Source organism: Pelmatolapia mariae, linkage group LG10_11 (assembly GCF_036321145.2).
Source record: "Pelmatolapia mariae isolate MD_Pm_ZW linkage group LG10_11, Pm_UMD_F_2, whole genome shotgun sequence".
Taxonomy (NCBI): domain Eukaryota; kingdom Metazoa; phylum Chordata; class Actinopteri; order Cichliformes; family Cichlidae; genus Pelmatolapia; species Pelmatolapia mariae.
Genome location: NC_086236.1, coordinates 25,911,427 through 25,975,546, shown reverse-complemented (window position 1 = coordinate 25,975,546; position 64,120 = coordinate 25,911,427). Strand labels below are relative to the sequence as shown.

The 64,120-nt window shown below is 39.0% G+C and overlaps 3 protein-coding genes across 9 annotated transcripts; 1 reads left to right on the top strand and 2 right to left on the bottom strand.

Moving 5' to 3' along the window:
• The first annotated feature begins 5,796 nt into the window (after positions 1–5,796).
• LOC134637403 (LIM/homeobox protein Lhx1-like) lies at positions 5,797–8,434 on the top strand. Its single transcript, XM_063487822.1, has 5 exons — positions 5,797–5,966; positions 6,555–6,775; positions 6,937–7,211; positions 7,643–7,799; positions 8,058–8,434. The coding sequence occupies exons 1-5, from the start codon at positions 5,797–5,799 to the stop codon at positions 8,432–8,434; spliced, it is 1,200 nt and encodes a 399-aa protein (XP_063343892.1).
• Positions 8,435–19,637: 11,203 nt separating this feature from the next.
• LOC134636982 (acetyl-CoA carboxylase) lies at positions 19,638–52,388 on the bottom strand. 7 transcript variants are annotated; one of them, XM_063487276.1, is made up of 55 exons: positions 51,720–52,004; positions 50,757–51,015; positions 49,377–49,509; positions 48,988–49,126; positions 48,595–48,704; positions 48,389–48,470; positions 48,194–48,292; positions 47,950–48,056; positions 47,761–47,871; positions 47,461–47,670; positions 47,196–47,366; positions 45,315–45,476; positions 44,937–45,100; positions 44,665–44,815; positions 44,351–44,454; positions 43,305–43,532; positions 42,926–43,076; positions 42,704–42,838; positions 41,709–41,855; positions 41,428–41,616; positions 40,949–41,049; positions 40,724–40,812; positions 40,461–40,585; positions 40,245–40,358; positions 39,298–39,411; positions 39,089–39,178; positions 38,858–38,976; positions 36,564–36,587; positions 36,000–36,149; positions 35,545–35,688; positions 35,343–35,445; positions 35,143–35,250; positions 34,926–34,982; positions 34,593–34,637; positions 33,428–33,469; positions 32,603–32,818; positions 32,327–32,482; positions 32,009–32,233; positions 31,039–31,194; positions 30,797–30,943; positions 30,146–30,415; positions 29,603–29,700; positions 29,311–29,431; positions 29,034–29,144; positions 26,873–27,016; positions 26,650–26,770; positions 25,595–25,691; positions 25,363–25,459; positions 25,121–25,256; positions 24,869–25,046; positions 24,676–24,788; positions 23,624–23,778; positions 22,685–22,855; positions 21,501–21,637; positions 19,638–21,359 (listed from the first exon to the last, which is right to left on the bottom strand). In XM_063487276.1, the coding sequence occupies exons 1-55, from the start codon at positions 51,799–51,801 to the stop codon at positions 21,233–21,235; spliced, it is 7,335 nt and encodes a 2,444-aa protein (XP_063343346.1). In that variant the 5' UTR covers positions 51,802–52,004; the 3' UTR covers positions 19,638–21,232. The 7 variants fall into 7 exon arrangements, 6 of the variants coding, with proteins under 6 accessions (XP_063343346.1, XP_063343344.1, XP_063343342.1 ...); XM_063487274.2 differs by lacking the exon at positions 36,000–36,149 and having other exon boundaries at positions 32,030–32,233; XM_063487272.1 differs by lacking the exon at positions 36,000–36,149 and having other exon boundaries at positions 51,720–52,003.
• A 2,257-nt stretch (positions 52,389–54,645) lies between these two features.
• Positions 54,646–60,584, bottom strand: LOC134637440 (T-box transcription factor TBX3-like). The gene is made up of 7 exons (XM_063487860.1): positions 59,941–60,584; positions 59,370–59,637; positions 59,067–59,213; positions 58,846–58,922; positions 58,608–58,768; positions 57,650–58,194; positions 54,646–56,777 (listed from the first exon to the last, which is right to left on the bottom strand). Exons 1-7 carry the CDS (start codon positions 60,264–60,266, stop codon positions 56,463–56,465), a joined length of 1,839 nt encoding a protein of 612 aa, XP_063343930.1. The 5' UTR covers positions 60,267–60,584; the 3' UTR covers positions 54,646–56,462.
• Positions 60,585–64,120: the final 3,536 nt, after the last annotated feature.

Sequence of the window (64,120 nt, the reverse complement as noted above, 5' to 3'; positions counted from 1 at the left end):
ATGATGAGTGCACAGACAGTTTTTGATAACCATGCACCTTTACAAACATAGGAGCAAAATAATAATGGAAAACACACACACAAACCATTTTTCCCGAGCAGCCTGGAGATGTGGGGCAGGTGACCTGCTTGTGAGAGACTTGCCATGTGTTGCATGGAAAAGAGAGCTTTTGGTCCTGTAGATCCATATGCCCTCAAGCTCCAACAATCCTCCGTCCGCTTCCCCCTTAGACTTACACACAAGCATGCTTCTCTCTATCAAAGCAGGCTGCACCCCCACCCCCGGCGCACGCTCTTGATAACTGACAGCAGCTGCATTGATGAGCACAATGCACGGGCCAAGGCAGCTCAGCTGGCCTCACTCCCCACTTGACACTGGTTTGACCTCTGGCATGTGAGTCTTCCTCCCCGAAAGATGCTCTTCCTATAGCCTGACACAGTCTGTCTATCTCCTTTACCCACACTCACACAGACAGAAGCACGACACACACCCAGAAACGGGTGCATCCTGAGGTTAGCCGGGTCAATTAAATTCAAACCAAGGATAAATGATTTGTAAATCATGTACAGATAAGGAATTAATGGACAATAGAGTTAGCAGCAGTGCTGCTTTCATTTTCACGTAAAAAAAATACTCACAGCAAGCATCCGAAGGTGTTTCTTCCAATGACCCATAGTAAGGAAGTAATTCGCAAGCAATCTTTATTTCATTACTGCCTTTGAAAAACCAAGTCACACTGTGCTTCACAGGTGAACATAAAATATAATACCAAAAGTTGCATAATTGGTGAAGCATTGAGAAAATGAACAAAAATTTGAATAAAAAAGAATAAAACCATAGTTTCAAGGAGTTGTTATGTACACTTCTTGCCATTTCGTCATACTCATACATACTTCCATATGCGCACAAGGAGCATCAGCAGTGTATCCAGTACGAGTGAGCATGAAAGGCTTGTAATAGCTCACCTCCCTAGGGGACTGATGACACCAAGGAAACCAAACAGAAGCTGATGGTATGACAGAAGAGCTGGGGAGGGCGTGCTCATCGCTTCCCCTCCACCATTGTGCTCCTTTACAACTTTACAAAATAGCCTTTTAATTTGCTGCAGCGTCTGGGGTGTCTGAATTGTGCCAGCATCAATCACCATCATCACCAGGGCCGTAGGCACTCCGTCCCTTGGGCCCTCTCACTGAACGGCCCCTGAGGCAGATCACTCTGTCTTCCCTCATACAGGCTAGGTTTCCCAATCTGTGCGATTGCTTGCACTACCTCACAATCATGCAAACAATGTGATGCTGTTTGAACCCTAACATTTGCTCCACTTGACATCACTCCAATTTTGACCAGCCTTTGATACTCCAGTGTTGTGCATGAGAGAAAAAATCTAAATACAAATGACACTGGCTTGAGCATGAGATTTCATTGGTTAGTTTTCACTGGCTTTTACTTTAAAAAAAATCTATCAAATTTCTCTTTTTTCAAAAAAACAAAAGAGAATATTTATGTTACGTTAATATATATATAGACTCATTTTTCTATAAGGCTTCAGGATTTGGCTTGGGAAATTACCCCCATGATGGAAAATGATATATCAAGACAGTGCCAGGGTAAAACACACTTCTTTGGGGTTTTTTGAGGTTAGTTGGTTAAAACTAGAGAAGGTACTTTGACAGAAACTGATAATAAACATTTTTTAAACTGTTTACAGATCAGTGCTTCATGAAACCTGGCTAGTTAGGCATGTTAGGAATAGAGCCTGATACAAAAACCTAATAATACCTCCTTCTACATAATGTTCAGTTTGGGTGCAAATGATTCAAAGAAGTGTTGGCTCAGATCTAACGGGATTTCTTACATGGTTTACTAATATACATGCATGGCTAATGGAAAGGTTCTTATATAGTGCTTGATATGTGTTGTACATGTCTTATTTACTTTTTCTAAGTCCAAGTGTTTTCTATTCAGAATTGGGCTGCAGTACCCTAACCTATCAAGGTGAACTAACAAATAGACATGCCTTTTTATTAACAGACTGCAGTATCGTGATTGGATTAAACTTAAATTGTCCACAGAAGACAAGAAGGGCATTAGGAGAGGGTTTTCATCTGCTACTAGTGTGTGTGTGTGTGTGTGTGTGTGTGTGTGTGTGTGTGTGTGTGTGTGTGTGTGTGTGTGTGTGGTGTGTGCTTGGAGTTTTTATTACCTTAAAGCGCTGCAGACCTATATAGGTTTTTATGTTTCTATCTATTATATTAAGTATATTGACTCTACATGTAATGAAATGTTCCATATAAAATAAAACTGACATTGACACTGACAATTATGTAGACTGAGACAGCTTCTCTCTGTTGTTCTAATAAATGTCAGCTGAGTAGTGTAAATGTTCAGTTAGGCTGTTGAGCTAAGTTTCACAACTTTGGAATTGTTCTTTTAAAGTAAGCCTGTCCATTCAAATTCTCTTCTGCTTATCCTTGTCAGGGTCACAGGGGTGGGGCTGAAGCCTATCCTAGCTACCATAGGGTAAGAGGCAGGGTATAGCCTGTCCAGGTCGCCAGCCTGACGCAGGGCTAACATAGACAGATGCACAATCACACTCACATTCACACCTACAGGCAATTTAGAACCACCAAATAACCTAATCCCACAAGCTGCATGTCTTTGGACTATGGGAGGAGACAGATATCCCGCATAGAACTAACACAGACACGAAGAGAACATGCCAACTCCACACGGATAGGTCCTGGAAAGGTGGTGGAGTGGAACTCAGGACCTTCTTGCTGTGATTTATTGAATTCATTGACAGATGGACGGTTAGCTAGAGTCCATCTCTTCTTAACTGAACTCTTGCCACGTATAATCCCTGTTCTAGTGCTAAGGCCAGGCAGTTATCATGATGTCACTTATGAGTTGTTCTGACTGAACAAAGCAGACCATTAAGCACCGTTCAGCATAGGTACCAAAATGGTAAAGTTATCCCACTTCACATTAGGAATCTCTTTAATCTGCAGATATGCTTGTCATGCCTTATTGTGTGCTGCACAGTATTTTCTTTATGTTTGTCACTTCCCATTCTGCCACTGCCTAGTCAGTTTTAATTGACTTTAATTAGCATCTAGTAATTAATTTTGTTTTCTACAAATTATTTGTATGAGTGGTCCCAGTGGGTGGCCTTGTTCATCTCGTTAGGGCCAATTAGCTGCAATTAACAACCACTAATGACTTGCTTTTTTTCATTCCAAAACAAACAGTGCACACCCTGGCAGACTCCAACGCTACACAGAGACCTCTTGTGTGTATAAGTGGTGCTGGGGGCCAAATGATGGGCCAGGCCTCTAATCAACACCTTCCCTGGAGAAACCAAACTCACTAAGGAAACGTGTATCCAGCTTCCAGCTTCCCTCTGGTCTTTTTGTTGTCATCCACTATTACACCAAGGCTTCTGGGAGCAAACTTATTAACAGAATAAACTTATCAGAATCAGAATCAGAAGACTTTATTTATCCCCAAAGGGCAATTAACAAACAACACAGCAGTATAACGTTGAAGATAAGGACAATAAGAACAGGCAATAAGAGTGAAATAATAAATACACAGAATATACAGTATGTACAGTTTTAAAATTACACAGTTTTAAAATTAAAGTGACTGAAAGGTGAATAAATAACTGTAAGTGACTAAAAGTGAATAAAGTGTCGGTAGTATAAGAAGAGTGTAGAGTTATGAGAAATCTTTATTTAGTTTAACAGGTCAAAAGTTGTGAAAACAAATTTATTGTTGAATCGTGCTTATTTTTGCTTTTAGAATATAACAATAACAAATCACCTAATTTATATGGACACACAGTGCCACTGAGAGACTGTCCTTTCTGCATTGTGATTACATCTTACTTGCAATGTTTTGACGTCATCTTTGTATATGGTTCTGTATAAAGTGTAAGGCCCGATGAATGAATCAACTGATAAATTCAAATTTTAAAACACATCCTCTTAATTATTCTGCATTTACAGTTTATCAATAATACCGCAGCCTGAAAATAGTGATAACGATTCACGATATGCTACGATGCTGCTTTATGCACACAATTCTTGCATTAGATAGGCCCTTTAATCCCTTAATTTTAATTCCGTACACTAAGTAAATGTGTACATAGGTTGTTCACCGAATCAATAATAATCCCTTACTCCCAATCACAACTCTGCTTGATTGGCTGGTTGTCAATAACTGAGATTCACATTAGTTGTGCTAAAAGCAGAATTTTAAAGTAATGACTTAAAGTGTCAGAGAAAATGTGGAGACGGTAACGTTGTAAATCAATACAGTGGACTCTGATGAAAATGACTGATAAAATTAGGAGTTGTAAAACGTCAGGCCGTGATGTGACCTTGCTCAAAAGAAGAAAAAAAGTCAAGAGAAAATCCGAAGCGTGCCTTTAAAAAGCGATTTTTTTTATTTTTTTTTTAAAGAAGAAGTTTTTTTTAATCTTCAAAAAATATTTTTTGAGCTCAACCTACATATCGGGACATCGGATATCAGGACCCAGCAGAACCCGAAGCTTGTATGAGAAAATGCGCTATCTTCGTCCCCAGTGTACCAACATGGTGAGATAGCATCTATAAGAGGCAGCCTATCGCCACAGATTATAACCATTAGTGTTCCCAGTCATTTCAATGCAATGAAGAATAATGCAGGGCCACAGCGTCGGTCTGTGTGAAAAGACTGTGTTGAGCACGTCCTCTCCCCACAGCCTTCTGCTGGGATAGACCTGCTGATCATTTGTCACCTGCCACTGATTCAGTCAGACTTATTCTCCGGCCTTTTCCAAAGGAAATCATTTATTCACATGACATTATCACGGACTATCAGCACTCTATTCTACAGAGAAAAGGTATATCAGTCTTAAAAAAAGACTATTATTGTAAAGTGAACCACTTTCCTTATTATTTTATATTATTTATTCGTAACTATAATTTCTTTTAAATATTAGTTTGAGCTTTTCTTTTTAGTTGGCGGTGTTAACATCAGACACAATCCTTCGCTAAAATCTGCTTTTAGAAAATTTATTTTTAACAATTTGCAAAGAAATAAAAAGGCTTAAAAACATATTGAGGTTTCCTGTAGTTTTTACCGCCACATTTATATTTCCTTTTATTTTATTTTGTAACCATGACGCTTCACCTCTGTAACTTAAATAGTTATATGTGGCGGACTGAAATTAAATCCCCTCATCCTCCACCCCTAAAGCTGACGTCACAGGTTTGTTAATAGGCAATAGGCTGAGCTCCGCTAGGTGAGCTCATTACAGCGTCTCTCTCAGAGAGCTCGTCAGAGGCAAAATGGGACACATATGACCGCACTAAGCGCACAGACAGCATTTTATTGTTGTTCGTTCTTCTTCTCTACTTTAGCCAACTGCGGATTTTTCGCAGTGAATGATTTTAATATTTATGAGTAGCTTATTTTTAGGTCCTTTCCCTCCTGAAATCGCACACCTCGGATCATCTTCAGTCAGTGATTATTATATATACATTTTTTTTATACCAGTTTGTCTTCAACTGCTGATCTTTCATTTGGAGCAGTAGACTGAATTTGGATTGTTGCCCTGTGGAACAAAAAAATCTAACAAAAAACTACTTTTACTCTCACGGATGGCGACCTAATCGATGCGAATAATTCGGAAGAGGTGGATCTTTTGGATTATATGCACTAAAGCGAATCCATATCTAGGTGAGCGGGACGGAAGAGAAGAGGAAGAGTTGATTTCGCACTCGCACACTGGAGCGGGAATAAGTCTAGACAATGCTTCAGTGTGCCAGCTGTGAAAAACCTATTCTCGATAGGTTCTTGCTCAAAGTTTTGGACAGACCGTGGCACATCAAATGCGTCCAGTGCTGCGACTGCAAATGTAGTTTGACAGAGAAGTGTTTTTCTCGAGAAGGGAAACTGTATTGCAAGAATGATTTCTTTAGGTAAGAATTGACAGTGTTTGTGGTTTAGTATTTTAAAGAAAAGGTTTGGGGTTTTTTTTAGTCAGTTAAAAACAGGTTAAAAATGTATTCCAGTGGTTGCAACTAACCATCTGTTTTTATACAATGGACACGCCTGTCTGCTGTTATTTTATTTTCTCGTCTTATCTTTCGGTTCTCTCTTTTCGTTTAATTCTCGGTTTTTTGTGTCTTCATTGAAAGTGAAGCTAACCCTAACTGCTCGTGTGATTATTATGATGGAAAATATCTTACAATTGTACCTAATATTTGTGTTTAGCCTGTTTAGTTAGACAACTGCATTTTTACTTTCTGTTCAAATCTTACAGTTGTGAAAAACTGACTGTGATAATTTCACTGACTACAACACACTAAGTTCCTGGTAGTTTGAATTGGGGGGGGGGGGGGGGGGGGGGGGGGAGAGAGAGAGAGTTTGTTTTGTAAAAACAACACAAACTTGCCAAAACTGGGCCTAAAGTCAGAGCAGGTGTAAAGGTGTTCTCCTACATTAAGACCAACATATCACGTCTGTGCTGAAACTTTTCCCTGACTTTGGTTCTCCCTCTTGAACAGGAAATTTGGAACCAAGTGCGCTGGATGCGCGCAGGGGATTTTACCCAGTGATCTAGTCCGCAGAGCCAAGAGCAAAGTGTTTCACCTGAACTGTTTCACCTGTGTGATGTGTAACAAACAGCTGTCCACCGGAGAGGAACTGTATATTCTGGACGAATTCAAGTTCGTTTGCAAAGAGGACTATGAAAACAACTCTGGGAAAGACACAATCCTCCTTTCAGGTGATTCATTATTATTATTATTATTATTATTATTATTATTATCATTATTATTATTATCTGGTGTATTTTATTTATTTTTTAAAAAGATTCCTGACGTACACCTTTCATACATATTTAGCCTAGAGTAGTGGCATTTTCTGATTGTCTTATTTTGATAACAGTGACAACGTGCAGCGACCCAAGTCTGTCTCCGGACTCTCAGGACCCGCAGGACGATGGGAAGGAGTCAGAAAACGGGCATTTATCGGATAAAGACACGTGCAGCAACGAGAACGACGAGCAGAGCGCCGTCGGAAAACGACGCGGGCCTCGGACCACTATAAAAGCCAAGCAGCTGGAGACCCTGAAAGCGGCTTTCGCGGCCACACCGAAGCCCACCAGGCACATCAGAGAGCAGCTGTCACGGGAGACGGGTCTCAACATGAGAGTCATCCAGGTAAAAGCAAAAACAAAACAAACAGACTGATTTTTCCCCCGCCTCTCATTTGGGGTTTTCCTTAATCTGTGCGCCCAGTGCGTCCCTAACATCACAGAGGACTCATGATGCCCATGGGCATTTTAAAAGGCCCTCTAATAATAAAAGAAAATCATGTCGCACAGATGCATCTTGAATGTTAATTTTAAAATGCTATAAATTATATTTTTAGTGACCTAAAAAGTTAATTTTGCATGTTTTTGTGTCTTTTCTCATCAACTAAAACCTTGCCCTAATTTACAAAGACCTTGTCAGTATTTTGGGTTGATTTATTTCTAACCATCGTCATCCAAATCATCCAAATCCAACTGCAATTTGTCGCCCTTATTTCAAAAAGCTGTTGGCCACACTTCATAATTCATGCTCCTTGTTTTTGAACCGCTGTCTTAAAGGTTTGGTTCCAAAATCGGAGGTCTAAAGAGAGACGTATGAAACAGCTGAGCGCTCTAAGCGCTCGGAGACACGTGTTTTTCCGCAACCCGAGAAGAATGAGAGGCCTGGGAGAGAGAGTGGAACCAGGAGAGCTTGGACACTTTTCTTATTATGGAGGTGAGCTATATAAAATAATATTAAGATTTAGTGTTTTAAGACTGACACACCATAAACAAACAGATAAATAAGCAAATAAGGTACAAAGTATATATGCTTCTTCAGGTTGATGCATTAGCTGTAATCAATAAAATGAACCTTATACAATCTAATAATCAATGTTGTTTTTGACAACATTAAGATAAATAAAAAAGCCACTATTATTCTTTCTTTAAATTCTGACACAATGCACTAATCCTTGTGTTCATATGAGTGCAGAATATCCTGGTGAATACTATGGCTCAGGAGGGAATTATGAGTACTTTCAAGGCCCACCATTATCGCAAGCACAGACTCCAGCAGACCTGGGCTTTGTGCCCTCCACAGTCCCGGCTGGCACCCCGCTAGGAGCCATGGACCACCATCATCCTGGGCACCACTGTCCCGGAGAGGTTCAGTGTTTCTCTGATACATTATCTCATCATCCTGTGGACTCACCCAGTCCGGAGCCCAATGGACCAAGTTCAATTCACAGCATCTCCAGTGAAATGTGTGGCCCCAGCACGCCCTTCACCACTGTTTCTCTCAGTGACAACGGATACACCAACCAGCTGTCACAGCCCTCTTCAGAAATGAGTGAAGGCACTGTTTGGTAATCAGGCTAAGACCGAAATACTACACATGCAGTTTGAAGGCAAACCCTTAACTTTATTTCATATATCAGCTATTTATTTATGATTATTTATGAATATTTATTTATTTATTTATTTATTGTATTTCATTATGATTTTTTAATTTTTATGTTGGTTATTTATTGACGGGCCACGTATTAGATAGTTTGGAATAATCTGTGTGAATTGGCTCGTTAATAGGTTCGCAGTGCTGGGCCTCACTGATTAAGCAATAAACAAATACATTAATACTGCTGAATTGTATTTTAGTGTTTACAAAACCTTTTCTGTCATGTACAGTACTGTGCAAAGGTTTTAAGCACATTTGATGCTTATATTCTTTATCCATTACACAAGAATATCAACTGACCATAAGCCCATTCTGTATTCAGTTTTTTGGCCCATGCTAGCTGGAATAGACAGTTAAGAAGATGGATGTATGGATGGACAAGGCAGTGGATATCCCCAAACATTCACACAGAGTCATAAAGAACTTCAGTGACAAGAACTACAAGGAGTTCAGCAAGATGCTATGGCCCACAGAGATCCCTCGTCTCATTATACTGTATTTATATCAGTCTAAGATAACAAGAGGCGATGGAAACAACTGAGACCAGCCTAAATGCAAAGAAGAATTGTGACCACACATTCAAAATGGCTGGGAGAAAGAAAAAAAGAACTATGTACCAAGTACCCTGATAAGCAATGGTAAGTGTACCCATAAGAATTTGTGCTTTTTAAAGGGAAATGGTGGTCATACTCAGTATTAATTTGAAACCTTTTTTTCTGCTTAGTGCACTTTATACGAAGTTAATTGATAAAATGTCAGATTTTAATGTCATTTCTAAAAACATTCACATTTTGATATGTTTAAAATTTGCACAGCACTGTATATGATGAAATTGACCTTAAAATTCAAATGTGAAGTGTGTGACTGTATTTGTTTTATCACCTTTCAGTGTTTCAGCCAACTTACAAATTCCAAGTATGAGTTTGTGTGTAATACTCATGTTCATGTATTACACATGAACCACCCGCTGATTACAGATCATGAACGTGATACATCTGACCAAAAACATTTCTCAGGACTGCGGAAACATTGCATTGTTTTTTTGTTTCGCTACACCTTTCTTATGAATAATTTGCTGTTTAGCATGTGTTTGCCTTCAAAGTATTGCCATTTTAATCTGAACATTTACATGAGTAGAAAATGATTTGACTGTGATATGAGTCCAACCTGACAGTATGTATAATAATGGGCAATAATGGACGGAAGAGTCAATTGTTTATGTGACACTCCAGTGTTCAGAGGGTTGATTTTGAGTTGTTTTAAACGTCTTCATTCTGGCATTAAATGAAATGCCAGAATGAAATAAATGAAATTAAATGGCAACCCATTTAATGCAAACAAACCAAACTTTTGTAGCTATTGTAATTATTTGGTCACTATGCTATTTTGCATACCTCAAAAAATACTGAAAACACAATAAACTGTTGCCAAATGAAAGGACATCACAAATCCTGCCATTTTAGTTGTAAAAAAAAAAAACACCTCTAAAGACTTAAACGGCTTTTGTCTTTAAAATGTCAAATTATTTATAACGATAGTATTTCACTTTTGCCACAGACGACTTTTTTTCCATGAGATACTTGACCTTTCTTATCCGGTTTGTGAAACAGGCATCACAATGCTGTATAATAAAAGTCCTATTGATGATTGTTATTTGTTTATCACTTTTGGGGGAAATGATGGGAATTCCTTTTTCAGTCTTTCCTGATTTTGTGAATGTTTATTGAACAGGGATTTGTTAACATGTATGTAATCTTTTGAGATTTTTAAATAGACCAAAAAGATTACCAGAGGGAATCCTTTTAGTGTACAAATGTGCATTTAAAATATTTTTGTCGTCCTTTAATAAACGCACTCTTATGGAGTCTTATGAAGAAGTCAAAGTGTCAGCAACTGCTTAAAAACTGCTGCAAGATTAGAAATAAGTTCTAAATAACATCAGCAATAATGCATAACCACTAAAAGAGTTCAGCTCAAAAGTACTTGTATATTTATAACAGACACTGTAAATTTGCTTAGTTTAATCTGTTACACTGATTGTGAAGAGCTACTCATTGTCATAATTTACGGTTTTTGCCATGACACTGAGTGCTCACTGTTCTGCTAAATGGGGAAAATTATGACTCTAAGTGAAATTCTAGGAGGAAATACAATACGTCTCTTTGAAACTTTGCTATAGATTCACCAAAATCAGAGCTGTTGTGCTAATGTGTTTATAGCAACATTATCTAATTGGCATTGTCAATATATGAACATCTTCTTTTCCCTGGTTATGTTTAGTGAGCCTAAGCAACATTTCAAACACACAATGTTGAAGTAGAAAGTTATCAACTCACATTACATACTGTATATATGTTGGTTTTTCCTTGTGTTATGCAAAGGAGCTTCATAAAATCTTTGGCACTTGTTACTTTGCTAGGTATTTTCTTGATAATTCAAGAGCTGCAAGCACGTATTTGGATTCACCGGCAATAAACAATGAGCCTTTCTCTAATGCCAGCTAAGTGACATGTTGCAACATTAACAAGCTAATGACAGAATGACTATTTTCAAGCCAGGGAAAGGTGAGAGCATCATAAAAGGGGACAGGACGCTGCATATTGGATCAGTAAGCAGTGAAGCGGGAGACTGAAGGAGCAGATCAGTGGAGCTGATTGGGGGAGGGGTAGAGGAGACGAGCAATGTCACAAAGCATAAACTGCAGGAAAACATGGGAATGGATCATCCACCTCCTGTGTATCTAGAGGCATGTTTATAAGCTGAAGATTAGATTTGACAGTGGCTAACAAATGTCAACCTGATCACAAAATATTATAAAAAGACATATGAGAAAATGTGGAGCTGAAGCTGGAAAAGAGAGTTGCACAATTGTTAATATGGTTTGCATTAGACTGATGTGTTTAAATCTCAAGAAAAAAAAAGTTCAGTCTCCCTTTTGCTTTACAACTTTGCGAAATGTTACCTTAAAAGAGTGACATTCAGAGTCATTTCCCCCCAAAAATTCATAGCAGGCAACTTGTGCTTTTAAACACTATTAAAACGATGTGATAAAAACTATGGACTTTGACATAACTGGGCATGTTTTTTGCTTAACCAGACACATGTATATACCAGCTTATGATGATGAGCTTAACTTAAGCTGCTAAAAGAGCTAGTTAACATCCTAATGTTCAATATTCATCAAGATTCTTTTATAAATACGTGCAACTTGTCAAGGTTAGTATCAGTGTTGCCTGCTGCTAGTTGGTAAAGTTAATGGTAAATGGTATTTTCACTTATGCTTAACTTCCTATTCATCCATAACCCTTTATCAAGTATAGAACCCCATGTAGTAACTTTATTTGCATCATAACAACGGAGAAAAAAACCCCAAAAGAGTAAAATGTTCATGTGATATCCTCTAATAACACTCAAATTTTGAATTATTCAGTGAAAATCCTATAAAAGATTGAAATTGTTCCAGTCATAACATTTTCCTTAGGTGAAGTTTAGGACACTGATGAAGAGGCAGGTGGTAGCACAAACCTGAACTCTTGACCTCTCCAGTAATATTAACTGGTGGCAGTGTTATGCTACTGGGGGTTTGTTTTCCTGCTGCTGTTTGAGTTTGTAAAGGGAATTCTCCCTCAGAATCAGTGATTGAATTGACAATGCTCCAAAGGGCAGTAGGGGCTGAAACATATGCTATCCCCAACTGAACACCTGTAGAAGATTGTGGCCCAGTGTACTGTTCACCAAACACTAAAAACACCAAATGAGAGAAGAATAGTGTTGTAGTAAGGATTCTGAGAGTTGCAGAAGCATTGCCAAGTGCGCTGAAGCTGCTCTAGCCCAGCACCTTACCTTTAATTTGTTACCTGTCTGTAGCAATGTACAGCTACTTGATATAGAAATGTAATCCTCAGCAGAGAATGCTGCAGTGTGAGGGCTCTGAGATGCAATGCAGAGTTTATTTATGTCATTTAAATGTGCTCTCGTGTCATTTCAGCTTAGTATGAGAGATAGTACTGCTGTTCTTGCTGGCCTGCTCTGCTCTCCCTTGTACTGTGTGTGCAAGAAATTCTAATCATGATTGTGAACTTAACATCAGTTGGCCATTCAGTGTAATTTGGTAGAAAGTTTTCCACTTAAAGCATGTCTGAAAATGCCCCTAATACACAATATTATATTTTTTGCTAATATTGATCTTTGAATTCTGCTAATTAACTGAAATTTACAACATTTACACGCTCCCGTTTGCTGTAGCAGATAATGTTATGCTGGAAACGTAATCCCTATAATCTCAACAAAATACCTTGATGAAGAGAAAGATTTGCAAGTCAAACGTGAAACCAGCAAATCAATTTAAATCTCGCTGACAATGAGAGAGAGAGAGAGAGGGAGGGTGGGGGGATAAGACTTAATTGACCTCTAAGCATTGATTTGTGCACTTACCTACTAATTTAACTGCTTTCACAAGTGTCCTGAAAAAATAGCAAATCAAGCAAGCACTCATGGAACCTGGTGTCCAGGAAATCTGAACTGTATTTTATATATCGGGTATGTTTTATGCACAAAAGAGCTGATGGCTAATTAGCTGCCTACCGCTGACTAGATGGACTGTTTGACTCCTATTATGCCCTGACACTTGAGCTGGGTATCAGCAGCTTGGTTAGATGCCTGCAGCTATAGTATCTTTATTGTTCTTCACAAGACTAGACAATGTTCTTAGACAGAATCAGCATAATTTGTTGGACCAATTACCAAAAGTTTTTTTTAGTCTCTTCTCAAGGAGCATAATACAGTGACCCATGAAGACTTAGCGTGAACAAATATAACTATCTTACATCCTGTGTATCAAAATTTAAACACCTGAAAACCGAGAAAAGATAAAAAAAAAAAACAAAAAAAAAAACAATAAGATAAATGCTATCATGTACTAATAATCTACTGCAATTTGAGATGAATCCTTCTGATCCTTAAATATAGATTTGATTTGAACTTAAATTTAGTATTTTTCTCATTGCTGTTCTTTTTAGCCCCTTTCTCAATCTAGCCCAATTCACAAATTTGACTCTTTCTTCACTTTATGCTTGAGGCTTGGTACTCCAGTTTCTGCATGAAAATCATTCACACATAGAATTTTATAATCAATGCCCACAGTAATAGGATTCCTCTGGCCATGGGCAATTAATACAGTTTTCTCCTTTTTTCCCTCCTTGCGCTGATCTCAAAGCTACGAGACATTGGCTTCTCCTCATTTACATATTTATTGCATTGGACTCAAATCTGGCGAGTGATTGATGTGGAGCCTGCCTTCTGAATTTTTAGCGGTCTATTATTATGAAAGACATGGAGGGGGGCTGCAGCACGTCAGTGTAATTTTGATTAAAGTTGAAGAGGACAGAATCACGAGTGTTCCCCACACACTCTCTTTTCCTACACTGCTTAATCCGTGAGGCCAAGAGCTGATTTCAGCCTGTTATTGAGCCTGAGGAGTCCACCATTCACAAAAAAAGAGGCAGATTCACTTGTTAAGATTTTAATCAGTGTGTCACTTGCTCCTAAAGTTAATGACAATGCGATTGATTTCAGTTATTAATGGGTCTTTGGAAAACTTTTTCTTTCCCCTCTTCTATTTATTTTGGATCATGTATGTGGCTGTATGGTTCAGAATAATGTTACGAACAGTATCCATCTGTTCATCAATGAAATAATAAAAAATGTTTTGAAAGCATGATTTTCCTCTGCATAGCAAAGGCTTTTGCACACTGAATTCCTTCAGATTGCTTTGCTGCACAATGCAGACTGAGACAAAGACATGACACTGATGGCTGATCAGATGGTAAGCTTGTATGTTCAAGTGTGAAAAACTCTGCTCTGCATATGGTATATGTGCATACGTGCATGTAATGGGGTGCAGTATGGAGGTGACTGTAGAGCAGTTCTCCAGCGGTAGTCCATACTTGATCTGTCTTATACTCCAATGGATCAGTTTCAACGTTTCATCTAATGTTTGAGCAAGTTTGGGACATAAAATGTTTCTTGTTTAGTGCAAGCTTTAGCAGTTATAATAAAGTAGCTAACATTCACTCCCATTTCTTAACTAAATGTAAACTCAAACCTTATAAAAGTTTCAGTTGAGGCGAATTTGCCTAAAATCAAAAGCAACCCTCCTTCTCTCAGCTATACTTACTCATCTGGAGGCCGGACAGATTCTTGAGAACTTAGATGGCTTTTATCAGTCTGATTTAGATGTAGTAAACTAATGCTGATACATGACATTACTACAAGCTAGCTTGTCAAGCACAGGGATTTCACTGGTTGGCTGCCTTTGTCCTTCAGAGCCAAAGGACATGCATTATGAGATGCGGTAAACCAACAGTTCCATGTGGAGTTGACTTTCTATGGTTCACTGATATGCCCTTAATGTATGCAATTTAATGTGACACATCTCTCAGATGGACTCATTGCTGGACTGGACTGATCTTTGCATTCAGCTAAACTGTGCATATCATAACCCGTAATGAGTGCCACACAATACACTTCAGTGCAGGCTGTCTTTACTTGAACATATTAATTAATGCATCTTCAGTTCTGGCTTGACGGGCTTTCAGATTCTTTGATGGTGCATCTTGTACTAGACTTCATACAGTCAAATTAGCAACAATAAGTACACATTTCTATAGTAATAAGATGAGGTGACTAAGTCACAAGGGACCTACAGTACACATAGTTTTATAAGTATTTCATTAAATGTAATTAAATTACATTAAATGTAAATCTGTAATTAAGTAATTTATACTTTTTAAAGTTTATTTACTTATATTAGGCTATCTGTGTGGTGTACCTTTTATAGTGAGGATTAGCTATAGTTGTGCAGACTTATTTTGGTTCAGAGTTTCTACTTTATTCATTTGTTCTTTATTTTATTTTGTTCATTGTTGTTCCGTTTTCCTTTCATTTGATAACTTGTTGGCAAAAAACACAGGAAAGTAAAAAATAAAAAGAGCTTCATTTTGTATTACGGTGCATTCTATGGAAGTATTGTGAGTCTTTTTACTTTTGCATTTATTTAAAGCTTCTTCAAAACAAAGATTCAAAGAATAATAAAAGCAATAAATATGAAAAGTTAAAAATCATAATAACACAAAATAAATTATAAACAGAAAAAAGAAGGAAAAACTGCCTTAAAACTGAAAGAAAAAAATGTGATAAAGGCATTAGCAGTTATACAAAGCCAAATGATAAAAATGTGTTGCCTGCCTGAGATCCTCAGGCAGGGAATTTAGTAATTGTGGTGTCCTGGCTGCAAAGACTCAATCACCTTTAGTGACTAATTCTGCTAAGTCTTTAAAAGTCTGTAGCAGATGGCGGTCTGTGGAATAACTGTACAGATGTTCGACTTTCCAAAAATTCAAATACACCGTGCATCTAAATGAGAAGCTGGGCACCCAACAATGTGTGACTAATTCATCACCTGGAGAATCTGAATATCTGTACAAATTCAACTGCAATCAACCTAAAAGCTGGTGAGATTTCAGTCTATAGCTCAAAGCGGCCGACCAGCAGGCTAAGTAGACTACAGAGCCCTGTAGTCAGAATGGCTCAAACAATTATGTTTGTAGTAGCATTTGCTGAGAGACACGGTAACAGTAGATAGCATCTTTTTCCTGTCCCACCCTTACCAACACGTCCAATATACCGTGAGGATCTATCGCTGCTTCCATATTTTCTATACCAGTTGATGACCTACAGTGATAATTGTGATGTATGGCCAAAGGTGCTGGACCTCGGCTGCTGACCTTTCCACAATCTCATACTGGGGAACCTTTACCATCGACCTCCTTTGCCCCTCCCCATTTTCCACAGATCGTATTCCAGGGGCTCCAACCTTCCTCTCCCCTCCTCCTCAGCCATGTACATATTGTAGTTGGCTCGACGTACGAAGCCCGAAACACTCCAGTGGTTCCATGAATGTTAATGCTGGGATAAAGGAGCAGAGGAGAGGGGAGGGAGGCATGGTACAAGGGACAACTTTACTTGGCCTGCAATGCACAGCTATATGAAGCTTCTTCCATGTTACGGTTCATATTGATTAAGCCATGTTTTCCTTGTTATAGTATGTGTGTGAAATATTAAGTGTGTGAGCAGCATTTTCAGGACGAGTCGCAATCACACTCCCCAACCATGCGCTGTAATAATTTCACTTTTGTATACGAAATGTAAGGACGACTTTTTGCTATTTGATCTTTGTGTAATTTTGGTGCAATCAAGATTTTAAAAATTTGCTGCTGATGTGTGCCAAAGTTCACTTCAGTCTTTACCAGGCTTGGGTACAGAGGAAATGCCAGCATTATGAAGTGACAATCACAGAGTGTTGCAAGCTTTTACTCCTGCAGAGGGCTGAAGTGCTGCTTTCCTGCCCTCAAAAGAGGTTCACAACCTCTGTATACCCTGCATTTAAGATGCTCTAAATCATTTATTTAAATATTGATCTATACGTGGATTTGCATTTCAGGAACTGAGTTTACGTTGAGACACTATCAAAGATTATAAATCACAAAACCTGGGATGCATGGGGAAATATCACTATTGTTCTAATCTCACTATCATGAAACTAAATTCAAACAAAGCCACCAGAGTGACAACAATGTTTTACTTTCTGATATAGGTTCAGCTTCACTGGAAGTTTCAAGACTGCATTTATATTCTCATATGCATTATTCACAATATATAGCACTGTGCAAAGTTTGGAGCCACCTCTCATTTCTTTATAGTTTATTAGAAACATGGGAAATATGTGTGATATGAAACAACAAGCATAAATGGAAATACAGTATAAGTGCAAAAAGAGACTGAAAGTCAATATTTGGTGATGCTGATAGTGCTCCATTGTGTGCTTTTGCAAAGCTCAATTCAATTCAAATCAATTCAATTTTATTTATACATCTCCAAATCACAACAACAGTTGCCTCAAGGTGCTTTATATTGTAAGGTAGGCCCTACAATAAGTAGCAAAGTATATTCTGAGTGTTTTCACTGGCAGTGATGTAAAAGTATCCAGGTATGCTTACTGCATTAGCAGTGTGCTTGGGATCATTGACATGCATAAAATGAAGCAGCTGCCAATCAATTGCTTTCCTATTGTATTGCATCATCGTGGGTAAAAATGTGACGGTACTTTAATGATTTCAAAATACCATAAGTTTTGACAAAATCCTCAACACCGCTGACTGTTTTATAAATGGCTGTAGACACTCACTGTTGGACCTCTCTCCTGACCACTTTTAGACTTTTTTTTAACAAAAAAAAAAATCTTTAATCACTCAATAAGATTTGTTGCCACTGATTTTCAGTCCAGCCTTTCTTCCTTCTCCAAGAATGGCTTCTTGATTGCTACCCTTCGACTGAGATTATTTCCAATTGAGGCTTCACTGAACAGTAGATGGATCAGCTGAAGGGCCAGATGCATCTCTCAGATCTTGTGTCAGGACATTTCTGGATCTTTTTTCATCATATCACGACTTTTATCTGCTTAGGCCTGTTCCTTCTTTTCTCCTCCACTTGTCCAGCTTCTTAAAACTGCACCCCGTGGTGTACAGTGTGTCTTTCCAACAGCATTGTATGATAACACACTTTTTAAAATTGCACATGATGCAACGTGAAATGTTTTTTGGTTTTTTTGTCAGTTATTGAAAAAAAATATTTTCCTCAGTGTGTGTTCAGTATATGACCTGAAGTAAGAGAAACAGGTTTGAAACCAACATTTATTTCAATACCGTAGGGGGAAAAAATAATTTAAAAATGACCAGATACTCATAAAATTGGCCTGTTATAAATTGGCAGTATGTCTGAAATGTAAAAAGACAGGCAAGAACGCAGAGATGAGATGAGCTCTTCAAAATCCTCTGCCTGGAAAAAAGGGGAGAACAGCTGGGACCTGGCACTCCCTCTGTGTCTGTCTACTCTTTGTCATGGCCAAAAGACTCTTGTTTTCAGGCAGTAATCAGACAGCCCTGGGGCTCTGTAAAGACCCTGTTCTCTTTTCATCTCAACTGTTGCATACACCCTGCTAATTGGAATCCTGCAACTGGGTCACAGGCATTGTCTCTCAAGTGCTGTCAAGTCATTGTGACGCGTGAATGTGGAATTATGGTTGTCTCTGATGCATGATTGAGTCTTCTCATCGTAATGCCTCTTTTTCAGTCTCATCACAGATGTGAATTTTTTCCCCCTTTCTTTCATTAATATTTCTTTCTGCCCGCTCCTGTTTTTGTCACATTTTTTTGCGTGACACCAGAAGTCACTGGGGCTTGTCATGTGGGAAAAGATGAATATTTAATTCAACTGTAGTAACATTTAAAGTATTCTTCTTTATTTATTTATTTCCAACAAAGCTTATAACTATATATCAGCAGATCCGGTTTGCATCCTTAACTAGAGAAAGATCATTACAAGTTTCTGTCAGTTTCACCTACTGATCCTCTTCCCTCCAGTGGCTGACGAGGAACCTGATTTCGCAGTTTGTCAGTGATTAAAAGCAGAATTAACTGGTCTAGCATGCCACTACAAATGAGCAAGAACCCTCTGGGAGACCAGCAAGACCAAGCAAGGCACATTTCCAATTATACTACCAAATGAATCATTTCTTTTATTGGGCCGTCTATAATTGTGGTGGGTATTGGGTGCATGCAACTCAATTTGTCTTACATATTTGTTGGTAACATGGTAATAGAGTTGACAGAGCCAAGGGGGATGATATGAAAGAAAGAGCCGGAATAAAAAAAAAAAAGAAGAAAAAAGGGGAGGATGAGCTAGATCCCTCAATATTTGTTTGATCTGCTTCATCCTCCTTAATACTGTTGAAGTTTAAAAGCCAGAGAGAAAAATGGCACTTTAATCATCTGTGGATTGAGGAATGGGAAGACTATCATTTTCAAATAATCAGAAAATGTCTCTCCAGAGTCACAGACTTTGTTCTGACTACTGGAATTAACGAGGCTTCCAGTGATGTGATTATCAGTCGTCGGAATCATCGATATAGAAAAATAATTGACAAATTAAATTAGCATAAATTCTTGAAAACTAGACATTTGTTAAAAAAAAAATAAATCAAAAAACTTTAAACTAAGTTGGGTAAGTTTTATTTAAAGTTGAAGTTACATTTAGAGCACATCATCATCAGTGTAGATTATTTTCCGTCTTCAATTAGGAAACATCCAGTTACTTAGAAAGCAGCTGGGAAGCTTGTCAGTACATGTGTCAACACACACACACACACACACACACACACACACACACACACACACACACACACACACACACACACACACACACACACAGAAAAGGCACAGCAATAACTATGAAGCCATTTCACATTGCCAACATTGGTATTCAGCAGTGCATTATAATGACACAATGATCTAAAAGTCTAAATTTAACAATGTAGTGCCATTTAGCTGTTGTTATTATTATCATTATGTACTAATTTCCTTACAACAGGTTGTCTTTCTATCATAACACAAATACAGTGGAATATGTGATTCAGAAGACTGGTTTAAATGTTAAAAATAAACAACATTTCATACACCAGACGTAAAAACTTCAGCAACAGTTGATTGTGGTTGAAATGTAACATATATGTGAACAGTAGCTTTTATCATTTCACAGACATTTTAAAAAATTTGGCCATTTGATTGTTAATTCAAATACATCTCTTTAGAAAAAAAAACAGAAACTCAAACAAATAAAACATATGTAAAGCTTGTTCTCAATTTAAGACTCAACTGCTGTCAAAAAAAGAGGAAAAAAAGATCTTTCTGAGCAAGCTTACGTTTTAAACTCCGTTTAGTGCCATTATCATTTTGTATTCAAGCTTTCGTCAACTCTCCGTGCGTTACTGTTTGTTTCACTTTGCGCGTTTATGTTTGTATGTATGCTAGATGCAACATTTGAAATGCAGGCTTGATTCTGGCTGCAATGTAAGGGAACAGTAAGCACTAAAGTGCCTCTAAAGCAGCATTTACTGTGTGAAGGGGACAGCTGTGGTTTTGTTGTGAGGCGAGCTGCCCATTGCTCACTGCAGGGTAACGGTGCAATAGTTGGGGTTTAAAAGGGACCTTTCTGCTGCTCCCTGCTGAGCTCCCCTGTTCAATTCTGTCTTTGTTCAGTAACTAAGTGCTCCATGCTTAGGAGTGTAAAAAAACCCCTTTCTTTCTAACTGCTCTAGCAATGCGTCGCCACTGTTGAGCTGGTCATCAAAACGCTTGCAAATCTTAGCAAGCGTATGTCACAAACCTAGGTGTTTTTTTAAGAACAGCGTGTTTAATTTATACTTGGGAACACTCCAGTTGAAAAGCATGGATTATCATGGAAGCATAGACATCCTCTCGAGCTGTCTGTGTAAACTCCAAACGTATTATTAAATTAAATTCACTAGATATTTCTATATTGTCATTCTTTTAATTGCACTTCAGTACAAAATACATGAATTCATCTTAAACACTAGCACATGTGTATTGCCATTTACAAAATGTTATAAATGATGTCAGTCAACTCTTGCTTACTGAGAATCATTGCCAGCGGTTCATTAGCAACGTGGCTGCTGCCAGGGGTCATCACGCTGGCTCCTCTAGCCTCAGTCTCCAGATCAGGTTGAACCAGGCTCTGTTTAGGTCTGACTATGGCCTAAGCTGGGCTTTAAGCCAAGCATGGGCAAAGACAGGCCCCCACTAGGAGGATGCTGATGTCTCCATAGTGGACAGGATACGTACCACTTCTGCTCTCTGAGTAGGTGAGATGTGCTGGGTCATGTGCACAATAGAATCCATGGCAACCTCTGGATTGGCTTGAACAAGGCTGGGAGAAAAAAAAAGAGTGGGAAACAAAAGAAAATGAGCCTGTCAGGTGGGCGAATGAAGGTAAAGGAAGGAGAAAATGAGCTATTTAATTCCAGCACTCAGCAGCAGTTTGCGCTGTTGCACAGCTTTGAATGATCACCTGCGAATCTGCTTGAGGATGTGGTCTCTGCGGATGTACTTGATGTTCTCGTCGATGACTGATCTTGCACCCTCTTCTTCAGCTAGCTGTCTCTCCAGCCATGCCACCACTTCTTCATTGTTATCCCACAGATAGGCCTGCAGAACATAGAGAGCATTAAAGGACAGAAAATGAATCATTGTATGCAGCATTTAAGCATATATAAAGCCTGAAAATCCCACTTTTTTCTCATGATGCAACAATGAGTGGAAGTAAAAGCAATTAAAAGTTACACACCACATTAAAAGATAAAATTAGAAAAACATCATGAATCAACAAATAAATATCAACATCAACAACAACAAAAAAGATGGACAGGCACAAAGTGGGGGCCTGATGTCTTGCTGACTGGACCTGATGGAAAAATTAGTATTCATGAGTGCTGGCATTTTCTGTTCCCAAACAAAGCCAGGCTGGAGGGCTTAGTGAAGATTTGGGGGTTTAATGGGCTCTTGCCTTTTTATGAACAGTCCTGCTTGAGGTCCACAAGAACATTTAACGCCCTTATTAATCATTTTTAATCTGTTTGCTTTTAATTAAGAAACAGCGTGTTGCTCTCCTATCTGCACGTGCCAGGGCTGTGATTAATTGTGGCTTAAGACAGCCAGTCCTGATTAGGGTAATGTATTAGCTAACAAGAAGGCCACTTCTTAAGAGATCTCAAACACTGAGCCGACTCCTGTCACCCCAGCGGCTGGAGCTCTGAGCCTTAGAAGCCAGGAAGCACAGAAGGAAGGAAGGAAAGATGATGACTTTCACAGAGCGATACACAAAGAGACATTACAAAAAAAAAAAAAAAAAAAAAGAAATCTAACATGAAAGGCACTGAAAAGCAGAAATGTCTACAATTCTGTGTGGTTGTGTGGACATGATGAAAAGGTTCACTACAAGACAGATATTTTGTTATTCCACAATTCTGGTTTCAGTCTACTGTGAAAATAACTAGAATTTACCAGTATTTTAAATATTCAAAGTTTTTATTTTGTACTCTGAATGAATTCTACACGATCCCCTCGCTCTCTAAAGTCAAACTTTTAAATTTATGAACCACCACATCCTTCCATATTATCATACTTTTCACTCAGAGCCAATACATATTGAAAGATTTTACAACAAAACCTAAAAACGCCAACATTGGCTTTTACCTTTACAGCCCCCTCGGCCTCCACAAACCAGCGGCGCAACATCGCCTGGATCTGCCCATCTGTCAGCTCGCTGTTGGCCACCTGGATCTTCCTCTTTACAGTTTCCTCCAGCAGCAGACGCCGCAGACGCCAGTAGAAGAACTGACGGGATGTCTGCCATTCTAGGATATCCTGAAGAGGCAAAAGACAAGCATCTAGAAAAGAGCTGGTATCATGAACAGCTACGTTTTAATCCTGCTGAATGCCAATTTTAATGTGGAGGATTGCCTTCTGTATCAAGTGAAGCCAAAGGTGTGGCACTCAGGTAGCACTAATTAAGTAGACCACTGTATTACCTGGCTTAAAAACTGTCTGCTTTGACACAAATGTCATAAATAAATGAATTTATAGGTTTCATTCAGCCTTAATAAAATAAAATCTAATTTGACACATTTAAAATGTAATCGTTGTAAAGATTGGTGTGTTAATAACACATGCTGTTCTTCACATTACAAATAACTGATGGTCTGAGGATGTCTGTTCTCCTTTTCCGTGCTAGTATACTTTAGAATAGGTAATAATCCTATCCTGTATATAGCATGTGGGGCAGGAAAGAGGGGAAGAGAAAAAAAAAAATACACCCCGACTGCCATCCATCTGTAAAACACCCCTCTGGTCATGTGAGCAAAGTGTGTATCTGTGTGTATTTGTATGTGAAAGATGGGTCTGTGAAGGCACAGAATGAGATGGGGTCTGCCTAAGGCTGCTCTGTAGTTGCTAAGGTGATAGACCAGGGTCATCAGAAGATAATTATAAGGATGAATCTCGCAGCCTGTTGAGACCAAACATTATTCACTAGGCAGGTGCAGCAGCAGCTAGACTGATACTCCCCTATGGGCTTTTCAGGTTATTCACAGACTACACCTTCATATGTGCACACGTGATAGTGTTAGCTCTCACCGTGATGACCCCCTTCTCTTGCATGCGACCTGGGGTGTCATGGAGGTCCGCAAACTGTACAGCCACCTGATGGTAGATGGGCAAAAGAAACTCCTCACGCTCCTTAAGTTTGGTTTCCAGCTCTTTGCGATCAGGAGGGCTCAGCTCTGGGGTTCCTGTTGGAAGTTTCAGAGTAATAGCATGAAACATATTAGGCATATTTCACTGGATTATTCTAAAACAGGGGTCCCCAACTCCAGGCCTCAAGGGCAAGTGTCCTGCAGTTTTTAGATGTGTCCGTGATCCAACACAGCTGATTCAAATGGCTAAATTACCTCCTCAACATGTCTTGCTGTTCTCCAGAGGCCTGATAATGAACTAAGCATTTGATTCAGGTGTGTAGACCCAGAGTGGAATCTAAAACTTGCAGGACACTGGCCCTCGAGGCCTGGAGTTGGGGACCCCTGTTCTAAAAGGTTGAATTTAGGGATCAGCAATCAAAAGTGCATGTGCTTATCTACATTTCTGAGCACGTATAATGTAACTGTATTTTCTGTTTACCTCTGTAATATCAGACTGTATATTTTTTTATGCAGGCAGTTGCATGGTAGTCCTGTATTCGCCTTTTGGTATGTTATACATAAACACAGGTTCTCTACGAGAATGTAGTTGGGAATCAACTTCTGCTAATAGTGTTTTATTCTAGCACCACCCCCAAACCCTCATTTCTGTCAGAGCAGACAGATTTCTGTTAATTCCACTATGTGAGCTCCCAAAACCCTCACAGTAAACCATCACTATGCCGAAAGCACCAAGCAATTGCAGCATTGGTCCAAGGGGAAAAAATCAATAGTCTGCATGGGAGAGACAGTAAAGCTAGTGATTAATCTGAGCAGGTTGTGACTGACACATCTCCCAGGGGAATACAAGAAAGATGACACCAAATCAAGAATGACAGGGAAAGCATATATGCTCACACCTTTTGCTTCTCCCTTAAATGAAGGTAAGACCAAACGGGGAGGAAGAGAGATCTCCCTAAAGAGGAATACTCAGATTTCAAGTGTGGGGCTTACCCAATTTTTCAGCCAAGCCCATGTAGACTGGATCTACTCTTCTCATGGTCTTGACCAGATCCTTCCTTCTAAACTTGATCTCGACTGTCCCTTCAGGCTCCAACACACCACCTCTGGAAACAGAAAGGATTTAAGTGAGGAAAGACAAGGTATTAAAAAAAATTAAATCTGCCTCCTTTTCTCCAAAGCTCACCGGCTGTCCTTGTCGGCGTACATCTCCATGTGCCGGGGGTTGATGGTGGGATCTATAACCACCCAGGAGCCTCCTCTCAGCTCAGCCTGAGGGGGGATATAAACCAATACTGGCTGCTTGTACTCCCTCAGCCCATCCACAATGTAGGCCCCGAATTTCAGCACTTGGTCGTACATATCTAAAGAGGATAAAACCATATTAGATGAAGATAGGGTTCAATCACTAATTGGTTGGTGACTGAGGCAGAAGTACCTTTCATCCCTCCAGAAAAGCCCCTCCAATTGGCAAACACAATGAGAGGTAAGCCCTCCCGGTTTAGGTCCTTAATGGCCTGAGCAGTTTTGAAAGCAGAATCTGGGAACCACACCTGTCCTGCCTGTTGGATGATCTAAATATAAAATAAAAACGAAAGAAGCAGTATCAGTACAAAGGTGTCTGTGAATGTGTTATGTGCCTGTTCATTCTTGAATATATACACACTCAGTGACCCTTACCTTAGCCTCAGAGTCTAAATTGGCTGGATCAGCTGGGATCGACAGTTCCACTGACCTGGTTTCCACAGCAACAACTCCAGTCGGTATCCCACCGAGTCTGTAAAGAGGCCATCCACTGTTAAAATCTACAAAATACTTTGATACGATTTTTAAAAGCTAATCAATTTTTTTGTTTTATTTTATAAATCAATAACATTTACTGACGTGTAACCTGGTTTTATTTGGGACTTACCTGGCTCTGCCTACCACTACACTCTGAGCCCACGGCTGCATGATCTCCATGAAAGAGCCATGGTCGAAGAAGCCAAGCTGCCAGGAACCCTTTGGAGCTTTATTGAGAGAGAGCAGAATACATGCACAGAGTAAATAAAGCCAAAAAGTGAAGTTAATTAATGAAAATTCTAAATGCAACACAATCAAATCCACTTCCAAAAAGAATTCTCTCTTCTCGTGATATTTTTAAAATCCCTAGCTTTCGTCTGTGTGCAGACTCAGCGTGTATATTCGCAGAATCTGTCATCTTGGCACCGCCCGTGATGGATGACTGTATAAGCAGACTTGCTCAGCTCTTTTTCTGCCTGTACACCCCGAGAAACATGCCCAGCCTAAGAGGTTACCATTCAATTAAGCTTGGCCACTCATCACTACCAGACGTTGACTGGCTTCCCACACGGTTCCCCGATCTCTTTGCCATCCCAAGCAGTAATTACACTGATGTGGAACCTGCTCAGTCCTGACCTGCAGTGTAAAACACACTGCATCAATTTTGGTGCTGATCTGGCCTTTGGCGGCATGGTGTTAGGCTTCACTGTTTCTTGCTTAGTTTCTTAATAGCCTTTCTCTTGTAATGAATTATTTCAACCTTTAACTCTTAGGCTATCAGGCTGAAATAATAAATCTTTATATTTACTTTAAATAACACGAAAGAAAATGTGGCTTGACTTTTTAACAACTGCTGATGAAGCAATATTAATGATCAGTAGAGGAAAAGTGAAGTGTATACATTATTTTTATAGTCAAAGCTTAGATTTGAGAGCTTAGATGCTAAACAAATCACTACAGCTTTTTTGACACTGTTCAGAATTATAACATCACTAGCATTAATAATTAATAGGATGATTTCTAGTAAATAAAACTGAGCATTTAATACAGAGTAACAAAGAAGCTACAGTGAATAGAAGCTCTGCATTTTTTTAATACACACTCTTCAAATATTACTTGAGAATTGATTTGCTAGTCCAAACTTTTTCATAATCAAATTTAAATACGTCCACATTAGGCACTCACTCTGACTGGGGCGTCCTGCCAACATCCAGCGAGGGTCATAAGGAGCCCTGGTAGGTACAAACTCTACCGGTCGATCTATGGGATCCTTGGCATTGAGGATGGGCACTGGGCTAGATTTACACTGAGGAAAAGATCACTCATTATGATCATGATATCACATTATTAAATGAAATTGTACATTACATTATTATATTTACATACGTTCTAAACATCTAGCTGTTACCTTGGGCATGTAGGACAGCCACTGCAAAAGAGTGAAGACTCCCTCAAAGTCATCGCAAACAGTGCAGTGAGTGACACCATTGTTGTGCATGATCTGAACTCCACCGAGTTGGTTGTTGGATGTATACACTTCTCTGCCCAGCACCTAATGTAGGAAAAGGACAAATGTATGGATTTCTGGGGAAATGTTTGACAAAGGTATTTTATTTTAGATCAGGCAACTAAAGAAGGCAATGTTTCAAAACCTGAAGCATTAATTTCCCGCTTAATTGAACAGAATGTGGATTTACCCTTTAAAAACTAGTCTCAAACTAAGTCAAAATACTGTTGCGCAACACTGGCTGACAACAGGAAGTGTTGCAAACAAGTTTCTAGTCTGTGTATCCAGGTTACGGCAGCCTTGTCGATACCCCTCTTTCACAGTAGTCACATTTTTAGCCGATTTTCTAACACATTGCTTGAATTAACACGTCCCCTTTCTTAACAAGAAACCCTAATTCATTATACTGGCTTACATCCATTTCTGGTGTGCAACAGAAACCAATGTATCTGTATACATTTAGAGCCACCAAACTTATTTCATCTTCATGTTGTTCCTTTGCCAACCTGAAGCCATAAAATCTCACTTCCAGCCCACCCTATTTTCATAAGCATCTCAGAACAGGTGGCAGGGCCCTGACATGCTTCTATAAAAATCAGAGAGGAGCTCAATCCCTACCCTCAGCTCTCACCTTTTCAGCCATCATTTACTTTTTTTATTACCATTAATGGTTATGTATCTGGCTACAAATCTAGGGCACTCTCCTAAAGCTGTCAGGAAAGCTGGCTGCCCCAAGAAACATTGCAGTCACCTTGACATACACAAAACCCCTGTGCCTCTGGCCATCGCCAGATTCATTAAGATTCCACTGCGGAGAGAAGAGGAGGAGACAAAGGAGGAGGAACAGAGGGAGATGATTGGAAGGAAGAAAACGAGGCACCAAGTGGTAGCAACAGCTCGCTGGGGTATTTGTGCTAGTAGTTACTATCCATTCCCCATGAAAATAGGAGTTCTTTCCAGCAGTTAATGAAATGATGATCTCTGGGTGGCAGCCTCCTGCTCTCTATTAAGTTTCAGTTAATAGCCAGGAAGTCACCTGATAAATGAGCAGGCAAAAAAAAAAAATCTTGAATCAGTGTTGCTGGTTAAAATCATTTTCTCCAAATAAAAACAAAAAAATGGGAGCTTGCTATTCATCACCTCTATATTGTGGACATTTGTCAGTAACCATTATTGTGATGCTGCTCCTACAAATGGAGCAAAACAGTGGGACAATCTAGAAACAATTGAGCTTCCTGCAAATAGATATGCCATCATTGGGCCATTTGCATGGTTTGTCATGTTGTGAACTGTCATCCAATTTGAAATGAAATCATCTTAATGCACTGACAAGGACAGGGAATGGGTAGCAAGCCAAAAGGAGGCAGCGATGCGTGCAGACACGCACACAGACACACACCAATCAAGTGTATACAGGCGAGAAAAAAAACAAACAAAAAAAACAATCTGCATCAGCAAAACTTTTCATTCTGATTAAAAACAAATGATATGGGTGTCCTGCACTGCAGCCTCTGGCATGTCACTCTATTTCTATGCAAATACAACTTCATGGTGTGCTTTCAATTATTCCACTTTGAGTGGCAGCCAGGCCTGTGGCTGGGATCGGAAAGGGAATCCCAGTAGAACACAGCAAGGCACCGGGAATGAGCTTCAAAATTGCTCAAACAGGGAGGAGGGAACAAGCCATATAAACAGAAAAATAAAAATAAAATCATCAAAGCACACACTGTTTTCTGTTACATTTTTTTTCATAATTCAAAAAAAAAAACCCAAAAAAAAAAAACCAAAAGGACGAAAAACACAAAAGACCCATTTGACCTTCCTCCCATATTAGCTGAAAAATGTAAAAGTCAACTAATGAATATATATTGTTTTGCTCATTAAAGCGCAGATGCATTAATTATATGAATTTAGAAACAGCTCATTTGGTGTTCACTCCCCATTACAGGAGAAGCAGAGTGCAGATGTGTACAACACAATCATGTTTTTCTTCTACAACAGCAGAAAGGCACCATCACTGTATTCTACTGTATCTAAATTACACAAAAATGACCCATTTCACCTTATTGAGGGCTCCAGCTCCAGTAAGGATGATGTGGGAGTTGTCCACTTGTATGGTCCTCTGTCCAAGCCTCACCAGATAGGCTCCAATACCTATGGCTCGGCATGTGACCTAGAGGACAAGACGAGTGCAAGACTTCCAATAAGCAACCATCCAGCTTTTCACGTCTTTACATACAGCAAGTCTTTCTTCTTAACAGAACATACAAACTCAAGGCAAAGCAGCAGACTACATATATGAATGTGTGTTTGCACACAAGTGCGCACTTGAATCTTACCAGATTCATCGTGATGATCTCCTCGTAAGCCAGAGAGGATTCTCCGGCAATCATTCCCGACCCTCTCAGATTCTCCACACCCAGCCCTTCATCTTTACCTATAATGTCAGTGATCTTGTACCTGCGTGACAACACATACATTCATTCAAATCCAGATGCGATGACTCCCTCTTACCTTTGTCTCCATCTGTCACATCTTGTGTTTGAAGCTTGAAGATTACAAGCTTATAAAATCATATCCTCACATACAAAATTAACTATTAATGCATACTTTAAAAAAAAAAAAAAGTACCTTGATTCACCCTCATCCTCCACATGTTCGCAATGCACTGAGTTTAGAGCTGAAACCTTCTTGTAATCCTGAGGTATGAGGTAGAGATACTTGAAACCCTGTAGGAAAAAAAAAACATGCAAATGAAATAATGTTGACAGCTTAAAAATTGACAAAAATGAAGCTGCAGGAGACAAAAAGTCAGGAAAGTTTTTTTTAAAGACAGAAAAAAAAGAGCAAAAAAAATAATTGAGAGAACAGATTAGTCTCAGAATTTCTATACTACACCTTTAGTAAAAAATAAAATACTTAATACATAATAATAAACCTTCAAATGCAAATACACTGAGATAATGACAGCAATTCTGAAACAAAAAAATCTTTTAGAATTATGGAAAACTAAATAACTAAAACTTACTAAAATAAGTATTAGGAATATTATGATATTCTCAATAATTATCTACAAATAGTGATTAGTGGCTTTCACTTAAAAAAAAAAATTCTATACAAATTTAAATTAAAGTTTAAGTATAGCCTAATGTCTCTGAGACTCTGCTGGCTGACCTTGTAAGGATCAGCTGGATCTTGCCAGGCCACATGAAACATATGTCTGATTTCCTCTGCCAGACCGATGCGGGCACCGCTGTTGGCCGCAATATAGAGTCGGGGGATGCCACTTTCCCGAGCCATCTCTGAGGCTCGCAGGAACAGCATGTCCTCCTGGGGCCCAAAGGAGCCTATCTTGTGTGTGATGTCATTGCTTATGACAATGATCTCACGTCCTGCTGGGTACTCTGGGGTTCGCAGGGTCATCCGCCATGCCACCATGCCAATCTGGAGAGATCAAATAGGGAAACTTTAACCCAATAAATACAGAATATCTGTAAGTATTAGACAATAAATAAACCACATTAGCTGCATAGTTGTTTTTCTGATTTTGAACATGACCATGTTTGCTCAACGGTGGAATAAAAAGTGTGAAATCCTCCATATTTGTTGATTCAAGACAGAATCAGAACGCAGCTTTACATCTTTGGAATAAATAGAAGTATAATATATACAGTCATCTATTTATCTATACTACCATCTTTATTGCATCAGAGCAAAAGAAAATGTGTACATTCTGAAATAAGAGGCGAGTGTGTCAAAAAATGTCAATGTCAAAAATTCCTGCTTTTCAAGGTTTGTTTTCATGCTTCAAGCTTAAACACGGACCTCGTTGCCCCCTGGCAGTCGATTCATCTGTACCAGCTGACCTTGAGCATCAAGAACCAGCTCTGTGAAGGTGAGCAGCTCAGAAGGAAGAGGACACTGAGGTAAGTCGGCATAAGCCTGACATGAATGCCACAGCTTTTTCAGAGCCTGAAGATAGGATAAAATAGGCAGCATGTTAATATGTTATTATTTAGTACATCTAAGCAGAAGCTAAATATAATAGGCACATTTTTGTACAGTACCTGTCTGAACATTTCTGGAAAGTCATAGACATAGGTGGTGCCCAGAGATTGTGCTTGGAAGCGTTTAGACTGCAACAGGTCTTTGGTAACATACGGTGTATTGATGAGCATGCCATGCAAGGGGCCCTGCTTGTCTCCATATGCTTGGAACATAATCTGGAAAAAGGCAAGAAGTGGTCACTTTAGTGATACAATGATCTCTTCAACAACCTTGGCATTAAGATGAAATCAAGATGAAAACACATGACAGAAAAAAAAAAAAAACAACAACTAAAAAAACGTGATAATGATTAAAAGCACTTCTCATAGTTACTGGACATCAAAAGAATTCCTCTCATGTAGCGCTCTCACTATGTTCCAACTTTGGTATGTGTTATTACTTCATTATTTATCCTCCCAACAATATTACATTTTAATGCATGAAATGAGTACAGCTAAAACACTTCAAGCTGTCACTTTTGTTGGTAACCATATAACAGTCTTCACATAAAAAACAAACTGTGAATCTCTTATATTATGGAACCATTAAAGCTACCACAGAGCAAACATGAGAAAAAGACAAAAATAAGACATGAAATGTGTTGAAGATGACAGAAATCTTCCTTCATTGCTTCATGTAGCTTTCATCTCTTCAGCACTGCCTTACTACTGAATGGATGGCCATGACCACTGAAAGATGAATGGACGGCTGGATTGATGAATCTCGCATATCTTACCTGAGTTACCTGAGTTTAGAAAAAAGATATTGCTAAAAGAATTGTCCAATGGGCTATGGGCAAGACACCATACTGGATCTCTACTCCAAATAATCAAAACTTGAATCTTCTATTATGATATATACAACTGAGAAATTTACAACAGAGTCTGGCAAATTGCACTCTACAAGCTGAGGTTTCCAGGAAGGAGCTGATGCCCTTTACCAGTGAATGGACAATAAGGAGATGAGATGGATGATGTATGAGTGCCCCACCTGTCGGTCTTTGGGCCCCACCTGTCCCGTTCGGGAATCAGTGACCTCCTTGTAGAGGCTGATATCCAGGTAGTAGCCAGATTCATTTGTAAGGAAGAGGCGGATGGGAATTTGCTTCCCCGTTGGAGTCAAGCGGATGTTAATCTTCAACTCGGCCTGCAGGACTCGAAGCTTCCACAGACGGCTGCCGTAACGCATCACCATGGAGCGTACAGACTCCTCGATCTGAAGTTCACAGGAAAAGATTAGCAGGAAGCAAACACAGTGGCAGTAATTTACTCTGTCAATCAGATATTTGTGGGTAATATTTTCCCAGACCTTTGATGGGTCCATGATGACTGTAGGGACAAAGTTGAGGAAGATATGGTTACAGTCAGTTCGCACAGTTGTGTTGTTGAAAGCCACCTCCAGTTCATCCATAGCTTCCAGCAGCAGGCGCTCTGCTTCATTGTGAAGGTATTCAAAGGAGGCCTCCTAATAAAAGAAGAGGAAAAAATAAATCTCAACAGCATCGAACACGGCAGAATTTGGGGGCTAAAAATTAAAGGCAAAAGAAAGAAAGTTTCTCATCCAAAACCCAGCTTGTAATCTTACCTTTGTTACCAGATCAGAGTGGCGGATAATGGCTCGGACAAAGAAACGGTAGTCCGTAACTTCTGTGCCCACCTCCACTCGGGCTGCACCCAGATACAGGTGCATCTTGTGATTGGCACATGGAATGGCAGTGAGAGCAAAATTCCGCATGCGGTTGAGCTCCAGCTGGAATGCTAATGCAGGCTCTAAATGACGATAGATCCGGTCCTCCTCAAACTATTGAGACAAAGACAGGATACAATAACAAACAGTAACACAGTCCTGCAGAGACAAGGTTGTTTCAATATTTTACTGAGCACCTCAGTTCTTTTTTCTTAACTAGCACCTCTAACATTAACAGACACAGTTTAAATTGGCAATTTCACGATTGCTCAGTTGGTTTAAGTGTAAAAAGACGCCCATGAGCCACACACTGTATTAAGTAAATTAAGTCATGGGCAATATCAATCTCAGAAAGCTGCTAATGGGTGTCATTTCTCTTAAATGGGGGACATAATTAAAGAGTTCATTAGTTTAATGAGTTTTAGTCATGTCATTGTAGTGAAACTATCAGGAGTAGCAGAAATGAAGAGCCATCACTGATTGCAACTGAATGAAAGTTAACACTGCTTGGAACGGGTGGTCAGTCTGTTTTGTTTTTTTTCCCTAAACAGGCTGTTTCATTGTCATGGGAATAATCCGACATACATGTGCATTAAATACACAGTATATTCATCTTTCCAATAGAGGTCCCTTCTCCATAGGCTCAACATTAATTTGACATTCAAGCAAAAATACATTTTATATGATAGTGATGATTTGGATTTGTGTTATGTGAGCACCTACCTTGTCCCTGGCACGGAATGTGAAAAATTTAGGAAATTCCCTCTGTGTAAATAACCATAAGATAAAGAAATAAATGAATCAAAATGTTGTACATAACAGATTACATTTTCTATAAAGACAGCAATTCTGTGTTAAGAATGACAAATTAATTAGACTTTCACCAACTATGAGCCTAATTACAGCAGCTCAAAAAAAGCCATTATGGTCTTTGCTGAAATAGCTATATGGAAAGGAACAGTCACAATTAGAACCTTAATCGACACGCAGGGGGCTCTGTGTTCTTTTACTGCGATAATTTACCTATCAAGAAATCACTAAGTATTCACCAAAGCAGAGGGCTAACATAATAATATCAATGGGCTTAACATATAAGCACCCATTACACTCTAATGCATAAAACATGTCCTCCTTTCAGAGATCCAGTGATTCTCTGAATAATGCCTGGTAGGCCTGTCTGATGTTATCACATGAAGTCTCCCACTTGCCAAAATAATGCCAGATGGATTGGAGACGCCCTCATCACATCACAAGCTACATAATAATCAGATGACTGCAAAAGTATACACAGTGTAAACCTTCACAGCTATGATTTAACACTGATTGCAAATGACCCACTGCAATATAGTGAACTGAAGAAAAATCTTTTCAGAGTGAGCATGCATAAAACAGTAGCGGCCACAATGATAGGGACATCTGTTATTATGACGAGGACAATGACTTTGTCTTTTCTATTCAAATCCCTGTCATCTAAATGCAACTGGTCTCTTGATAATATGTCAAAGTCTGAAAGACAAATGGTACATCACAAAACTGCCACAACTCTTATGTGGCTAAAATGTGTGGTCCCATCACTAATAGGGCATTTCCATCTAAAAATGATGAGCTCACAATCTGTGTGATTTATTTAAGCTGGTATAACCGAGCTGTAAAAAAAAAAAAACCAAAAAAAAAAAAAAACAAGCAGCTGCAGGATGGCAAAGATTAAAAAAGTCTGTGCTAAACAGAATTAGTGTATGCATGTTAATACACTATCATTAATCTACCTCCTGTAGGTGGCGTTTCCAACAACATCTACAGTGATATTTTGCACTTCCCATGTAATTTGTGTTGGTTGTGAAACAAATGCACTGTTGACGACAGAATTCTTCTGCCTTCCATTACTCACATGAAACCTTTGGTCCACCTCACAGTTGACTTGCTTCCTGAAATCCTGTCATCAAAAATGCAGCAAAGCAAGGCATGCAGAAGGAGATACAGAGACAAAAGAGGAAAACCAGCTAAATTTCAAATGCAAATTATTACCACAATTACTACAGTATTGCCACACATAACAAATTAATAAAATATTAGTAATAACAAAAAGGTCAGATGCAAGCTCAGTTTATTTCTGATATTTTGGTACATGCGGTTCAGTAGTGCTGAACTGATGGCATGCAAGGCAGCTGATGGTGAAGATGGATGGTTTTCTGAGTTTTAAGTTTTAAATCAGAAGCCTCACCTTTTGAGCTACGAGGAAAGTCAACCTTCGGATGCCGTGTTCAAACAGCAGAGATTTCTGGAATAAGAAAAAAATGTTGTTAAAAAAAAAAAAAAATAAATAAATAAATATATATATTTATAGTCAGGATGATAAGAACGAGCTAAGCCATCTCATATATTCTAATCCATTTTCTTAACTGACAAGATACAAAGTTTTTGCTGTAGATGTCTCCCACCTTTGACTGAGTGAATTCCCGGAACATAGCTGCCAGGCCATCATCATCAATGTCGCTGTCAGTCTTGATAGCAACATTCAGGATATGGATAGGCTCATCCTGGATACTCTGGGTGACAAAGCAAATACACATCTAATTCGAATCCTTAGTTATAGGGGTCAGTGACAGGCTAGTGACTAGTACAAGTCTGTCCTCTTCACCTTGTTGTCCTCTTCACCGTACAGCACGGGATTGCCTCCTTCTGGGAAGGCTGGACTTTGTGGAGGAGAGTCAGAGAAGCAGCTCAACATATCCGTTATGTTCCTATAAAATATTTAAAAAAATAAATAAAAACGATTAGTGATACTTTTACCTCCCAATAAAAACCACTCAAGTTTAGAATTCTTTTACACAAGGACTGACTTGGTGAACTCCTGGAAGCTGCGGAAAGCCACCATGGCTCCCATGCGCTGGCAGGGTGGTGTAAAAGACGTGTCAAGCAGAACGTCGCTCACACTGGCCATGTGCACCATGCCGTAGTGATTCAGGTTGGATGAGAATGACATCCTAAGGTGCAGACAGAGAAATATTAAAAAAGGCTTGAATGTTAAAAAACCAAAACAAACAAAAAAAAACAAGTAGTAACAAAACGCCACCAAGGAATGAACATAGGAAAAGAGCTATACCGTAGGCAAGGACATTTAGATATATCCTGTTACGATAACATCGCTTTGCAGAGAACAAGAAAATGTAAAACCACCAGAATGACCCCTCAAGTATCCAAGTTTCATTTTGATGTGTGTTAGTCCTTTGATTGTAAGCAGGCAACCCCAAAGTTACAGCTTGTATAAGCACTCGAGAGGTCTTATGTGTCAAACCTGTCCACAGTATCCAAATCTGATGCATTATTCTTCTCAGCATTATCATCCTGTGATTCATTTTCTGGTGCTTTAGGGTCCTGGGGTTTAGTTTCCTCTAATTTAGTGTCCATGACTTTAAGATTTTCCAGGACTGAAGGAAACATTTTCCTGGCAGGACAGTCAGAGGTTTCAGTTTTGGAGATGCGTACTAGTATATGATTTCTACCAAAATTTTATGTGATCATCTTAAACTATATTACATACATAAGTTATCTTAAACTTACACAATACTGAAGCACATACACACAGCAGTTAGATACAGGGCAGTCATTTCAACAGAAACAGGCACCCATCAGTAAAGACATTTTTTGGCAGAAAGGTTGAATGCCATAGGCCATGCTGATGTCAGTAAAATTAAATTACTCTGCAATTATCAACCAGACTAGACCAAAGTTACTAAATCTAAACGCATAAAACAGCTTTATAACCAACAACTAGATAATTAATCTCAACTTGAATTACAGCTTTATTCATGCAGCTAGCTTGTCACCGGTAGTCGATGCAATTAAAAGAATGTTTTACCTGTTTAGAGTGGGGATGTTCCCTCTGAAATCAAATAACATTGATTATCAAGTGGTTAGTGACAGGCATCAGAAGGAAGACATTTAAGGTGTAGCAATGTGTGCATGTGATTATATGTGTCCCTTGACATATTTTTGCACCAGGAACAATCAAATTATTCTGTGACTTCACACATAAAAAGATTAACAGGAAACACATCTGATGTAAATGCAGCCAATTACATTTGTATCCTTGGTGCTCTGTATGTGTGTGGGGGGGGGATTTCATGGGTGGAGTTTCAGAATCTTGTATGCATCCACTGCATATAGAAACGGATGTAATGAATGGTAAAATTATGGTAAATAACTCTTTCTCACAATAAACACACATTTTGCTACTTAACTGCTTCCTCTACACATGCATCACGTGATCCAAAAAACCCAAACAAACAAACAAACAAAAAAAAAAACTCTGTTCAGAGACTGACTCTGAACAAAGAGCGGATCACGTCACACTCTCATGCCGTTCTGTATGTCACAAATAATGATGCAAAAACGAAGGTTAATTTATACTCAGTAAAACACAAGCATGCGGATGGATGAGTGCAAGGATTTCGAAAAATAAGCACTACTTAGTATCCACAAGCAAATGCATCGAAACAAACAAAAAATACACAAAACATGCAATCACACATGGACGAACTGAACCCAGCTGCTGAAACTGAGTGAGTGCAACAGAAATGCCACAGTACTGTGTCTGTTAAAAACCTTTTCAAATACTGAGCATGTACAATAACTTCTGACTTTTTTTGTGCCACATGTTTTTTTTTCCCTCAGAACTTAAGCAAGAGCACGTGACCTGAAACTCTTGATTCTCAATTGCTTAATTGCTCAGTCCTGTTTTAACAAACCAAGAAAAGTATTTTCAGTGGTGAAAAATACCTTCTTTTTTTGCACATGACAACATTTACAGGAAAACCAATGGCGAACAGTGACACAGAGGTAGGAAAAAAAACCGGGACCGTGGATATAAAAAGTGCACACATCCCTGCTGGGGAAAAAAATAATGAGACAACAATAAATCATTATAAAAATTCTTCCCACCTTTATTGTGACCTATAACTTGTACGACTCAAGAGAAAAACAAACCAATCTGTTATGGGGAAAAAAATGTAAACATAAAAAATGTACAATAAGCTGGCTGCATAAAAATGCACACCTCTAAAACTAGTACATTACTGAAGCACCTTTTAATTTAATCGTGGCATTCAGTTTTCTTGAGTACACACTTGTCATCAATTAGAGACTCTCGTTAACCTCGCATAAAGTTCAGCTGTCCTAATAGGATTTTCCTGACATTTACTCAGTCTATGTCTATACTATGGGCTAGTGTTGCAAGACTGAAGCCTATTCTGACAAAGAAAACATCCATGCGCGACTACAATTTGCAAAAACATACATACACAAGTCTCCTAAAAGCTTGTGGGAAAATGTGATACGGTCTGAAGGTTGAACTTTTTGGCACAATTTCATACAGAACGTTTGGTGCTACAACCACTCTATGCATTACCGTACTTAAGGTGAAGCACGGTGTTGGCAGTATCATGCTTTGAGGCTGCTTTTCTTTAGCTGGAAACTTAAGTGTTAGTGGAGTGGACAGAATTGAAAACATTTCTACCACCAGTCACAAGAAACCCTTCAAGTTTCTTGCAGACAGCTGAATTAAAGGTTGTGCACATTTATGCAACCAGCTTATTATGCTGATTTGTTTCTTCAATTGAATTGTACAGGTTATAGGTCACATTAAAGGTACTAAAAGTTGAGAATTATTTATTGTGGTTTTAATTTTTATTTCTCAGATGCTTGGCATTTTAACTAGGGTGAGTATGCTATTTATATCCACTGTACTTAATAATAAGTATTCTTTATCTTTTAACAGTTACAGTATAATAGGTCATGAAAATTTTGTGCAGCCATGCTACACCTTCACTTAGGATTTCAAAAAAAGAGATAATAAAATGTTGTAGAAAACTGTAAGACAGGAAAAAATTCAGGTTCCTCTATTTAGAAACACAGGCATAAGCAGCAACTGCAGCACATCATTGCAGGTCCCGCTGCTAACACGCAGACTAATATTATTATTGTTGTGTTGTCACCTTGCAAGCAATTTTGATAAAAGCTAACTTTTAATGGAAAATTCAACATGTGAGTATGAGTAAAATTACTGATGGCACGACGCCCTGGGGGAAGGAGGGGGTCAGGACAGCAGAATAGTAATGCACATGTACGTGTTTCAGCTATTTTCATGAGCAATACCTGTTGGGATGTGAAGTGGGAAGCATGAACTGAAACTCTACTATACATGTGTTGTCCTTCAGTTGTCGATGCTGAACACTGTTGAGCTCGTAGGCGATGTATGCTCTCCGAACATACACCTGACATTATTGAAGACAGGCAATGCTGGTCAGATATGTGAAGTGTTTGTAAAGTTTGTTCAACTTAAATTCAGACAAACTGATTAATAAACAAGACTCTTATTCCTCTCACCTCCAGGGCGGCCATCCTGACTACCTGATTACTGTGGTAGAAGAAGTTGGGGAGAACGTCAAAGATGGATGTCTCTGAAAGGATCAGTTTCTAGAGAAAGAAAAATAACAAAGAAAAAAAAAAGTATAATCATACACCTTGGACATTTTGTCTGTTGTTTTGAAACACATGCACAGCCACAACTACTGCTCTTGCCCTTTAATGCTCACCTGAAGGTTCTCAATGCAGAACTGGTGCCCATACATATCGATGGCAGAGAGAAAGATTGACTCCACCTGGTTGTGTCGTAGCTCATAAGAGGGAAGGTGGGAAGCTATCAACACCTGGAAGAATAAGATAAATGTGCTCTTCAGGTATAGCACAGCAAACAATACTTAATTATGCTTTCCTTTACATTTTCTGGCAGTGTCAACCTTTACACTGTTTCAGCTACACACTTTGTTGTGCTAATGTGTCACATGTTTTACTTTATATTTATTTTTAATTTTTTTTTAATAAATTTTCTCTCTCACACAGTGGAGAGCATATAGTGACATCTGGTGGGAAAATACTAAATAAATAAAGTCTGGTAGTGAGTTACATTTATAGTTGTGTTGGTGTTTCTGTATTGCTCAGCCATCACAGGTGATTCTGAGCTTTGATGTTGCATTTTGACAAACAGTTACTTTTAATAAAACAGCAAAGAGAAAAGACTTCTCTCTACACAGACTGTCAGAGATGTATGGATGAATATTAGCTATTGCATTACTAAAATGAGCAAGCTAGATACAACTACAAACTATGACATTTTGTTTCATACTGTGTTTACAGGGCACATTACTGCTCAACAGAACAATCACAGAGTTTAAGGCCCATGTTGCTGCAAATTATAGCAATATTATCTTAAAAGTGCATGTCAGGCTACGCCAGAGGTTAAAAAATCCACAGTGCTACCAATTAGGCATTACCTGAGCCAATCCACAGCCTCTGCCACTTCAAAAGTAGTACCACAAGCTTTTCAGCTAAACAAACAGGCTTTTAGATCTTTTTTTTTTCCAACTAACTTCTTTTAGTTTCCGAATAGTACTTCTTCATTGCTGTACAGTTTTGTTTTGTTTTATTAAATTTTGTTATTTCATTGTAGTATGTCAAACAAGATTAGGAGTTCAATTCTGACCTGCCGAGCACGCAGTGCCACCTTTGCATTGGTTGTCTTGCTGAGCTGGGTGAGTTCAGTCAAAATGGCCATCAATTCATCAGTTAATGTTGGATCACGGCCACAGAGCTGGTCCTACATGGAGAAGAAGAGGAAGAAGAAGAATATGATAAAGGCATGACTGCTGAAAATCACTTTTTCATAGAAATTTCTAAATCAGTAAGAATGGATACTTACAATCAGCATAGTAACCAGTAGGTTCTTCTTGGTGACTTGAGCATGGGAAAAGATATAATTGAGCACATTGGCCATGTCACCCTTGTTTTCCTCACGCAGTGCAAAGACACACTTATCGTAGTGTCCTGTTAACAGATAGATAAGAGCGTTGGTAAAAACTGGACAGGAAACTTGAGGTTTAAGAGCACCATCAAGTGGTGAGAATATGCTAATGCAATTTTTCTGCTATCCAAGCAAGAAAGTGTCAAGTCACTGTTTCTCACCATTCTGAAACTGGATCTCTACTTTTAGATATTGTCTAAGCAAGTCCATCACGACGGCCTTCATGTGACCTCTGATGCCACTGCGGTACCTGTTAGACACAAAAACATTCTGGTCTTACAAGAAAAATGTATGCTGTTGTGCAGATAAAGCACACAGACAAAACATTTACTTTAAACCCTAGGATTAAAACTTGATGATATTTAGATAAAGAGTATGTTGCTCACTTCTGCACCAGCTGAACAATGCTTTGTGTGTTCATAAAGAAGACTTCTCTCTCTGATTTCTTGTTAAGAGTAGCTGCATGGCTGTCCAGTATGTTTGCAATCTGGAAACAAAGGAAGAAACAATAAGCATTTAATCCCACCAGCAGTGGAGACTGATAAGCATTTAATCCCTTTGGCACTGACAACATGTTCCTTAACAAGTGTGTGTTACAGGCTATGTAAAGAAATTTAAAAGCTACATGAAATTCTGGACCACAAATCTATTTGTCACTCACTCACACCCGCACCTAGATATGGTACTTTCATTCTGCATTCTTAGAAAAACATGAAGCCACTGGGTTCATTGTTTTCAAAATACATTTTAAAAAAATGGTCACATGAAAGTGGGCTGTAACTGTATAAGGAGCTCAGGTCTGAAAAGCTGATAAGTTATGTGTAGTAAGAAATATGTGGTTCATGTGCAAGTGTTTGTGATGCACCTGCTGGCTGGGGAACTGGCAAAGCACAGAAGTTATGTTGCTGGCATACTGAGCCATCTCCTTCTTGATGGCCTTCTCCACAGCAGGGGGGATGCGACCTGAAACACTCGTCATGATGTCTTGAAGCTCCAACAGTGGTAAAGAAGGATCGCGCATGGTTTTCATTAACCTTTCCACCCATTCTTTCAACTAGGAGAGACACAAGAAGTGTGTTTGTCAGAAACTGTTCAAGACTAAGCAAAGTAATGCTGGTGTGCACACTGGTGTACATGAATTCTTACCTTAGCACTGAAGAAAGGCTCAGGTAGACAATAGCCATTCATCATGTGAACAAGATGACCCAGTGTGTTATGGAAAACTCTGTGCAGCTTCTCTCCTCTCAAAGCTACTGCCTGGATAGAAGGCAGGGTCCCTGTGTAGAGCTCAGCCTGTGAGACAATACAAATACCGATTACTAATATGTCACTGGATTTTTAGAAATACATCAGAGTGTCAATGGTGTGTTCTAGTAGGAGGTAGAGGTTATAGTGTGAAATAAGCAATTCTTAATCCACTGCTTAGTTTATTCTCTTCTTACTTGTTGTGTTAAGTTTTATATTTTTTTTAATTTATTCGATTTTGGTAATTTTACAATTTCTTGGGAACTCTACTGCTGTTTTGCTCTTTGCTTCACCATATGGGTGCAATATAGACTCATGATGATGGTAAGCTCAACCTCATTTTGGTTCATTTGGTTCCTCACTGGTTTGCTATGGCAGATAATGATATGTAATTATAATACAATGGTAGAGCAAAGAAATGCTTATAGGCTGGATATCTGTGTGTGTGTGTGTGTGTGTGTGTGTATACTCTCATGTCTGGGGGTTGTTCAGGTATGGCTTGTAGAAAGCAAGCAGATGTGTCGGTGACGTATCTATTCGTCTTAGTTTGAGACGCTTGTGCTGGAGTTTAACATCCGTTAGTTTTAATTGTCTGTCTGTCTGTCTCTTCTTGCACACTGGTTCCCCTCATATAGCTGAACATTCAACTCCATAAAGCGATTAATCATTAAACGCAACACATGCATATTCAAACTAATACTCAGTGTTGCCAAGATACCTGCTAAGATACTTTTCATGGCCAAATGACATCAAAGCTAAAACCGATGCTCTAATTTAACCTGATTTAAACAAAAATATTACATTAACCGTCATTTTGCATTATACAAAATCCTACTTGCTACACAGCAAATACTGTATCTGTGACAACAATAAAGTGGAATGATGAGACAAAGTACCTGCTGCACTCTACTTGGGTCATCCAGTTGCAACTTGGCAATGACACAGCCAGGCTCCAATGCTGCTCCAGCCCTCTTCACATAGTGAATACAACCAGACTCTGCTGCAGTGAGGGTCATGACCATCTTCATCACCTGTTTATTTGCAAATAACCATAATGTATATTTACAGATTCCATCTTTATAGTGGACCGCACACAACTAACCATTAAACTAATGTACCTCTATTTCAGCGTAGCACTGGCCAGCAAACACATGCCCGCCATCCTCAATAGTGTACTGAATGAGTTTTCCTGCTGAAGGAGACCGCAGCAGCGAGGGATCATTTTCCTTCTCAAAAACACACGTCTTGTTCCCAATTGTGATGCGATACCTGCCAACAAAAAACAAAAACCGTGTTAACAAACCAGAAATTAGAAGATTTCAGTGTCATGTTTTATGTGAAGATCTTAAATGAATAAAGTATTTTTATTCATTTAAGATTAGAATAACAATAAGAAATATTTGCAGTTTTGTTTTTGTTTTTTTAAATTGTTGTCCTGTGGTAAACTTACAGTTACAATAGTAACAATTCTTTCATACAGTTAATGGTTTTGTTTACCTGTCCACCTCTTCTTTCATGTACGTAGTGTAGCTGCTTCCATCATATGACAGCAAAAGACCGCCATCACTGAGCCGATGGACATCCACCTCAGCACAAGAATTGTTCATGATGACCACATAGGAGTTGGGAGACTGACGAGTCACTGTCAGAACGTACTTAGTACCTTCATAGATCAGCTCCACATCCACAGTGTTGAGCAGCGTGTGTGCTGGTAGCACCTGGCCCCTGGTCAGAGAGTACAGTGTCTCATGTTATCTATTCAAAGTGCTGTTTGTTTGTTTTTTAATGATTGTTTCTACTGCGGCTTACAACAGATTACAACGATTACAACCCATTTGTTTGTTTACATATTAAATACTGACCAAAACTAATTTACCAGTAATTCTTCTACACATAAGAAACAGTTTAGCAAAGAAACAAGTTCAAATTGCAGCTCTGTTGTTAGCAGCCCATCTCAGAAACAAATCATCTGTTCCCATTTCTTTAGCAAAATCTATGACAAATACCAATAGTGTGCAGTGTGCCCTTAAAAAAAATGAAGAAACTGGACAAATGGTGGGCCTAAAACAATTATATATATTTAACAAAAATGAAATGATCCTCTACAGTTCTCTGAAGCCTCATCAGAAAGTGTCTCACCATTGCGATGATCCCAAAGACACTGTCAAAGCAATAAAACCATACCTGGATAGAAAATGCACACAGCGGTACACCTTTAGTCGTTGACTATCATCTCGACAAAGAATGGAACAACTCTGGAGAACTATTCCTGAAGACTACTTCAAGAAATGAAAAGAAAGCTTGCCTCAGTGTGGGCAGGCTGTGTTGAAGACTAAAGGTAGTGATACCAAATATTCACTTTCAAGCTCATTAGAATATTTTTTTGCCTTATATACTGCATTCCTATGTATTTAAACACGTTTAAAAAACAAAACAAAACACTGCACACATTTCCCACGTTCCTAGCAATATATAATGGATTGAGGCTAGAGAATTTGTGCAGTACTGTATTTGACCACATATTATTTGCATTAGATTTTTACCTTTCCAGAGAGTGCAAAAAGTTGGAAACACTGTTCCTGAGATTAACATCTGCCACATGCAGAGCACCGCTCACAATTCCCAGCATGGTATCAGGACGCTCCGCCTGCATGTAAATTACACTTTACAACTTACACAAAAACAGTCATGCATTACATGCTGTGGATATCAGGAGGATAAACCAAAGAGACTATCATCCCAACATTTGGTTTTATTGTGGTTTCAGTGCAGACACTAACATATGGGTCAAACATTAAATAACCTGTCATTACAGTTAAGAACATCCATTGGCAACAGCTGCATAATCTCCACATACCTGCATCTTCTCTGAGATAAGTCTGTCCAGCCAGCCTGTGTCGATACTATTGTGCTGGAAGCTTTCTGTCTCCAGCAGCTTAGTGAGGTATTCCACTGTTGTCCTGAAGTCACCCCTAATAGACAGCTCCTTAAGCGCAACCACCATGTTTCTAAAAGAAGCCATAACCTCTGTTTAGACATTGTACAGAAATAATCCATATTGGTAAGTGTATATAATAAAATGCAGTAAAAATAATAAGAGTAATGTTTCTTAATTCTGAGTATACTCACGAGATAGCTTCTTCACGATTCTCTCCCCATGAGAAGCAGTGCCCAAACTGGGAGTCAGCAAACTCATGCAGTCCTCCGGCCGCTGCAACGCTGAAGTAGCCCCACACATTCTTATTGCTGCGGAAATTCAGCTCTTGCACTGTTCCAGAGCTTGGCTTGAAACCCTGCAATCACACAGCATAAACACAGTGATGCAAACTGGACATTTAAACAGTAGTGATAATAGTACTTGTTGTTAAAAAAAAAAAGAAAAGAAAAAAAAAAAAAAAGAAGAAGACTGAAAAGTAATATCAGTCACACAATAACGTCAGCAGATATGAATCGTTGGGTAACCTTTGGCTGGAAAACTTTTGCACAGCAGGAATGAGTGAATCTTACCTCATCTGGGTTCTCACTGGTGATACGAGCAGCAATGACATGGCCCCGTGGGGATGGGGCAGTTGACAGAGCCTCAAAATCAATGGGAGAGTCCCCCCAGGGCTGAACGCCATAAAGCATTCTAATGTCTTTGATCCGATGAAGAGGAATACCCATAGCAATCTAAAAAAAGAGTATTATTAATGTAACACATGTTTATACTGGTGATCATAAACTAGCATGGAAAACAGAGAACAGTCTGACTAAATAGCATATATTAGACCAGACCTTCCCAAAGTGTGGGGCCCGCCCCTTAGGGGGGGGCGCAGAGCCATTGCAGGGGGGGCACGGCATGAAAAGGAAAAAACAAAACAAAAACAATGCTTGGACACTGCTAGCACGGGGCGCCTCCACAAACGCAAATCAGGAGATGAAGCATTGCTGAATATGTTTCCAAACCAACTTCATTCTAAGCCAGACTAGAAAATATGGTGAAGCATATCTTCCCTTTGGTTTCACCTGCACAAGTGCCAAGGTAGGTCTCCCCTGCATGTCGTGAGCACGCGCTGGGTTCTTCAAATCACGGACAAACAGTATCCCACATTCTTGATTTTTAGTTCACAAACACTTATTGTAATGACTAACTACTCCTGACATTTTGGAGATGTTAGCTCTTTATACAGTAAAGTTACAGTGGGATACAAATAATATCAGGCTGATCCTGCCATAATTTGTTCCCCCGGTTCAAATCACGGACAAACAGTATCCCACAGCTGTTTATGTTTTTGAACCCATTTTGCAGAGGGATTGAAAAATGTATTGATAGCAATGTTGAATATTATTACACAGGAAAAAAAACAACTACATGTAAAATAATTACACCATGACACCTCTGCCTTTCTAAATAGAGGGACAGTAGCTGCGTGTGTATATGTAAGCATGTAAAACCTGCAGATAGTCAGATTAACACTATTTTGTCTCTACCTGCTATTCTGCAATTCATCTCATGTAAACAATAACGCGGCGCACAGCGTGACGTGAAAAAAGGCACATACCTTTGACGTTGCGTGACGAACTCTGTATTCCTTGTCCACACGTAAATGCAAAGAAGGAGGTTTAAAAAATCTCAGTTTTCGGTGATTCGAAACGCCGTTTACGTGTGGACGAAACAGCTGCGTTTTCAAAAATACCCGTGTAGGTGTGGACGTAGCTTAAAAGAGTTAGTAGTTAAGTATTTTATTGCTACCTGTCATTTATTGCAGATTACTTGTATTTGCTTAATTGTTTACTAAATGTTTGAGGTGTGAAATAAACCGCAATGGAGCAAAATATGGGTGTGTGTGGTTGGAGGATGTGTGTGTGCGTGCGTGCGTGTGCGCATGCGCGCGCGAGGGGGGGTGCGAACATTTTTCTTGTAAAACAAAGGGGGGCCCAGCAAAAAAAGTTTGGGAACCACTGTATTAGACCATGATTACTTTTTTCCCCATTTTTTAATAAAGAACCCCCAAAAGATTTCTTTGTCATGCCTATTTGAAGCTTATCAATCCACCTTTCAACCAACCAAGATAATGAGCACTGAATCAGATAGTGTGTCACTCCCAAGTAGCGCCCAATCAGCTTGCCTACAATGCCCTCGCAGTCCTTCAGCTTCATTGCCACTGACCTATTTACACACAATCCTAAACACTGCAGAGCAGACCACGTGACCCATCGCTGCTACAACTCCGTGATCCGCTTCAGTGTTTCTGCACATTGCACATTTGCCGTTGGTTGCCATAGCAACCAGAGGCCCCATCATAGCATCGACCGTGGTGAAGCATGCTTATTTTTAGAGTCTGTGACTGTCCTGTAGTGGACAATGAGTATGATGTAACTGTGAGCTACTGAATAAATGAGACCAACCTGCAGCTGGGCAGCAGGCAAGTTGACATCAGCCACCATCTCAGTGCACGGGTGTTCCACCTGTAGACGAGGGTTGAGCTCCAGGAAATAGAAGCTGCCATCCTGGCTGTAGAGGTACTCAACTGTACCAGCACTTACATAACCCACCATCTTAGCCAGCTTCACTGCACACTGAGAGGCGAGAACAATTCAAGTTAATTCAAGCTTGAAATTTGTTGGTACTGATTTCCATTTATCAGTGCAAGTGATGCTAGAGGGGGAATACCTTTTCCATATCCTCAAACACATCAGAAGTGGCGATGGTAGCAGGAGCCTCTTCTATAATTTTCTGGTGTCGTCGCTGAACAGAGCAGTCTCTGCCAAACAGGGAAATGGCATTGCCATACTGATCAGCCAAAATCTGAACCTCCAAGTGACGGGCATGCTTGGCTAGCTGCATGACAAAAATGGGCGATCCTGGGACTTCTGCCTGGACCTAGAAAAGATAAAATATATTCATGAAATCATAGAATACATAAAATACCACTGTACCAAAAAGCAGGAAAAGCTGTACATGTTCACTTACCTGTCTGAACAGGTTAGGGAAGTCATCAGCAGAGTTGACTTTACGGATCCCTTTTCCTCCACCACCTTCAGAGGCCTTCACCATTATAGGGTAGCCAATTTTCTCTGCAGCCTTGTGATAGAAAGAGATGTTAGAAAGAGTGCATGCAACACTCATTTTCCATTATACACTATTAGGTGAATTGCTTACTTTCATGCCATGCTCTACATCCTGGACGCAGCCGAGCTCATACAAGTCGTGAGGAACGCTGACGACTTTCTTCTTTTGGTTATTCTCTGGCCAGTCCACTGTCAGACCTGAAAAAGAAGATCCCAAAATGTACTCAGCATAGAAACTTGTCAGTGTCACTGTGCATTGTTAATATTTTATTTCATCTGAAATGTTAGGAATGTTGACCAGCTACAATATTCAGAGACCAGAATCTATGACCTACCTGTTCCGCTCCAGGGCAGTGTTGGAATTCCAGCTGTCTGAGCCACGATGGAGGAAGCAATCTTATCTCCAAGCGCCCACATAGCCTGACTTGGTGGACCTAAGAAAAGAGAGAAGAATTTTAACACTTTACTCTTAAGTTACTCTGGCAAATGAAGAACAGATGATGGTCAACAAAGTGACCCTCACTCCTCACCCATGAAAGCAATGCCATGCTTTTGAAGGAGCTCTGGGAGTTTGGGGTTTTCTGAGGCATGCCCCCATCCAGCCCACACTGCCTATAATACATAAAACAATACAACACCAAATGATAAATAAACAAACAAAAAAAAAAAAGAAAGAAAGAAAGAAAGAAAGAAAGGTAATTACAGAAGAAACTATTGAAAAATATTCTGGTGATACCTGAACTGGTATGCGTTTAGCAATGTCTAGAATGAGCTCAACATTGGCATAGTTGTTGTTATTAGTCCCCCCAGGTACAGGCACATAATGATCTGCCATCTTGATGTACTCTGTAAGCACAAAAAAGATGACAAAACATGAACAATTATTCTCAGTCCTGTCAATAATACCAAAAAAGGCCAGTCATATTAGCTATAAGATAGTTAAAGTGTAACTAAAATGTGTGAAATAAAATCACACATTTTAGAATCATCAGAATCAGAATCAACATACTTTATTAATCCCTAGGGAAATCATGTCGTCAATATACCTGTCTCAAAAGTCTCAAAATTTGCTGAAGCTGGTACCACATACAATGAGTCTACTGTTTGGGGAAACCAAACTTTAGCTCACCTGCATTGGCCTTCAGGTCTTCTGGGGTCACCATGACAACAAAACGGATTGCCCTTTCATTGCGAAACATTTCATAGGCCCAGCGGCGGATGGAGCGCATGCATTTCACTGCTGCAATGCCATTGTTTGCAATGAGCACCTGAAAAAGGAGAGCATGAGTTCAGTTACTATTGTTAACATAGTCTAATCACGATATAGCAGGAAAGTTATGAAATGCACATACAGTGAATCATTTGACTGACATAATATCACAATTTGAACTTGAATCTTTTCATGTTTTTCGTTATTATTGCAGAGTTTATAAATGAGATTGAAATTATTGTCCCTATATAACAAGTTGGGTTTTTTGGGGTTTTTTTGTTGTTTTTTTTTAAATCAGAATTTCTTACCTTTTCAATGACCCTGTTACCACCAAAGCGTGTGACAAATTCAGCAGGAGAAGCAACAGTGAAGTCCCTCTGGAGGTCAATACGCCTGCGATCTCGTCCTTGTTTCACCAGGTGCAGGCCTGACATGCTTGATCTGTTTTAATAAATAAAAAAAAAACAACAACAAAGGATATAAATATAATGTCCCTTTGGTTATACAGCTTCTGGATAAGTTGGTGAAATGGTCAGAATGTCTAACCATAAATAAAAATCTATGACAACAGTAGGGAAAAAAAAAAAACCCAAAACAAAAAACCCCCCCAACAACCTAGAAACAAAATAATTGAAGAAATTGTTAAAAAGAGTAGAATTTCTTGTTCAAACACATTTACATGTTGGGGCAAGTGCTTCCAACAGAAACTGCAGAGCCCTGTAAATCAAAGCTCCACCCAAAGAGGAAGAGTTGGGACAGTTGGGTACTATGGGTGGAGGAACGTGACAGGGTGTGGCAGAGCCTGGGCCCGTTTAGCTGGCTGGCTTCTATATGGCATGACACTGGATGGTTGCATCACTGTAAAGATCTTGACGTGGAACAACTCTGTCCAGATGTGGAAGAGATTTTGTGTGTGTGTGTGTGTGTGTGTGGTGGGGGGGGGGGCATAACCCCCGTTCATCCAGTATTTCCAGTTCTGACAATGGTAGTGTCTCCCAGTGTCTTTCGGTTTACCCTCATTGAAACTGATCACATCAAAACCAGCCACAAATAAAAGTAAACTTGCTGATTATGGCACAAAGAAAGTCAGCATGCAAGAAATGATAATAATTAATGTCCCAAGTGTTTTTGCAAGTAATTATACTTAGAGGTCAAATACACATAAAAACACACACGCACTGTTTTTTTAAGATTTTTTTTAACTTCTATTTAAAACGAAAACTTTAAATAACAAAACACAGGAGATCAGGGAGCCCAGTAGGAACCCCCCCCCCTTTCAAAAGTTGTTTGGGAATTTCTGTCTGTAAAAAATCATTTGACCATTTTTCCAAAAAAACATTCTGCAATCAAGATGACTGCTCTCCAGGACAATCTCACACAGTGAGGGCACAGAGGAACCTTTAGGTAGAGTGCAACTAGAGAAACCGCATTTTTCACAAGTTGCTCAAAGGGTTATGAAGCCAAGGAAAACTACATAATCTGAGCAGAGCATGCTGCGTGTTATTTTAGGCTACAGATGTTGGCTAATTTCACAAAGACAGCACAGAAAGTTGCAGGATCCCTATCCCTATCACTCATTTGCTATATATAGCTATTAGAAGGACATTTACAAATGATTGAATAAAATTTATATTTCTCTTGCATTACCATTTAGAAGCCAGACAGACAAAGAAGGTTTAGAGGCTAACCTTAAATTGTGCAATGGACCATCGATGTGGTCGAAGCCCATTTCATAGGTGCTGTCCGAACTCCCGGAAGATGGAGACAAGGAGCGAGTCTCCTTCTCGTCCAGCTGCATGTCCACCTTTCCTTGGTTTTCATCCTCTGAGTTCTCCTCTGACACAGATCCCACAATGAAGTGAGAGTGCAATTCCGCAACAGCCGGAATCTTCTTGGCAGCACCGTCCTGTTGTGCCATGGTCGGGCGACAGGAGCAGGCTCCAAACACTGACAAGAAGCGGAGCAGTGGTTGCAGCAGTTATAAAGGAGCCACAGAGTACAGTGTGACACAGATTGCTTTGGCTGGAACACAAGGCTGTTTGTCATTATTGCAAAAGTGGGTTACATGAACTTAAGTTTCTTGATAGTGCAATTGATATTGCATCATTTTTGTGCACACTCTGGAAAAAAAATGCCACTTTATGATCTGCCAAAACAGTTGCTTAGAATAAAATATTAATAACAAAATATTAAACAATAACACCTGAATGTAATGAGTGCTATATTGTCACCAGCAATCATATAGACAGAACCAATGAAGCATTATTTAGGCAGACAGCCATATAATCAAATTTGCTATTTGCCAGAGTTGCACTGTAATCATCAGTTGTCCTGTGTACACTTTGCACCTGCTATTTAAAAGAGTGGACAAAAGCAAAACAATTAAGACAATTGCTTGATTAAAACTCCTGTTTTTCCTCAAAACCCTAGCATCTGCTACAGTAATACTGACATTCCCTTTCTTCTCCCCCTTGTTAATTTACCATGAAGGCTCGAAACAACGTTAATTAACAGCCACGTGCGGAAACGATAAGACGTTACTTAACTGCCATGTTGCTGTCGCCCTACCTGTCCAGTTGCTACAACTGTTAAAAAAACCCACCTGTCAGAGCAAATGGAAAGAGTAGACTCTCGGGTAAGGCACACCTTACCTCTCGGCAGGCGCTTGCGGGACCAGAAAAACAAGCCGAGCACCGCAAACAGGCACGCTGTAAAAGTGAGCCAGGAGAACATCACGAAATGATAGCTGTGTTTAGCTTGTTAATAGACCCATATTTCTGTTTTCCGCAATGAACATTATTTAATGACATAACTTTAGCTCTGGAACCGCCTTCTAGAAAAAGAAAAATAGGGGGAAAAAACAAGAATTAAGGCTGAGTCGACTAGTTAAGGTTACCTGTCCGGTGAAGGCTAGCTTCTTTACCCAGCAACCCCAGATAAGCTGAGGCGCAGGTGCTAATAACGCTAGCTTACCGGCAGGCGCTAATACAATTATAATTCCACAGTAACGGCACTAATACAATAGTACGGACTGTACTGTACTGGCTACCGGTGTACTGTACTGCAGTGTGGGTGAAAACCTGGGTGCAGACGCGAAGTAATAAGAGATAAACACTTGCAGGTATGCTAGCGACTCACCGGTGGAGATAAACCGACACGTAATCCTGAAAAAAAAGTTGAATTAAAAAGATCGATAAATTAATTGTATCTGCCAGACATCTCTCTTTCGAGTGATGATGAAAACGTCACATCATGATGAGGTCACACATCACCATCAGATGCTTAAACAGCAGAGAGTGGGGTGATGTGATGATGCGCAGGCAGGTTACTCCTGGGCATTGACCTCTGACAGCAGCTTCCGCTATAGAACTAGTTTAGATAGTAAAGACATCACACCCAAGCCGGTATATTAACGACTTCAGCATTAGGTGTTCAGGCTGTCTATCTATTATTCCGCTTATAAGGGAATGACGTAAAAAACAGAAAAGATATTGTATGTTAGACGTTATGTACAACTTGTAATTAACTGTAAATTAAAAAAAGAAAGAAAACGGTGGAGTCAAGATAACCACAGCTGCTACACCAGCTGAAATCAAACGAAACGCTAGTGTTTTTGTAACATCCATCCAAGGTCGATAATATATCTGCTGAATTCTTATGATTAAAAATATATATGAACATTCCAAAAGCAGAAAAAAAAGAAAAGAAATAATGTTTTTTTTTTGCTTTTGTTTTTTCTTCTATCCAGTCAATATAATAAGGTCTTAGTAATCAAATATCAGTAAACTACACGTTAGCGCGGAATCCTTTCTGTCTAGTTTAGCTAGATCTATGCTGATTTCGCTCGCAAAGCTCCAATCAAATTGCAGTTAATCTGTGTGGGCGTGTTTAAGGCAGTAGAGGGCCGGGAGACACCCGGAAGAGGTGGTGCTTGAGCATGTGCTGTCAATGTACACAGCTACATATATGTAGCAGAACTGAGCATTCGGTGTGCGGAATCTGTGATGAGCACACAGTTTCACGGTTGCAGGTCTTCGTCGTGTTGAGTAGACTGCGTGCAGCTGAAGCATGCTGTGAGCCCGCTAAGATCAGACTACATTTAACAAGTCTGTTGTACACTTCTTTCACGACGGGTAGTTTGAGGACTACGTATGCAAACTGGGAATGTCAAAAATTAAGAAAAAAATGCGTCCAATGTGCAGTATATTAAAGATGTTTATTAATCACTTCAGTGCAGGCAAGTGGAGTGTATAGACTGCAGACGATGTAGTCAACGGAAGACTTATTTCATATCCCGTTTGGCTCACGTTAGCTGTGTCGTTTGAAAGCTGAGAAACTGGCCTGTCTGCATTCAAACTGGTTCCGGCGAAATCCCACTTCTAATCACAAATGAGAAGCAATTAGGATTGATCGTATTTAAATAAAGAGACTTGAATTCAAATATTCTCTGTGTGAAACTGTTTTACAAAGACAATTATTCAAAGTAATGTTCATACTTAATGTGACGAATTAAACATTGATTTTTTTTATTTATTTATTTTTACCGTACTCGTGTAGGACAGATGGATAACCACGTAAAAACGCTTAAACCTTGTCTATTCATGTGTAGACAGTAACAGCTTGCTGAGGTTTCTGATGATATGAAAGTGTAAATGCAGGTCGTCAGGTTAAGAGTCCTAAAACTAAGCCCTAAAAGACTGAAAGAGAATGAAATCAAATTAGAATATACCAGTGTTGAATTAAATACCAGCTCATTCAAAACAAGATTTGGTTCATTAAATGTACATCTTTTAGTTAGAGTCTACACCACTTTAACCCAGTTGTTAAAATAAAACAGGATACCTGTGATAAACTATGACAGTTAACCTTAGTGAAATAACCTCGATTACCAGTTTACATCAAAAGTGTAAATATATTATTGTTGCACCTTAGATCCACTAGGTGGCTTCAGAGGCCTTAATGTGCAGCCACCATTCACCACTCAAAGTGGTTCTGAATTTATGGGATTTCAGCAGAAGCAACGTTTGCCTTTCTGTTTCTTGACTTTAACATAAAGATACATGCCAAAAGCTTAATTTACATTAACAAAAGCTTTTAAATTGTTTCCATGTTAAGTGAATGACTGCATCAAGGGGATCTCATCTATTTAAGCCATCTGTGTTAACATTTTTATCTTAGCTCATAGTGATGATAAGGATTGATTTAAAAATCCAATCACAGAGCCTGCATTGCCTTCTCTTGACACAGTGATGTTGAAAAACTGAAGTATTTGTAAGTTAAGTCTTTTAGCTAATATTCTGCACACTGTGAAGTGTGAAATAGATGCTTCCCTCCCAGTGTTCAGAGTAGGTTAGCATATGCCTCCAGAAACTTGATATTTCAGTGCACTGTTGGTCTATTTTAACATAACCAAAATTATTCTTTTAAGTATTAGTAGAATTAATTAGTGTAATACTAAACATGCAAGTGACAGGACTAAATATTGACACTATCGCAATCACAAAAGAGATTTAGGATTTAAAAAAAACCTTTCTTTTTTCTTTCTATGCTTTAATAACTTAGGTTTGCAGAAGAAAAAGAAGCTCTAAACATTCACTAACACACAAATGTATTAAGAAGACTTAAGTATTCCTTTTTTAAGTCTCAAGACAACTAGTGACAACATTTATTTTGCCATTTGTCAGTGTGCCCCAGCAAACCTCAGAGTAAAAACAGTGTGAATCATCTTGTTTGAATACACAGTCAGCTATCAACATTTGTTTGTATACATGCAAATAGGTGTGTCCTACACTGATATGACCTTTTTTACACTCTCCCAGTATGATTTAGTGTCTTCAAATTTGTCCCTGTCATTAAACGCCAACTTTACTGTCACCAAGTGACAGTGGTTCAACTTTATGTGAACCACTGTCACTTTACAAATAGTGTCACTGTCCAGCTAATTTTTTTTTCACATGGTTGAGCTAACATATGCCATAGACCTTTATCCTTTATCCATTATAAATTTGCAAATGCTTTATGACTATTGTAATGCTGTGTGCGGACAGATGTAAAATATGCAGGCAGTAAAATGAGGGCACTGCAGCTAACGGTCCAATTTAAAATCTGTCTCTTGTCTTGCCAGTGTTTGTTCCTGGAAGGGTGTGGGTGTTGGATGAGGGGAGCAAAAGTGCCAAGATGTGTTGCCACAAGAATTTGTTTAGAATTAAGACCATAAGTTCAAGAGCTCCCCTTTTCTTCTAATGCATTTGACTGTGACTTAAATTAGAAGATGACAAAAATGTTCTATAAGGTCTAAAGGGCAACCAAGGCCACAGTTGCCTAGAAATCAGTACAAAGAAGAATGGGTCATAAGGAGCAGCCACATAGGCTGACCTTTTCTGAAATAGAAAACAGAAGTACAGAAATAAAATGTAAAGCTTTTTTAAAAAATAAAGTAACTACATAAATAAAACTGATCACCATTAGAGAAAAAAATAAGGGAAAAATCCCTTCTTAAATCAATATTAAATATCCTGGCATTTAAGAACAGTAATAGACAGCACCACATCCAAAAGTTTTTTTTTTTTTTTGTTTGCTTGTTTGTTGTTGGTTTATTTTTACGAAATGTAGGGTTGCAATGCTCAACAACTCACCAAAAGATGACCCCGCCCAAAAACAAACAAACAAACAAACAGAATAAGCAAAATTAACGTTAAATAATTCAGTCAAATATTACAGATTAGAACAACATCTTTATGTAAATTGTGAAAACACACACACAACACACAATATACTTGCATAATTTCATACACAACATCACATCTCCTGGAGATTTCTTAAGTGCTGGTTTAAAAGAAGATAAACAAAAAGTCCTGAGTTTTTTCAAGCTCACTGCACATTTTTGGTATATCAGAATGTGAAAGTGTGAAACATGTCAAATAGTCACTGTAACTAACACTTTTCTCATTTATCATTGGCATATTTAATTGTTAAAATATAAAACATTCTGAAAAAAGGCTTCATTTAGTCACTTTCTTGTGAAAAAAAAATGCAAGAGAAAAACTATTTACACATTTACATAGAATAAAGCAGTAAAAATAGTGTTTTTATTTATGTTTAAAGCACATTACATCATATCATCCTCTAAAGAATTCCACCCCGGGCACCGACTTTTGCATAGCACATGTTCTGGGAATTCCATTGAGTAGCTTTTAGTAGAATCTAGTACAATATTTATTTTAATTATTAAATTAAACATGCATATCCAAGGCTAGTATAATATACTGGCCACCAAGTCTGTCTTTATTAAGTTTATGATAATATGATCAATTTAAAGAGAAGCAAAAATATAGACTTTCTGCCAAAACATTTTAAATGATTGTCATATGTGACTTCACTTGTAGAATAGTCTATTATGGAGGATTTGGTTTATTAGGTCTTATGACTAGATAGCTGTTATTGTCAAACACCAGAGTTGATTCTCGCTCAGACTGTAAATATGATCTACCAGGCAGTCTGGATGTTAGCAGATTTTGGCTTGAGGTGATCGATGTGGGAATCTGATAAGGGCTGAATCGCACCCATGGCCGAGAGTTGCTGTAATGCTGGTTTCTGGAGTGCGACGAGGTTGCAGTGCAGAATGAAAGGCCTGGTGTGACTGAACCTGGTGCTGCCATGTAGCGGTATGGATATGAGAAAAGTCCTCCATAGGGTGATGGTGAAATCCCCTGCATTAAAAAGTAGAGTTGTTAAGATTTGTAGTACAGATCTTGTCATCTTCCTTTATATAAACAGCTCTGTAAAATTAAACATTACTAACCAGCAACGGAATACATCAATTTCATGTAGATGTGATTTGCTTTGTCTTTAACTCATATTATGGAGGAAATCCAAGGCATTAGGAAAGGAAGTCAGTAAGGGTAATCAATCCAGTCCCATTAAACAACAAGAGGATTGACACCTATGCTTTACTTTACACTGAAAATGACCTGCACACTATAAAGATCTCTAAGCCATTCATACAGAATTCACAAAGGCTTATAATGAAGTACCACTACTCAAGTAATACATTCCAACAATTGTTTTACTTTATTTAGTAGTTGTTTAATGAAAAACTAGACATTCATTGCTTTTCATATTGTATATATTCATTTAATGCTTTTATATTTTGTTTCAACACATAATACACCAAGTAGTGATCAAAGGTTTTTCTGTTTTTTAGTGGAAAATCGGTTTACAAAGAACCTTTGGTTCCTCAGCTTTTTTTTTTAAAATTATAACATGAAGACTTGTAGGATTGCACAAACAGTAGGACAAAACATAAAGTAAGATCTAAAAGTATGTTCTCCAAATTACAAACAGAGCTTGCTATGAAACATATTGGCACAAAACATATAACTTATTTCAGCTTTACTCGCTGAGAGTTTCTTTAACTGTGAAAATTCTGCAGCTGCCCAGTGTGAAGTCCTTTGTTAGTACTCAAAGACTTTAAAGATGCTATTGAAGTTAAGTAACTGTTACTGCTGTATACAGCACTTACAATGCCTCTTAAATGAATGGATGAAAATATATTCAATAACTTAATACTGGGGAAGCGTACCTGAGATGCCAGCATTTGCTGTGACAGTTGACGTTTGAACGGAGCTGAAGAGGTGATGCTTTCAGAAAACAGGCTTCCATTTCTTAATCCATTTATACCAGATGAAGTGGGAAACGTATTCTCCATACCCATATTGGAAAAAAACTCTGGCTTCATTGATAGCTGTCCAGATTGAAATGACAAAGGTGTCCCAAGCCTACTAGAGAATTGGCTGTGTGCACTTGAGAAATCCAAAGTGGGTTGCTGACCAGCACTGAAGGATGATGCGCTCCATGACTGTAACATCATAGGCACGACCCCATCTTTGATTTCACTCATTTGCTCTTCTAAACCCGTACCTATAGAATGTCTATCACGTGAAGCGCTGCTTGATGTTCTTGCTTTTGTTGCATCCTGATTGTTCTTTCTGAGATAACACTTGTTCCACAGTATCTCTTCGCTTCTCAGACTTAAACCCAATGTGTGTTCTCTCCTGGAGCAGCTGCCTTCAGCGTTGCAGTCATCTAGTGGATCAACGTCTGAATCACTGACAACGTTGGTCTCGTCTGTGAGGAAAAAAACAAACACTTCTGAAAGAGAACAAACATTTTGAACCCTGAAGAAAACACTTCAGACACTGTGTCATGGAATACTTTGCAGTCAAATTGAATGAGCCATCATATTATTAACCCATGTGCTTTTAAAACACAGTTTAAAATGCTTTGTTAATTTTGCATCAAATAAATATTTTTTTTAAAGTAAAAACAAAAGCAGATCCCAAAACTACAAACAACAATTATTGGCTTGAGAATATGTCATGTTTACTTTAAAAGGAAACACATACTAAAAACAAAAGAAAAATATATGCAAGCTGTTTCGGTGTAGTGACTATGCAGTAGATTTTAAGTTAGATTATCACTTCATGAACACAGGTCAACAGTGGCTGCCTAATAACATAATGAACTCTAAATGAACCCACCTTGACAAGTTGATGTGGACATCAGAGGGCTGCTCATTAGTTGTGGGGAATAAAAAGGCTCACTGGTACTGGGCTGCTCATAGGAATCATCAGAATCAGCAAAGTCCTGGTCTGCTTTGCTTTGGTTCCCATTCAGTGAAGAAATGTTTAACTGTTTATTTCTGGGGATCACAAATCGAGATTTCATGAGACCATGCACATATGGCCTAAAGATGTATTCTGCTTTCAAAATGTATACCTCTTTTCACGTCTCCCATTTCCTGTATCTCTGAATCCTTTGGCAAAGGGATTGTTGTCAATTTTTAGTTGTGTAATCTTGATGGAAAAGAAGGAAAGGTCTGCAGATTAATCAATCCACAGTTCATTGTGCAGTGACAAACAGGCACAACAGTAGTACACACTGTATAATCCATGTGGATATTTGTCATTTGTGTATGAGTGGCTAAAGGATGATGTTACCTTTTCATTTTGATAAGCAGTGACAGCGATGAACTCTGTCTCTGGGAAAACATAAGTCCGGAAGGTGCTATAAGGAAGCTTCATTATGTCATTCGCCTTCACAATATGAAATCTGGGTTGGTACTTGTGCATGGAATTCAAAATTGTCTGCAAATTAGAAAAATAGAGTTGGAATTACTGGTATTTGGGTAATTAATTACAACAACTGCAACCATAATAAAAGCTTTAAAGCAGTGCACCCAGTCCCTAGCATAACCATGCGTAATGAGGAACAAAAGCAACTTTTCAGTGAGTGTTACTTACAAACCCATGTTTATCGGACATGTTATTGGTGAGTTTGAGTTTATGAAAGGCAACAGGCTTGCTCATCCATTGTTCTCCTTTAGACGGACTGTCCGGGTGGATGTACATGCGCTTTGGCATCTCTGGGTCAGCTTTTCCAGCCACCATCCAGCGGGAGTTGTGAAACTTGTAGCGACAGTCGTCGACAGCGACAATGTCCATCAGCAAGATGTACTTGGCTGTTTCATTCAGCCCTTCTACTTGCACTTTGAAAGGGGGAAACATCCTCCTGATAGTTAATGAAGAAAAAAAAAGAAATTGTTGTATATGTAATAATTAACAGTGTTATTTTTGTTTTTCCCTCTCTTTTTTCTCATAGAGCTTCTATTTGTCTATGGAGGTCCCCCCTTGTGACATTTTTTAAACTTCCGATCATCAGCAAAACTAGATTATTCGCTGTTTTTCCCCATTAAAGCGTGAACGTAGCATTTATGCGCGCTTTTACAGGCTATTTACAAAAAAGCTACATTTGAAACGACAAAGACACTACACAAAATTCTCAGTAGACTACTTAAATGCGCATTGCACTTGCCTTCCTGATTTTGTGATAACCATTTCAGTTCCTATTTTGTGAAATTCACTCCACAAGTTCTTTGATTCCAGCGTAACTTTCGGGTCCTCGTCCAACCATTCTTCTGGCTCAAGTCTCTTCAAGGAACGTTGCTGAACGGCCTCATTTTGGCACCCCAGACCTGCGTGCAGCCCCGCGTCAGGGGGTGCCTGCTCTGACAGAGACTTGGAGAAGGACCCGACGTCCGGAAAAGTCGGCGCGGCGGGAAAAGAAGGCTGTGCGCTGGAAAGGAAGGCTGATAAGGACAAGGCACCGGGTCCGCGAATTTGGAAAGGATAATAAGCCATGGGAACAACGGCGCCAACTGCATTTCTCAGCACAGCATCCGATCAGAAAAGTCCAAGCCAGCCCGCGCAGGTTGCAGGCGCATGGCGTACATCCAAACAGCAACTCCGATTTTAAAAGTTTATGAATTGTGTGGCATGATTGGTCTTACGAGGGAATGCAAAATTTCCCACTCTTAAAATACTGAGACAGAGGTAGGAATCCGCTTGTAAATCGCAAACGGGGAGAGAGCAGCTGTGCACGCTGTGACTGCACAAGCTTGTTGAAAACAACTGGTACCGAGGATGAGAACAGAGGGAGGGAAAGAGACTGTGTTTGCGCTGTCACACGTCTGTTTTCCCTTGCACAAGGTACACTAACGAGCCAAATATTTTCGACAGGGCTTCGTTACACGTAGCTTACCAATTACCAAACACGCATAATGATAATAACAATAATAATAATGTAAAAATGTTCAAATATTCTATGATATGTCAAAAAAAATTGAAAATTACAAATTAGCGCGTGTTACTGATAACAGAAATCAAATGAATACATCATTTACGCAGTTCAGGATGTCTGTAGTCACTTTACCTTCTTGAATAAACTAGTTACGAGACAGGAAAGCTCGAAAGTGGAAGTGATTCACTCACAAATGATGGATGACACACAAGATTGTAAATGGCAACAACTTGAAATCTTAACCATAAAAGAGTTTAGAGAGGCATGATTCACTGAAAGTTTTGCCAGAGCCCCACCAGAGATGAACGTGAATGAAACATTCTTTTACCAAGAGCTTTTAAGCATATGGCATATAAACAAACAATTTTGCGTCTTGCGTCAAACTGAAATTTGAAAACAACACCCCCCCTCCACACACACACACACACACACACACACACACACACACACACACACACACACACACACACACACACACACACAAAGAGAGAAACAGATTCCAAACGTGATGTTCAAAAGTTGTAGAATAAAGCCCTCAGCTTTAAAACACAGGTTTAAGTACTGTCTGGTGTGTTTTACTTTATTGAATTTATTGAATCAGCAGTCTAGTCACACCTACAAGCCAGTGGACACTATTTCAGTGATGAGGATGCACACATCCTGGACAGGGAGGAATGCTTTGAGCGGGGATTCAAGGAGGTCATTTATGTGAAAAGGGAAAGACCATCTCTAAATCAAGGAGGGGGCCTAAGGGTACATCTTGCTCCATCTTGCAATGCTGTGATTGCAGTCATTACCCAACTATCTGTGAATGTTACTCATGGCCATTGATCAGTGGTCTCTGATCAGTAGTTTTTGACCAGTGATCAATGGTCTTTGATCAGTGGTTGTTGATCAATGGTAATGACAATCTGCATATTAATGAAGAAAGAAGATATTTGCTTTCAGTTAAAATTATTTCAGAGGGGTACAAAACCACAGAGGCATGTTCATCTTAAAGAGGTTCACTCTTCAAGACAGACAGCACCAACTCTGTCCAGTAAGCTAGGTCTTTCCTAATCTTGTGGTTTAGCAGCATGAAATTAGCTTTGTGCAGGTCAAAGAAGGAGAGGGTAATTTGTATACCTGGGGAAGTAAAAAGTGACAGGGACTAGCTAAAAGGATCAGAGCAGGTTGAAGTCCGGGATACATTAGGTCGAGGGCGTTGCCTCAGACTTAGAGTAATTAATCTCGTAAACTGGAATTTCACCAAAGGATGTAACCAACTGTCCCAATAATAGAATCCTCAAGGTGGCTTAAATAAAGCAGAACATTTTCCATAGAGATGTTATGTATCAGTGAAGCTACCTCTATGCAATCACAAACAAGTAAATTCAAATGTTTTAGGCTGCACAGTGGGCCTGGAGCCATGACCCACCATGATTCAGGACACTTCAGGCCAGCTGTGATGAGTGGAGTAAGAGGGAGAGATGCAAGGCCTTTCAGTCCTGTCAAATGACTTATTGGTGTGGAAAGAGATTCTTGGATTGTACCTAGATCTGTTTTTTCTTTTAATTTGCAGAAAAGTGTACAGAAAAGAGACTAGAACAGAAAAGAATAATGATAATGAGACAATAATGATAAAATCAACAAACTGTTCTGTAAGATACAGGTTTGTGCTGGATTTCTCAGCAATTAAAAAACAAAGGCCACCACAGAGGATTTTACAATCCACTCTGAGAAGAGGAAAAACTAAGTGTTGACAGTGTCTTTTAGTTGAATACAGCATTTTCTGAGATCCATCCAGAATACACAACGGGTATGACGCCAGTCTGTCGTAGGTCTAAAACAGAGAGAAAGACAACCATTCACACTCACATTCACACCTATGGGCAATTTAGAATCACCAATTAACGTAGCTCTACAAACTGCATGTCTTTGGACTGTTGGTGGAAGGCAGAGTACCCAGAGAGAAACTATGCAAAGTAGCGGAGAGAACATGCAAACTCCACAAGAAATGCCAGATGGTGTATTCAAATCCAGGACCTTCTCGCTGTGTGGCTCAATTTTGGTTACTAGAAACTTGATGCAGTTCTCAACTATCTCCTAGTTTGCGAGCCTTATGTATTGTTAAGCCCAGAAAAACTGATGATTCCTCTTTTTATGTGGGATGAAGGCTCTTCCCAAAATCTACTGTCATACCAAAATCTATCTTAATCAGGCTGAAAATAGAAATCAAGTCCCACTGGTTATTGATATGGTTTATATAACATAGGATTTGTGTGACGTATAATGTGAATGACTTGTGAATATACCCACTTACTTCTGACATAGACACTTTGTAAACCTAATGCCGCAGTAATTAATTTTAGGTTACATTAACCCATTTACAGGGGTGCTTCAAGCACAGACTTTGAGCATCTGAGATTCCAACTTAATCCAATGATCTTAAACTAGAGACACAAACAGGTATAAAGAGAGGCCAAGTTATTGTTTTTGCTGTAGGGGCTATAAATGTTTTGCCCCCAAATTTAATCAAAGCCTAACAGACATATGCTAACAGACAACTATTTTAGTCTCACGAACTTCTACATCAAAGTGGCAGTAGCTGCGAAATTTCTAATGGGCACTATAAAAAAAGCTTGTTCATTCAATAGAATTAAGAATTAATTTTACTTTCTACACAAATTAAATGAGTGGCATGGCAGGAAGACTTTTTATGTTAGAATTCCTAGCAGAATTGACTCCCTGTTGAGGCACTGTCACACCATTTTGTTTATTTAGACTTGATTAGCAGGAAGATCTGCTTTCCTACAAATTCATTTAGGCGGCTTTCAGAGAGACTTTCAGCCTAACTAGCAAATTACTACTACAGTGGACTATTTTTAATCTTGAGAATTTCAGTTATAGCATTTATGATTTGGCTTTCTCACTTTGGTGTTACATCAAAGACATCACTAGTTTTATATTACACTAAACTGTCCACTTTGTTTTAGTCTGGAATTGAATTGCCTTTAAAATCTTCTACAGTGAAGCTTATATTTTGCTAGGAAAATGTGAAATAGATGCTAGAATTAATTGAAACATGTGCAAACAAACATGGAAATACATTGTATCGATCAGAGTTTGTACAATTCTAATGAGTTTGAAAGTTCATATTTGTTATGATGGCCTTTATTCTTCTAATCATTTCTTTAAGTAGTCTTTGAAGATAGTTCTTAAGGCTTCTTAAAGGGCATGCAGAGCTGTATTTTGGATGTTGCCTGCCTTTTGTTCTGTTCTCTGTCAAGATGATACCATACTACTTCAATAATGCTGAGGTCCAGTCTCTTGGGAGGCCAAATCCATTACTGATAGCCTTCCATTGCATGTTTTTCTATCTGGATATCTTTCTCACTGATGGTGTGTTTCAGACTATTGATTGACTACTGATGAG

Coding starts and splice junctions, on each gene's coding strand:
- LOC134637403 (XM_063487822.1), top strand. CDS start 5,797: ATGCTTCAGTGTGCCAGCTGTGAAAAACCTATTCTCGATAGGTTCTTG. Junction 6,776..6,936: donor AGACACAATCCTCCTTTCAG/GTGATTCATTAT, acceptor TTTTGATAACAG/TGACAACGTGCAGCGACCCA. Junction 7,212..7,642: donor TCAACATGAGAGTCATCCAG/GTAAAAGCAAAA, acceptor GCTGTCTTAAAG/GTTTGGTTCCAAAATCGGAG.
- LOC134636982 (XM_063487276.1), bottom strand. CDS start 51,801: ATGTTCTCCTGGCTCACTTTTACAGCGTGCCTGTTTGCGGTGCTCGGC. Junction 48,705..48,987: donor AGACCTGAAGGCCAATGCAG/GTGAGCTAAAGT, acceptor TTGTGCTTACAG/AGTACATCAAGATGGCAGAT. Junction 25,460..25,594: donor GTAGTGGTAGGCAGAGCCAG/GTAAGTCCCAAA, acceptor GCCTCTTTACAG/ACTCGGTGGGATACCGACTG.
- LOC134637440 (XM_063487860.1), bottom strand. CDS start 60,266: ATGGCTTATTATCCTTTCCAAATTCGCGGACCCGGTGCCTTGTCCTTA. Junction 59,638..59,940: donor GTTATCACAAAATCAGGAAG/GCAAGTGCAATG, acceptor ATTAACTATCAG/GAGGATGTTTCCCCCTTTCA. Junction 58,769..58,845: donor AATGGGAGACGTGAAAAGAG/GTATACATTTTG, acceptor TGTGATCCCCAG/AAATAAACAGTTAAACATTT.